At 34.9% G+C, this 72,089-nt stretch overlaps 2 protein-coding genes across 7 annotated transcripts; one reads left to right on the top strand and one right to left on the bottom strand.

Moving 5' to 3' along the window:
• Positions 1 to 647: 647 nt before the first annotated feature.
• PSB29 (photosystem II reaction center PSB29 protein) lies at positions 648 to 23,335 on the top strand. Of its 6 annotated transcripts, none has more exons than XR_966586.3 (7): positions 650 to 1,237; positions 6,523 to 6,790; positions 20,113 to 20,329; positions 21,355 to 21,470; positions 22,457 to 22,673; positions 22,783 to 22,842; positions 22,928 to 23,335. XR_966586.3 is itself a non-coding variant. In XM_006841792.4 (5 exons), exons 1-5 carry the CDS (start codon positions 1,036 to 1,038, stop codon positions 22,548 to 22,550), a joined length of 897 nt encoding a protein of 298 aa, XP_006841855.1. In that variant the 5' UTR covers positions 648 to 1,035; the 3' UTR covers positions 22,551 to 22,943. The 6 variants fall into 6 exon arrangements, 2 of the variants coding, with proteins under 2 accessions (XP_006841855.1, XP_088714503.1); XR_016049465.1 differs by having other exon boundaries at positions 843 to 1,237; positions 20,113 to 20,344; XR_016049466.1 differs by having other exon boundaries at positions 22,457 to 22,842.
• A 3,551-nt stretch (positions 23,336 to 26,886) lies between these two features.
• Positions 26,887 to 56,674, bottom strand: LOC18431677 (diacylglycerol kinase 5). The gene is made up of 13 exons (XM_006841793.4): positions 56,563 to 56,674; positions 49,129 to 49,374; positions 48,830 to 48,952; positions 48,516 to 48,644; positions 47,507 to 47,592; positions 40,454 to 40,577; positions 36,963 to 37,011; positions 34,542 to 34,624; positions 34,395 to 34,462; positions 33,512 to 33,583; positions 29,846 to 29,933; positions 29,547 to 29,663; positions 26,887 to 27,390 (listed from the first exon to the last, which is right to left on the bottom strand). Exons 2-13 carry the CDS (start codon positions 49,327 to 49,329, stop codon positions 27,061 to 27,063), a joined length of 1,470 nt encoding a protein of 489 aa, XP_006841856.1. The 5' UTR covers positions 49,330 to 49,374; positions 56,563 to 56,674; the 3' UTR covers positions 26,887 to 27,060.
• Positions 56,675 to 72,089: the final 15,415 nt, after the last annotated feature.

Raw genomic sequence — 72,089 nt, 5'->3', positions numbered from 1 at the left:
TTGAGCCCTTTAGTAATTTTGTAAAATAATTCAGGCTCTTTAAAAATATATTAACAAAAAAAACTTTATCTAAATTTGGTAGTTTGAAAAAAAAAACAGGTTAATTTGTAAAAAAAGAAAGTGTTGAATGCAATTAGGCAGGTTTCTTGCATTTCACTAGAAACTCCCTAGTCAATTTGATGCGAGCAAGACACAGTTCCAATTGTAGTGTTCTGCATTACTCATCAAATCTTGTATTTTTTTTAACAAAGGAACAACACATCCCAAACGTTCCTTGCTCTCATTGCAGGCATCCACTTTTTTTTTTTTTTTTTTTGGTAATTCAGTAGGGACAGGAACCCTTGCGAGCCGTTGAAATAAAATTTCAAACGTTAAGTTGTGGCATCTGCCTCCCTAACCACCTAACCTTGCACCCATTGGCTCCATTTATGGAAATCGGAAGCAAACTCTAAGATATAAACTGCCTTGTATTGTATATCATCAAGCCTTTTATAAATGGAAAATGTGCACAACTAGAGAAATTAAAGTTATAATGGAAAATGAATATCACTCAAGCCGTCAGATGTTAAACCCGGCGGCTAGGGCGCCCCATTCCTTGGCCGCTCACACTAAAACCACCGTTACAGCGGCAATTGTCTAGACTTTGAAAGGAGGAGCGACACATCATAACCGTTCCTCTATAAATCGAACAGCCACAAAGTAATGTCAATTTACACAGAAGAATTAGTTGCGCTGATTATATGGATCAACAGCGGACCCACTTAGGCTGCAACGTGTCAAAATGCTACTGGTTCAGAGGCGACGGTGTGATCACTCTTTGTACCGTACACATTGGATAAGCTTTTCTCTCTCGTCTTGATCCGTTGATAAGCTTTTCTCTCTCGTCTTGATCCGTTGAGAAAACAAGTCCTTTGAAAGTTTATAAAACGCAAAAAGATAACTACTTCTCTCTCTTCTCTCTTATCGAAACACTTCTCTCCCTCTCTCTCTATTTTTCTGCATCTTCTTTTCTTCATTGCTTTTGCTGTATGAATAATGGCTGCCATTTCTTCTCTCTCTTTCGCTGCGGCCACTCCGGCCTCTGAAAGGAAGGGATTATGTCGCCCCACTCTCTCTAACAATCTCTTCAACATTGAACCCTTTCGCCTGCGATCCACCAATGGCTCCTACCTCGTCAATGCTCGCTCCATCGCCTCCTACTCTCCTTCGATTATTCGCTGTGTCAGCTCTGCAACTGGTGAGTTTTGCCGATATTGCTGTGATTTAGCCTCAATTTGTCATTTCTTGGTTTCCTCTTTACTGGTTCGGTGCTGCTTACTTACTGCTTAGGGGAACTAGGGCTCCACTGTAAGTGTATTGTTTTAGGGTTCTATAGGGCGCCATTCCCCGTGCTTCAACTACAGTAGTACAGTTGAGTGGTACCATGACTGATAATTTACTGACTATAGTGGGAATTGGAATTGTGAGCATGCTGAATAATTATTTCTTGGGAATTTCCTTTTCTGGAAAAATGGAAAAGGAAAGAAACCATTGGACATTATTCTCGAATTGCAACGAAACTTGTGATCCTGAACTGGTAGTTTTACAGCGAAGTTGAAATTTAGAAACCTTGATAGAGTGGGTCTATTTGTCTTCTATGTCAAAATTTATGGAAATTGACTTTGATTTTTCATTTGTTATGATATGCATGCTATGTATAACAAAATTATACATCGTCATCCTCATCAAAGCCTTTTCCCAACTAGTTGGCTAGACGAATCCTGATTTGCCGTTCTGCCTTAGAGGTCATACCCCCAATGAGGCCATAAGTCCCCATATTTATCCTTCCGGGCCTACCCCTTGCCCCTTGTGAGCCTTCCACTTGAACTAACCTGTAACTCCAAATAGGTGTTGTATTGGGGCTATGCCACATATGGCCAGCACACCTAAGTCTATCCACTTTCGTCTTATCGCCTATTGGTGTCACACATCAAATTTTTCAAATTTATTCATTTCGAATTCTATCCCTTCTTGTCTTGCCACCCATCCATCTCAACATCCTTAGCTCTACTACATTCATTTTATGAGTATATTATTTTTTGAACGCCTAACATTCCACTCCATAGAGCAAAGGTGGTCTCACAACTGTCCTATAGAACCTGCCCATCAACTTTATTGGCATGCGGCGATCACATATAAATCCGGTTGTACATCTCCATTTCTCACACCCATATCTAATTGTATATGCGACATGTTCCTCAATCTTTCCATTTCCTTGATTATCATCGCAAGATATCGAAAGTGCTCTCTTTTGATATTTACTGGTCGTAAATCTTAACTCCTTCCTCATCTCTACTCCTATTATTATTAAATTTTCATTCCATATACTTTGTCTTAGAACGGCTGATTTTAAAACCCTTAGATTCTAGAGCATCCCTCCAAAGTTCTAATTTTGTGTTGATGTCTTTTATCGATCAAAACTATGTCATCTACAAACAACATGCATCACGATACCTCATCTTGTAGGTGCCTAGTTAAGTCGTTCATAACTAAGACCGAGGTATGGGCTCAATGCTAACCCCTAATATAGACCTATTGTCACTAAAAACTCACTCGTCTCTCTACTAGTTGTTCGTATACTAGTTAGCGCCCCATTGTACATATCTCTCACCAAGTTGATGTAGTATCTGAAGACTCTTTTTTTTCTAACACCCGTCAAATCAAATCTCAAGAAACTCTATCATAAGCTTTTTCTGGATCAATAAAGACCATGTGGAGGGCTTTTTCCTTCGCCTTAAACTTTTCAATCAGTTGCTTAAGTAAGAAAATGGCCTCAATTGTTAACGCTTCCTGGCATAAAACTGAATTGGTTTTTTAATATTCTTGTTTCATGCCTTAGTTGTTGCTCAATCAATCTCTCTCAGAGTTTCATAGTGTGGCTCATAAGTTTGATCGCTCGATAATTTACACAATTATGTATGTCTCATTTGTTCTTATAAATAGGTACCACAATACTTTTCCTCCATTCGTCTGATATTTTTTTTGTTCTCAACACCTTGTTGAATAGCTTGGGCAGCTAGTCAATGCCAATCTCCTCCATGCATTTTTAAACCTCTATCGGGATACCATCTTTTCCTAGAGCCTTTCCTATCTTCATCCTTTTCAAAGCTTTTTATACCTATGATATCCTAATCCTATTTATGTATCTATGACCTTCGCTTTCATTTATGCCAAAGGTTCCTTCTACTACTATGTTCTCATTGTGTTCGTCATTTAATAATTTTTAAAAATAAACTCTCCACCTTTTGTTGACCTCGTCATCCTTCACCAAAACCATTTGATCCTTACTCTTAATGCATTTAATATGGTTAGATCCCTATACTTTTTCTGTCTCATTGTTGCTAATTTGAAGACAACTTTTTCACCTTTTTTTGTTCCCGGTTTATTGTATAGGTTATCATATGCCTTAAGTTTAGCCTTACTTACTAATCATTATAGCGTCTTTATTAGCATTTTTATATTCTTCTACGTTTTGATTATTTCTATTACACTGCCAAGTTTTATAGCATGATCGTTTTTCGCTAATGGCCTTCTAAACCTCATCACTTCACTACTAAGTTTCCTTATTGGAATTGTTTTTCCCTCTAGATTCTCCTAAAACTTCTTCTGCCACTTTCTTAATACAGTTAGCCATCTTATTCCACATAACATTGACCTCATGTTCAAAGTTCCATTTTCCTTCTTTAACTAATTTATCTCCGAACAATGTTCAAGAAGGCGAAGGCAGCCATCTAGGCGGTGAGGGGTCTGGGCCGCCTAGGCAGGCGCCTAGACCCAAAGGCCGCCGGTGCTTTTTTTTGTTTTTTTTTAAAAAAAATTTTGGATCCCCCAAACCTCCCCCCATTTATTTGTATGTAGAATTGTCTGCTTTTTTATTTAATAAGTTAGCTTTGTATATAATATATTGTTAAGATGTCGGAAGCTAGAAGCACTGATCAAACATAAACATTTATGATTTTAGACTGTAAATAAAACAATTATAATCGAGGATTTTGAAAAACATTGTGAACATTCGAGGATTTTGAAAAAAAAATCGATCTCTCAAAAAGTCTTCTAATCTAGGTTTTTTCAAGTTGTTTCTCACTCAAAAGTTTTCACTAAAATTGTTTTGGGGGGCAAGAATGGCGCCCCAAACCCTTATCCCCCCTTTTAAGGGGGGTAAAATTACATTCTTGCGCTCTCCTGGATTTTTTTCTGCCAAGTTTTAGGCAAAGCTGAGTTGCTTGCCATTTACACTGCCCAGGTGGGCGCTTTGCTTATTCCGTCTAATAGTGTCCACCTCGACTGTGCCTAGGCATTTTCCCAAAACGTCCGCTTAGGTGGCTAAGCAGCTGGCTTTTTGTTCATTGTCCCCAAATAAGTCTAATTTCACATTTTTTAAATTCCTCCACCTAATTCTTGGACACTTATTAATTTCACGTCTTCTCTTCCATGTCTCTATGCAGACGTCCATAACCACGAGCCTATGTTGGGTTGTCAAATTCTCTTCAGGGATAAACTTACAGTCTTTCCATGATGGTCGATCTACCTTCTTAATTGGGAATAAGTCTATCTGGTTTTTATGTGATCCACTTTTATCGGTTATTTAATGTTCATCTCGCTTTTTAGAGTAAGTGTTTGCTATTGTAAGTCGAAGGCCATAGAAATATCCAGAATAGCCTCCCCCATCTCATTTCTTTCACCAAACCCATATCACCTAATATCTTCTACTATCCTTCCCTACATGACCATTTAAGAGGTCCTCTTTCTCTTGGCAACTCTTGGACTATTCTATCCATGTCCTCAATCCTCCCAAAATTCTCTTAATTCTGTCCTCTAATCTTACTTGTGGTGCATAAGCACTAATTACGTTAATTATCTTTTCTCCTAATACAAGTTTAATTAATAGGATCCTATCACCTATTCTCTTGACATTAACTACTTTATCTTTTAAATCTTTGTCTACTGTTATGCTTACACTATTTCTATTATTATCCTTTATATCAAATTTTATGCACATCTATTTCTTTAGTTGTTTTTCATTTCCATTTAGTTTCTTATAGACAAGTTGTGTTTTTTCTCTTTCTTGTCATTGTATCTGCTAACTCCATACTCTTACATGTAAGCATTCCTACATTCCATGTGGCTAGACAAATCTTTTTCTCTTGGACTAGCTTCTTTACCTGTGCTCATCCAAAATGGTAGGAATCTTTGCCGATTTTTCACCCAATCGGACGCCGCTGCGGCACGTTGCTTCTGGGGAACGCTTTAGCTAACCGTTGCTCATTTCTCATTGTACCCAGGTTCCGGTACATTGCGTGGTTTCTAGGGAACACCCTAGCATAAGCAAATACTATAGGTTCAAGATTTATGATAAGTTTTGGTAAAGTTTTATGTTGGCTTCCTACCTAACATAACCCAGCTCTTTTACCCAGGCATGGAACAGGGTAAGGGAAAGTTTAAGGTTCTCACATTTCTTAAACCAACAATAACTATATATCATATCTAAAATAAATAAAACATAGGCCCATGTTGTTTCTTTTTTTTGATACGTCACAACATAGTTTTCTCTTTGTAGTTATAGCAAGAGATGCAATTTTGCTTGTGCCCATTTCATGATATCAACTGATCTCACTTATGAGCACTTAATCCTGGCCATGAGTGGGTATCATTTGGAAAATTGGTAAACCCTGACATGTATGTAAGGTTAAATTTTTAATCCAGAACTATCCAGAACTAATGATGAAATGCAACCCATCATTAATACATCCTTTGATAATTTACCTGAAAAAGAGTCACTTCAATCGACGCAATACTTATTAGGTTCCGGTCTACTACAAGAACTGGTTTCGATAATTAACAGAGGTGATGGTTTGTCTAGTGAGGTTAGATATTTGTAGTCAACAATTGTTAATTGTATGGTCTCTTAGAAGATCTCCTTCATTATCCCTTTATCACTAAGGAACTCAATAGTGTCAAGTGAAGGCTGGCTTGATGAAAAGCATGCTGTAATTAGATTCTTTTTTTTATTCTTCTTTGCCATGTTAGCCAGTTGGAAATGGAACCCTTGATGTCATGTTGTTGCCGCATCACCCTGACCACATGGTCCAAGGCTTAGTGTAGATATATATAGCATATCTACCTCTTGGAATATGAATTTACTTTTGTGATTGATTCCAAATGTTAGAAGCTTGAAGCTTTACTAGATTACTACATCTTTTGCCTATCTTAGCTTAGTAATCCACTAACACGATATATCATTCTAGTGGTGTGCTCTGTAGCTAAGCGTGTTTACTCAATTGTCATATGTTCAATACCAATATTGAATGATATTAACCGTGCTTATTTATTTCCTTTCCTGATAATCTGGACAAATAACCAATTTTGATTTTGATGATTTGTCTTACCTATATTTCATGATCACACTTCAATCAGATTTATAGTTATAAAATATTGATGATGGGAGAACTGACCTGTTCTGTTATTTACGGTTGATGTTTCTAGATGTGCCTACTGTTGCTGAAACAAAGGGCAATTTTTTGAGATCCTACAAGCGTCCTATTCCTAGCATATACAATACTGTATTGCAAGAACTCATTGTTCAGCAACATCTCTTGAGATACAAGAGGACTTATCAGTATGATGCTATATTGGCTCTTGGTTTTGTCACTGTTTATGATCAGCTCATGGAGGGTTTTCCAAGTAATGAAGACCGTGATGCCATTTTCAAAGCTTACGTAGAAGCACTGAAGGAAGATCCTGAACAATACAGGTATGCATCCTCGTAGAACTTTTGGGTGATGTTGATTATTAAACGTGCTATCCTAGGAGCTTTCAATGTATGTTTATTTGGGAAAATATTCCATGTTGTTCTTTTCTATATTTATGGGTTAGTTGTTTATGACACTTGCTTCTCATCCATAATTTTTTTGTTTGGAAGAAGATTGGTTGCCGATAATGGCTGCTAGCGACGCTGTTAGGATGTTTTATTATATTAAGGAGTACTGGCTAGGAAATTTGAGCAGCTAGTATATGGCATTGCTACTTCTTAGAATGCTTTCTCCTGGACTTAAGTGGTTCTGTAACTTTTCTCTGACTGGAAAATGTACAAATCTGAAACCCCAGGGACCTTGCTGGATGAAAATGAGGGTTTATATTTGAAATTATGTTGCAAAACAGGGTCCAAAAGGGACTTATGCAAGGACACTATTTGGTGGATGAAAATGAAGTGGTCAATAAATCAGATATGACTGAACAAAAAGAGGTTAAGATTGTCAATTGCTGAAAACTACATTTAGTTTTGTACTATATGGACCATAGATACTTTGCAGAAATGTTGTGCGGTGATGATAAATGTGAAGTACTTAAAGGAAATTCTGAAACATTGAATCATTAAGCATAATGTGACCTGTGAAGTACTGATTGATCATGATAGACAAACTTCACCTAGTGTTATCAGACAATTATTGAATAATCTACACTTCTATGCCACTAATTGGTGCATGAAATTGTTAATGGAAAATCAATGTGGTTTAACAAATCAATGTACTGGTGCCTCCATATGGGACAAGTCTTTTGGACTGTTTCTGTGGTTGTCACATAGGCTCCATGATTTGTTGAGTTCACAAATCAAAGCTTGACTCTCTTATTTTTCATTTAGAGAATTGCAATGCTCAAATTGACTTTTAGATTTGCATACTCTCATGGATTGACTTTCTTGGGTGACAAGGCATCATTCACAAACATATATACTTCCCATGTATGAGGTCTAACTGCAGTTAAGTGCGGGTGCATGTATTTAACTCATTTTTGGCTTGAGGATTCCTAGTTATTGTGTTCCTGATTAGTAAGCCTTATCATAGGTTCGATTCGCTTGTGTTACTTTCATTCAGAGTTATGTGGATTGCACAACCATGTGCATAATGAGGGTGCATGGATGTACGTTAGGATTCGAGTATATATTAAGTGTTATCACTGCATCACCAGTAAACAGAGATGAGGGAATGCTTCAGTGGTTTCAATGGAAGGGTTGACCCAGTGTTTATTGAATTTGATTAATAAAACAGGAGTGGTATTTATGAGATGAGCTGAGCACCAATGGTAGTGAACATCCCTTTTTAAGGGAAAATAATGAGAGGAAGTTTGTGGTCTCCACGGGTCATTCTCATTTTATTGAGTTCTATATTTGACATCAGGTATCATACAAAAATATATACATACACATGTTAAAGAAAAACACACTCCCCATTCCCACTCAGACTAGAGTGTGGATGTCTAACATGCCTAGCTTTTCCAATGTGTCATTCAACTGATTCTTTCCAAGAACTTCAGTAACCATGATAGCTGCTTGATTACCACAAGTAAAGATTAACGCTAGACATTCCTAGCTCTTGTTCACAGGTCATATTTCTCATTCTCTCCATCCTTGGAAAATTAATATATGTATATGTGTGTATGTGCCCACACGTGCGCATAAGGAAAGGTTGCACACTCCCATGAGCTAATGTCTACAGAATTAGCTCATGTTGCAGATACACTCCTGATCCCAGCAAACAATCTCAAAAAGGAAAATGAAGAAAGCTAGAAATAGGTTTCTCTAGCAGAGAGATAATTCAGCGAACACCACCTTCCATTTTAGATCTATGCCTCCAAAAACTAAAAGTTATATTTTTTTTCTCTTAAATAAATGCTCATCTAGTGATGATGAGGACAACCACAAATTTCGGTGTCAAACAAATCCATATAAGGGCTTGATCTAACACCTTTCTTTCCTTTCCTAAAATAGACAGCTTGTGTTCATTTTATTTTCTCTTTCTAAGAAAACCATTTTCTAAGGGTTTTTTTTTTTTGGATTTTTCATGGTCTTATTCATTGGCACAATTATGGATCATCTACAAAACTTCGCTCATACAAATGCTTGTAGGCATTTTAGGAGCTTTAGAGCCCAGAGCGTGTGTGCATGTATGTGTGTGTTTGTGTGTGTGTGTAGACACACACAAATGACAAACTTAAAACAATTTTTGTGTAGATTATGCACTCCTTTATACTGTTGTTAGGAGAATTAATGAAATTGTTGTGCTTAATATACATTCTTGACAACAAAGAAATTGAAAGGTGCTATAATTTAACATTGAGATTCTTCCACCTTTGGAGCTTCAAATGAAATGACATGACTACAAGTGCGATGGACAGTTGATAAGAACAAAAAGGTACATCCAAGTTCTACCCTTCAGACTAGTAAATGGAGATGGCATATAGGACACATGGACAGTTCTGTCTTTGAAATTGCAAGCAAATTAATTTACTATTTGAAAAGTACAATACAAGAACATGTACATAAACACTTTTGAGAAAAGGGAACAAGCATACAACTCTACTATTCTTGTCTGTAACAATTAATTGATGGATAAAATGAATTAATTGATGATATCATTCATAAATAGTTGTTAAAGATAAAAATAAAAAAAGGAGATGGATTTTCTAAACATGTTAGTGTTGAGATCATCTGTCCATTATAAGAAAGAGAATGAAAAAGATGGATATTGTATTTTTGTACGATGATTGTTTGGTGAATGGATTCTGTGTATAGAATAGAAGGTTGGATAGTATAAAAATCATAAAACTAGGGCCTGAGCCATAAAATGTGGCCCGAGGGCCGGGTCAAGGACGTTCCACCTGAAGGTGATATTTCATCAGAAACATCTTTTGTTTCTTCCTCGATTCTGATTATTGCTCCTATGAAAGGAACAACTGTGAGACTTGTTTCTTTAGAAAATTTTCTTCGAGAAAACATATCTGCCAAAATATTGTTTTTTCCAGAAATATGCTTATACTCAAAATTCCATTGAGAGAACCAATTTGCCCATCTAAGTAATTGAGGATTCGGAAGAATCTTATTTTTGAATTTCAGCATATTTGGAAAAGCAGATAAGTCCATTTCAACAAGGAAAGTATGTCCTGTCAGATGTGTGAGACAAAAAGGCCGTGAAAGGAGTTCATATCTTGTTAACTAGAAAAGGAAAGTTGGCCTTAACCTTTATTTCAAAAATTCACAGTCAACACAGTAGATTATTTCAATATGGTCGAAGAAAGTGTCTCAGATATCTCTTTAGATAGTGTTTCTTCTTCTAGTCCAGATTTAGGTCCCATGTTTTCTAAACAAGAACATCTTTTTGAAATAACCTGTACCCCTGAAAAGTTTTCTAAAACTAGTTCTCAATTAATTAACCCTTATCATATTTATGATAAATCTAGCTTAAATTGGACCAAAAGAATTAAAAAGCTTTGTGGAAAAAAGAACCCTGAAGCCATCAAAGAATATGTTCAAGCCTCCTCTTTTGATCAACACCAAATTCCTGCTACCCAAGCTGAACAATACATCACTATTACTTTGCCCAGAAACCTATTTTCCCAATGGCTTAAAGATGGGTATATGCATATTCATTTTGTTACCCATGTGGATGGAATCCATTCAAGCAACCGTTCTCGAGATATTTGTCTAGGTATGTAATGACAGACAAGTTGGGAATTATTGTCAACTTTGATGAACAAAGGCAGTATTTTCATGTTCAGGAAGTAAAGGGGTAACTATATCAAAAGCATGGTTCTGTAATCTATATACCATTTGATAATGGAGTGTAGCTACAGTGGCTGTTTCAATTTGCTTGGTTCTTGTAACTTGTAATTGGACTTTGAAAGCAGAACTCAAATGAGGGTCTTTGATTGGGATATTAAAGTTTGGGAAAAAGGTAACAAATATGGTGTCAGTGTTTAAGGTTGTTTGCACAGTTCCGATACAGGCATGCTGGTATTCTAAAAATCTGGAATTTAACAAAGCAATTCAAGAAATTGCATCCATATCTTTTCTTCCATGAAATGTAAACTTTCAGAAAGTATTGACAGTGGAATAACATCAACACTAGAAATTAACCTTTAATTCATATTATGTTTTTTGATGCGAGAGATCCTAGATCAACTAGGCAGACGCAGAGCATACTAGTCTCAGTATGAACTGCAGATTAACCCAGTCAACAAAGTAAATATTGGAAATAATCTCAGTAACAAGGCTCTGATACCAATAGAGATGTGCATAACAGCTTAGAAATAGTCAGTCCATTGTTGAATTCCTTAATTATTTAGTCTCTGAATTCTCGGGCCCTGTTAAACATGAACAAATTGCTGCCAGAGAAGAATTTTTTCAGCTTAAATATTGTTCTTTCAAGAGACAAGATCTTGAAAAACATTTTTCAGAAATGAACAAAAGATACCATAAAATAGGAGGAATTGATGATATCAATTTGAAACAATTTTATCTTGAATCCATACCTCCTACTCTTCGTAAAGAAGCAACAAAGACAATGGAAAATCAAGGACTTACTATTCAAAACACCAGTTTTGGTGAATTATATCAGTTTGTTCTCCATGCTCTGGAAAGACTCTGCAACCAAGTTGAATTTGTGAAACAAATGGAAAAAAATAAGTATTTGCTGGGAAAATCTTGTGATAAACCATATCTCAAGATTAAATGTGATACAGAAAAACAGTGTTCATGTCCACCTGCCTCGAAACGAAAAAAGAAGTTTGAGCAAAAGAGGAAAAAGAAGAAATTCAAAAGATTCAAATATCTTCGTAGATCAAGATTCAGAGGACACAAGAAAGGAGATAGATGCTATGTTTGTGGAAAGCAAGGACACTTTGCAAAAGATTGCCCAAACCAGAAAAAGAAAAGAAAGATAATTCATCTTTTGTCACGGTTTTAGAAGAAGAAATTGATGATGATTTAGAATCTGTGTTTTCTCTTAATGATGAACAGAGCCCTGAAACATTGATATCCATTTCTTATTCTAGCGATCATGAGCTAAATGAAATAAGCAACTCCCTTGTTCCAGAGATACTGTCTCCACAGGATGAAATTTCAGACATAAACAGTTTACCCTAGCAGCCTACCCCTATAGCTCTTGTTCAGATACTCCAAGAACACTATTCCAAGCCTTTGACCATACCAGCATTTTTTGATACAGGGGCATCAGCTAGTACTTTGAAACCTGATTTATTACCAAAATAGTTTTGGGAAACATGTAACCAGACTTTTAGAGCTGCTAATGGAGAAAAATTTACCATAACCCAAATTAGCAAACCTATTTTGATAAAACTGTTTCCAAAACTGGTTATCCAACATAAACTCTTTGGATCATATTTACCCAACAAAGAACTTTTACTTGGAGTTGATGTTTTGCACCAAGTAAAACTTCAATGGACTTTCAAATGATTACATTATAGGAACCTAACCTTGCCTTGGATAGCTTGTATAGACCAACTATACACCTTAGAATTAGTCAAACAAAAAATTATATCAGAAAAAATAAAGACATAAATCCTACAAAGACTTCTCATAGAGGTTTAAACCCAGATTTGTTGGAACAAGCTAAGCTAGATATACAAGATTTGATAAAGGAACAGTTAATTGAGCCTACCAATTCTCCTTGGGCTTGTGAAGTTTTTTATGTAAATAAAAGAGCTGAACAAATTCGAGGAAAACTCAGGTTAGTGATCAATTACCAACCTTTGAATACGTTCCTCTCTGATGATAAATTCCCTTTGCTTAATCAAATTGCACTATTTTCCTAGTTTTCTCATGCTCACATTTTTTCCAAATTTGATTTAAAATCAGGATTTTGGCAAATAGGAATTCACCCAGATGATCGTCCTAAAACAGCCTTTTGTTTACCAAATTACCATTTTCAATGGACGGTTATGCCTTTTGGTTTGAAAAATGCACCCACATATTTTCTAAAAGTTTTAACCACCATTTTCAAACCAATCTCAACACAGGCACTGATATATATAGATGACATACTCCTGTTTTGTCTTGATCTAGAAAGCCATGTTCTTTTGTTAGATAAATTCTACTCCCTATGTTGTAAGTATGGTATTATGCTTTCTGAAAAGAAATGTGTCTTTGCTACTACAGAAATAGACTTTCTTGGTATGCATTTTCACAATGGAATGTATAAACTTCAACCTCATATAGCTAAACACCTCCTAGAATTTCCTGATACTTTGTCTTCTATAAAGCAAATCCAGCAATTTTTAGGAATTGTAAATTATATGCCCCCTTTCATTCCCAACATTCCTTGTTCACTAGTCCTCTTTACCTTTTGCTAAAGAAAAAAGCACCGCCATGGACAAGAAAACAGACTGAGTGTGTTCTGGAGCTCCAAAGATTATCTCAAAACTTACCTTCTTTAAAAATTCCTTCTACTGGAAAAAGAATTTTGCAAACAGATGCTTCTGATGAATTTTGGGCTTGTATTTTACTTGAAGAAAAAGAAAAAGACAGAAGGATTTGTGGATACAAAAGTGGAAAGTTCAAAGACTCTGAACTTCATTACTATTCAACATTCAAAGAAATCCTTGCAGTAAAAAGAGGAATTGAAAATTTTCAATTTCATCTGATAGGACATACTTTCCTTGTTGAAATGGACTTATCTGCTTTTCCAAATATGTTGAAATTCAAAAATACGATTCTTCTGAATCCTCAATTACTCAGATGGTCAAATTGGTTTTCTCAATGGAATTTTGAGTATAAGCATATTTCTGGAAAGAACAATATTTTGGCAGATATGTTTTCTCGAAGAAAATTTTTTGAAGAAACAAGTCTGACAGTTGTTCCTTTTATAGGAGCAATAATCAGAATCGAGGAAGAAACAAAAGATGTTCCTCATGAAATATATGACATCATTCTCAGAAAAACAATGGAATCAAGAAATGAGGATATGCAACAAAAAATACATGAAATATTAAACAGAAATCATGGAGAAATTTTTCAAGGAATTCGATGCCACCCTACATATCTATTTTTATCCCTATTCCAAACCAGACATTATTATAATATGCCAAAAGAAGCTATTTGCTTCCTCTAGTATCTTACCCAAAACCACCATATATGTTTTAATTTTCATGTAAGGAAATTATTATCTTACCTCAGACACTGTCATTTCCTACAATAGAACAATTACATCCACCCCAATCCCAGAGCCTTCAATTTCTATAAATTCCTTTTAAAGCATTACCATTATAATCAATGGATTGAATCCTTTGGTTATCCTCACCGACCTTCTATCATTATAGCTTTCCATCAAGACCTTAGACCTCAAATCTATCCTGAACATACCTTTTTCACCCAACATCCCCTAATCCAAACCATTGGATGGTATGATTCTAATCTCCTGAATTTTTGGATATTTCAGACAGAACTATGGAAAGAATTAAAAATTCTCATGTACTACATTAACAGAATCCAGCCAGAATGGATTCCTTTGGATGTCTATACAGGAACCACAGTTTGGAATGATGAGACTCCTCGAGGAGCAGCACTGCTACACCAACTGCACATATGGCTTGCTGATCATCCTCCTCCTGCAGAAATACAAACAGATAGTTCTAGTGATGACACATACATTGGACCCTCACACAGCCCGTACAATCCTTCTTCACCAAGCTATGATTCTGATGGTTATCCCCTCAATTATGACACTGATTGAAAAACACTGTTCAACTCTATTGTGTCAGTAGCACTGTGCAACACTATTTTGTCGGCAGCACTGTTCAACACTATTGTGTCGGCAGCATTGTGCAACACTATTTTGTCGGCAGCACTGTTCAAGATAAGGCCACTTGTCCACTGTTCACTATTCATGTCGGTCACCTGTCAACTGTTTACTATTCATATCGACCACCTGTTCACTGTTCATGTCGGCCACCTGTCCACTGTACATCCACTTTTTACTGTTTATAATGGCCACCTGTCTAAGCCAGTTGTTTTATTTTATTATAGTTTGGAATCCAAATTTCAAGTCCGGCGCCTATATAAGGCCCCTTATGTCAGTTGTAACGGCAGAGTGCTACTTAGAGCCTCTCAGCCTAGTTTCTTTCTGTTGGTGTGCTTCTTCTTTCTTACTTCTGCATCTGCTTGTAAGCTTCTTACTTCTGCCTCTGTTTGTAAGCTTCTTGCTTCTGTCTCTGCTTGTAAGCTTCTTACTTTTGCTTGTTGCTTGTATGTGTAAGTTTGATCCTTATAGCTGTTACTGAGATTATTTTCAATATTTACTTTGTTGACTGGGTTAATCTGTAGTTCATACTAAGATTAGTATGCTCTGCGTCTGCCTAGTTGATCTAGGATCTCTCGCATCAGAAAACATAGTATGAATTAAAGGTTAATTTCTAATGTTGATGTTATTCCACTGGCAATACTTTCTGAAAGTTAACATAACAGCAGCTCTGTGTGAGGCAAAAAGGCCGTGAAAGGAGTTCATATCTTGTTAACTAGAAAAGGAAAGTTGACCTTAACCTTTATTTGAAAAATTCACAGTCCACACAGTAGATTATTTCAACATGGTCGAAGAAAGTGTCTCAGATATCTTTTTAGATAGTGTTTCTTCTTCTAGTCCAGATTTAGGTCCCATGTTTTCTAAACAAGAACATCTTTTTGAAATATCCTATACCCCTGAAAAGTTTTATGAAACTAGTTCTCAATTAATTAACCCTTATCATGTTTATGATAAATCTCGCTTAAATTGGACCAAGAGAATTAAAAAGCTTTGTGGAAAAAAGAACCCTAAAGCCACCTCCTCTTTTGATCAACACCAAATCCCTGCTACCCAAGCTGAACAGTACATCACTATTACTTTACCCAGAAACCTATTTTTCCAATGGCATAAAGATGGGTATACGCATATTCATTTCGGAGCCATCAAATTAGCCTTAACATTTCATGGAAGGAAAGGTATGGAAGTAGTTTCCTGAATTGCTTTGTTAAATTTCAGATTTTTAGAATACCAGCATGCCTGTATCGGAACTGTGCAAACAACCTTAAACGCTGGCACCATATTTGTTACCTTTTTCCCAAACGTTAATATCCCAATCAAAGACCCTCATTTGAGTTCTGCCTTCAAAGTCCAATTACAAATTACAGGAACCAAGCAAATTGAAACAGCCACTGTAGCTACACTCCATTATCAAATGGTGTATAGATTACAGAATCATGCTTTTGATATAGTTATCCCTTTACCTCCTGAATATGAAAATACTGGCTTGTTCATCAAAGTTGACAATAATTCCCAACCTGTCTGTCATTACATACCTAGACAAATATCTCGAGAATGGTTGCTTGAATTGATTCCATCGACATGAGTGACAAATTATGAAAATTTTCAAAATCAAAGTCAGCCAGTGATGCAATCAGATTCTAGAATGACAAGAATGCCTGATGGAATAGTACATATAAGTTTTCAGACACCAAGAGCTATTGAAAATCAAACCAGAAAAATATTTCCTACCCAATTTCAAGGGCTACTTGAAAAAGTTCCAATTGCTGCCTTTGACAAAGCAGGGAAACCAATTTATGAACAGAAAACTTCTGATGGTCATAATTGTTTGATATTTGCAATTGTTCCACTTGTCTCAGAGATGATTTTGGTGAAACACCAAAAAAGAAAAATAGAAAGAAAATTTCATCTCAACAAAAGCTTCATCAGAGATATCTTGACGGTGATCCAACAGTTGGATTACTTGGAGAGAGTTCAGGAAAATGGGATTATTATGTAACTTATGATAAGCAAAAACCCAAGCACACTGTTTCAGAGATCGTCCCTACAAGATGGGATGATCAGGATGATGAATCTAAAAGAAAAATTCACATTCCATGATGCTTAGCTTTCGACCCCCAAAGTTCAAGTTATGCCTCAAATTTTCCTCCATTACATGATTATGAAAAACTTCAGGAAAATGAAAAACATGTATGGAAGATAAAAAATCCCAGTACTAGAGATGTCACTGGAGCACAAAGGTCCATATCTCTAGCTAAAGCAAGCTGAAAATGCTAAATCACAGAATTTAGCTTTACTTCAAATTGAAGAAAAACATAATGTTATGTGTCTTCACAGTTACAGGGCTTAGTTGGCATAATTGTTCAATTGAAAGAAAAGATTCAACTGGTGCATGAAGAATTGATGCAGATCTTATATACAGTAGAGGATATTCTTGAGCAATCCTATTTACTGAATCATAAAGGAAAGGAAAAAGCTTTTTTAGAAAAATAATTACAAAGCCTTGAAAAAGATCTTTGGATGAAATCTCAATACCCTCAGCCACAATACCATTCCCAATTTCAACTCCTACTTGCAAACCCATACACTCAAAACTACCCTACATTAAGAAGTTCTGGCCCTTTCCCACCTACTAGAACACTTTACCCACCTACAGGTTCCCACCTACTAGAACACTTTACCCACCTACAGGTTTAATTCCACCAGGAAATTTTGGTTTTAGAGCTTTAAGTTCTGTCTAGGTTCCTTACAATCAACACTTTAACTATGTAATCAATTTAAGATTTCACATACTTACAACTTGTTTTTCACTGTAACTCAAAAAGGAAACCAATAAAGACTCAAATATTAATGACATTTAGGAAATTAACAACTCTATGGAGTCCCAAAGCTATAACAACAAACACAGAGCACATAGAGAAACAAACTATACCACTTCACTCACTTACATATACATGGACTGCACATACTCTTTTCTCATCAACATAAACCTTCCCAAAACATTACAGACTCAATTCTCCATGGCACGAGACATTTACTCAAAATTACAGCAAAGTAAGTCCAAGGAACCGAGGGAAGGCCAGTGGTCGAAGCCTTTGTGCCCGGGTCAGCAATCAGATCTTTTAGGGATTTAATTTTGTCCTATAGATGATAGCAAGGATGGTTTGTAAACACGAGTGCTGATCCCACTTAATTACTAGGAAGCTTAAGCACACTTTCTTACCACTTAATTGGCTCCAAAATATGAGAATGAGACAAATATTTAATGGTGAAAATGGTTGTTTAAAGCAAGGTATAGACTGCTCATGAAAGATGGGAATATATGGCCATGGTTTAGTCAATTTATGTGTAGTTTCTCAAACAAATGCTCTAGGACGATGATCTCACAATTTGATACTTAAATGAACATAAAATGTTTGCTGGTGTGCATCAAAAGTACTCCAAAATACTCAGAAATCTGGTGGTCACTTTGGGAAAATGGTGTCTAAATTACATGAATCTGATCTAGATTATGCATATGAGATAGTATGGATATATAGTTTCAAAAGGTGCTCAATACTCATGAAGAGTTAAGCATGGAGTCATGGAAAGGCTACTATAATCATCAATTTACAGCAAGAATAAGAGATGGAAATGAAGCCTTTCAATGTAGGAGAGGGAACTATGAAGGTCATCCCTTATGTGGATAATGAAGTAGACTAAGATGGCATGCATTATTTAAGTGGATGCAACTTCATATGGCCATAGAGTTACCTTGCCTCCATATGAAGGAGGAAGATGACCAAAAGAAGTGACACGTGGGGCTCATTTTTCTCTCTCTCTCTACAATGAATTAGGGTGGTTTGAAATGAGCCAAGTGGTATTTATAGACAAGTGGTTGTGACTTCATAAGTGGTGTGATCTTAGCCCTTGATGCTAATTATCCAGGGTACATGAGAGGGTCATGATCCTAGCCACACATTCCTATCTAGCGATCAAGATCTAGGAATGTGATTTCCCACTATTATCACTCCACTAAGCCCTAAATTTTGAAATCATCAATGAGTCATTTTAACATACCAAAATTGTCTCTCTTGAACTTTTGAAATTAAAGAAGAGTCAAAGTGAGAGGGGTGTGGCCCTCATGGTATTTTTAAATCCTCAGTTTGTTTAATACTCAAAAATAAAAATTTACATGGCTCATCCAATGAAATTTTGCCATTGTGTAAAAATCACATGGCTTGAACCAATGATATGATGGCACTTTAAAAGGTTAGTTAATCAAGGTTTCCATTAAAGAATAGGGTTTTAAGCCAAATTATCCAAGGCCTACACTTAAACCTAGGCACATGGGATCAATGCCACACATGTGGCAATTAAGCATGTGACTAATACTATTCACTTAAGTTAAAATAATATTTTATTTCAAATTTTATAAAACTCTATTAAAAACAATTAGCAATTACCACAATAGGACATCCACTAGGGCTCCACATCATGATGATGTCGGCACCTTGGGGCTGACATGGGGTGCCACATATCACCATATGGCCACTTGGTCCATTCTCTTGGACTGACCCAACAAGCCTATGCTCCACAGTTTCTGACAAAGACGCATAATATGACTATCAAAATCACCTCAATCCATGTCCCAAAACTCTCAGTTGTCAGTGAATTACAGGTGCACACCAGGGGGCATGAAATTCTCATATACATGTGTCCTTTCAAGGCACATGCACACAGCTCTTCGTAGTTAGGTCATTAACACATCAAAAGAGTGGCTTCCCGTGCGACTGTTTGTACACATGCTATAGGATGGTCTAGAATCAGGGTTCTGATTCATGTCTCTTGAGTCATGAACATCTTAAAATAGGATTGTTACACTTAATACACTCGGGTTCTAGTTTCCTTTTGGTTCTCCTAGCCCTGGCCTATTCACCATCCCATCTCTTAATGTCTTTGACTAGAGGTGACCCTCACACCTACAAAAGTGGCGTCTCTCTCTCACCCGTATGAGCTCATTGCCTTATGACCTCTCGGTATATAATTCTATGCCCCAGTGTGCGAAGCATCTAGAATCATATTCTCTCGCTCACTCCAACTGAGTAAGAGAATCTTGGTTTTAAAGCCTTGAAAGGCCATAACTCCGATACCACCATGGCCCGAGGCAGGGCAGGACAAGGCTTGGGCCAGGGCCATGACAGGGCTGGCCCAGTTGTCTTATTTCTCCTATATTTTCCTTTGAATATAACTTTTCCCATGCCTGCTGAACACTTGCACTTCGATGGTAATCGAAGAAAATTTATGAGGCGTTCTTTTATGTATTCATACTTCCATAGGCACAGTTAATCAGATAGATGTTGCTTGCTTAACATAGGTTTCTGTATATTTATAATTTTGTCATTGGATAGTTTATCCTATAATTGGATATATAATGGCATATTCTAAATTTATGCCCTGGTTATGAGGTAACCAAGATTTAACTGCTTATATTGTGATTTCCCTTCAGAAATGATGCAAAAAAATTGGAAGAATGGGCCCGTGCTCAGAATGCAAATTCAATAGTTGACTTTAGTTCTCGGGAAGGAGAAGTTGAGGCAATCTTGAAAGATATATCGGGACGTGCTGGGGGAAAGGGAAATTTCAGCTATAGCCGTTTCTTTGCAATTGGTCTGTTTCGTCTTCTAGAGTTGGCGAATGTAACAGACTCTGCTATTTTGGAAAAGGTTATTTTATCAAATGTACTTGTTCGCCCTTTCGTATTAATCAATTATATGAGCTGCTACATTCTAGTGCCGCAGAATAATTTGTCTTTTTTGTTTTTATTAACCAACAAAATTGCAGCTATCTTTTATGAAAATTTACTGTTCTCATCATGACATTCTTGATCAGCGTCCTCGTTTGTTGCTTTATTTTTGGAGTGTGCTGTCATCTAACTCCTATAAGAGGTAATGGATTTAGGAGTTAGCTGTTAGTCTTTCTTGAAATACTACCACAACTTATCATTATGTACTGAAAGTCATTTATCCAGATTTGTTTGTGCATGCGTTGTAGAAGTCTAGACACATACATAATCTTTGACCCATGGGTCCCTTTGGTGACATGCTGTAGGCATGCTTTTGTATGTTGAGGAGTGTACAATGCATTTCTGCCATGACAGACGGGTTTCTGTTTCATTTCAGTGTTAGAAAAAACTGAGACGTCAGTGTCTATATTAATAGTCTGGGACTAATATGAGTCTTCAATTTTGATTGAATCTCTCTCTCTCTCTCTCTCTCTCTCTCTCTCATGCTTGCACATATTCTGGTTGTTTCACAAGTTGTGATTATGGTTATAATAAAAAAACACACGACACATTCCAGTTGTTTTTTGAAATTTATGACTATCCAGCTGTTCCTTGAGAGTTACGGTTATGGTTATAGTGTTTTTATTTCAACGTCTGCACTTACTAATCAGCAAAAATGCAAAGTCGCAAGTTCTTTATTTTATCATTCTACCAGTGAAACCCAGCTTGATGCGTTGTGTTACTCCAATTAGGCTATTCTTATTGTTTCTTTGATTTTTTCTATATACACAAACTTCTTTGAATGTTTCCTGACTGTAGCATCATTGATTTAAGATATTCTTCAACATTTATGTTTCATTCTACTTTTACAATGTTCATGTATGAACATGTATTCATTTTGTTTTGATAGGAGTCAGTTTCTTAGACCACTTATCTGACATTTGCTTGATTATCTTTCATGAACAGCTTTGTGCTGCTCTGAATGTAGACAAAAGGAGTGTGGATAGGGATCTTGATGTATATCGCAACCTTCTCTCCAAATTGGTCCAGGCAAAGGAGCTCTTAAAGGAATATATTGACAGGTACTTATCTGCTTGTTCATATTTTTCCACTTTTCTTCTCCTTGGTGAAGGGTTTTTATTTCAAATTTGGTAGCTTGTTTATTGGCATTATTTGACCACAATAGTTGTTTCTAGAGTCGCAAATATAGAGACTTAGCAAAATTCGGAAAAGTCAAATTTTTGAATGAATTAGCACTTAATGGGAAAGAATTCTTTGTACTATCTTTGATTTTGGATATCAATCTCATTTATGCCAGATTAGGTTGAAGCAAATAGGATAAGCAGATGTATAAGTATCTATTGAAATAATTCGAGGCTTATTAGGTTCTGTTAGGCCGCGTTTAGAACATAAAAAAGTCTTGTATCAAGGACAAATTGGTACTAGCTAGCTTGATGTCCTAGCCGTCACCCGGTGGTATTTCTGCAGTTATTTAATGAGGTTTCACTTGCTCCTCCATATTTTCACTTTCTGTTCAAGTTAATCTTGCATTTGTTGTTTGGCACAATTTTTTCTGTAAGCAAAATTTTCTTGATTTAGTTGCATTGCCTTTGTCATCAAGGTACAAACCCTCATGTTGTGTCCACATGGTTGTGTTCGTAATATGGTGCTTGCTTTATTCCTGCCATGCTTTACAAAAAACACAAACATTTCTTGGAAGTAACTAATATCATCAGTGGGTTTTGAAATATCAAAGCTTTATTGGGTTTCATGTTTGAAAAATGAGGACATTTTGATATTTTTTTAAAAAGTTTCTATAAAAGGCTTCATTATATACGATGAAGGGGGGTTTGCCAAAGGGAAGGCAGAAAAGCATTAGTAGTATGAAGTTAATAGTTTGTTAAGAAAAATCATGTGAGACAAGCATGGCCCGGCAGGATTTTATAATGTTGGAAGGGGTAGAGCTTAGTGTTAGATTCTCTTTCTTTCACTCGAGGAATAATGTGCACAGAAATTAATTGTACTTAGAAAATATTGATTTATTACCTGCCTTGGTTTTGTGTTGCAGAGAGAAGAAGAAAAGAGAAGAGAGATCGGAATCTCAGAAGGCCAACGAAGCAGTTACAAAATGTGTCGGAGATTTCCATTATGCTGTACAATAGGTCCTCTATACGACAGCTTCCGACTATGGCACTCATCTCCATGTTACTCTGATCCTTTGGTGATTTACTTAGTTGATGCAGATTGGAGTCTCCAAGTTTCTCTACTTACACAACTCAAAAGAGGTTATAGTCCGGTTTTTCTAATTTTAATGCTTTGTACTTAGCCAATAAATCAATGTAACGGCTGTTCTCATCTTTTTCTATTGCTGATACTTTCTACATCAATTGGCAGTATGAGCACAGAAATGCATTTTCCAGTGTGATACAGAGAAGTCTCCACAACCATTTAATGGTATTGTTTGTACTAAAAATTATATTTGTGGATGAAGGTTTATCTTCTCAGATTGACCATTTTGTTCATCTATGGTATGAAATAGGTGGAGTTACATGGGACGGAGTTGGACTGTTCCGCATTGCTTGATATTCGTTTTCTTTCATTTCCTTCATGGGAACTCAGACCTGAGATACAATGGTTGGGCCAACTTGTCTCCACCACTAGATATTAACTGCTTCACCCAGATAAACTAACAATAGAGTTACTCATTTATTATTAAAACTGAGGGTTTCTCACTCAGTGGGGGCATGCTGACGGTGCCGCAAAAATTTCATGTTTTTTGCGTGGTTATATCTTGCCTACTCTTTTGGGTTGTTTCGTTAATGATCCTCCAAGGATCTAGCATTAAATTGGCAATAGGATGGTCATTCTAGTCTTTGGATAGCAGCCTTGTACTTTGACAATTTAATGCGTTGTTATCCTACAAGAAAATGGACCTTCATTTTATGTACCCCTTTTGTTTAGTTCAAATCAATGGTGGACAATAATGTAGCAAAGTGAATCCTAGAGGTAACAAATTTGAATCTTAGTCTATGTTTGCCTGCTAATGGTGCTGGCATGTCGTGGCAGGTGCTTCTTTAAGCTTCAAATGAGAAGTCATTTCCAGGGTGGAATGGATGGTGGATTTCGATTCAATTATATGGACTGACAATAGTTGGGAGGAAGAGTTTGTGTATGCAAAATCTATGTTGTTCATTTAAGTTACATTCTACTCAAGAACTTGGTATAAATAAAGTAGGAAAATGGAGAGTTCAAGTGCATAGGAAATAGGTATATAGAACACATATGACGTTAAATTGGATCCTTAGATATAGCGTTGGAGAGAGACTTCGGTTATTCGTGAAGCTAAGAAATGGTCGGACCAGACAAAAAGAACTGGTACATAGAGTTTTTTTTTAGACTATTATGAGTTCTTGGAGGAATTTATAAACTATGCTAACATTTCCCCATCGAATAGGGTAGATAATGCATCCTCAACCATCAGTTGCCAACATCAGATGGTGATAGTTGCCAGCATCAGATGGATGGAGTTTGTCTGCCCAATCCCATCACGTAGACTTGACTGGAGGAACAAGCCATGCATCATTAACAGTCAACATATGATTGATGATTCATTTATCGAACAGTATGTAAATGCTATCATGGTATATTTCATGAAAATAAAATAAACATTTGTTAAAAAGTCGGAGTAGTATGTATGGGCCTTCCAAAGGATGAGGTTTCTATAAGGCCTAAGCTTTGTGAAAACAAAAAAAGGCCTTATCTCAAATCCTCGAAGAGCACTATCGGCAAAGGAAACTTCCATGATGGCGTTCTAAAATCAATTTCCAACACGAACAATAAAATTTGAACCTAATGGTACAGATCTTGTGGATCTATGAACACTTACTTTTAGGGTGAAATGGATAGTCTAGATAATTTGCTGCAATGTACACTATTTTTAGAGCTAAAAATCTTAAAAAAATTTGTGTAGCAATGTTACCCACACCAATGATGAGTGTTATGCACTTATTCATCATACAATCAATGTAAAGGTTTTTCAATGCTTGAATTGTAATTTTGGATGAGGTATGAGGTGAAGCTTTACTTACTTTGATAGGGCTAACCCTATCAAACCATTTTCCCTTTCTAAATGCTAACAAAAATATGACTACAAAGCTCTATGAGGAAGATATTCAGTTAATATTAAAGTATTACACAAACAAATATCAACTAGCGTGGTTTCCCATGAAGCAAAAAAGTTAATACATAGGCAGTAGGATGTAGGAAGAGCCGTTTTTAAAGGAAGTAAAAAGAGAGTAATATTTGTGCATGCAACAGTATAGCCACATCTTCCAGACACAAGAGGCTGAAGAACAAAAAGCTTTGCCTTTTTCTCGACCAATAAACAGCCAGTATGGGATGCACAAGAAATCCAAGGCGTCTTCCTTGTAACAAGGCCTAAAGGAAGAGGTTTAGGATTATTTTTTTTGGGTAATTAAAAGCGGTAAATCAGTGGGGATTTGGGCCCCTACCTTTTTGGTGAGAATGGAGTCATAAATCGTACCATAAAACTCAACAATACTACCGCCAAGGCCCCGGGCCATTCTCAAGGTTTAGGGTTTGGTACTTAAGTCTGAATATCGCTCTTATTTTCATCAATTTGAAAAATGGGAAGATTATTAAAGTTTGATTGAATGAACCTTTGTTGGATTACGCGCAAGATTTGTATTCAACAAAAGAAAGAACATGGAATCAAAAAATACATCAAGAATATTTGAAATTTTGCCAAACTACAATTCGTATTTAGTCATGCGGTCCGAAAAAGCAAATCCAAGAAAGAACAGTCCGTCAAACAACACAGGAAAATCAAATTATAAAGCCGCTTAAAGAACTTCAACTGTTTTCTCGAAAGTTGTGTGGGTCAAGCACAAAACGAAATCGCTACTGACCAAGAGGGTCTTCTTGGGATTTATCAACTGACTTTGCATGCGTTAGGAAACATTTGGAGTAAAAATTTGACGTGTTGTAGATCAATAATGGGAAAAAACATTGAATAATAACGTGTTATGTGGACACTTTAAAATATTTTTTTGGTGTCGTGTGTTGACACATATTGACATACAAAGATATATTATAGACACTTGATCGTACATATATGATGATACCATCAATATTTGAATATATATTGATGTATGTATCGCGCATTTCCCTAATACTTGCGCTAAATGGTTTTGGCGGTACCGTTCGAGTTGGTGAGGTTACATGATAAAATCGTATGAATGCAAAGTTTTTCTCTGTTTTTTTTTAGCTTTTATATCATAAAAAGACAAAACAAAAAGAACATGACCTCACCCGCCGTACAAGGTAAAGGAAATTGCGATGTTACTTAATTATGTGCACATTATTAAATGAACAATTGTTTCACGTTGGATTGTATTTCTACTGTATGCCGTCCAGAGGTATAAAGCATCCATCTTAAAACAATTGTATATAACAATTCAAGCGTTTTTTTAATATAATTATCATATCTAGTTTTCAATTTATTTATTTTTTGTATTCATACTCTCCATGTTAAAAATTATATATTCTCTAAAAATTAAGGTCAAAATATATTTTAAAAATATATTTATTATCAACCCTGCATTTTTACAATATACAAGCTGGCCACATGCCAACTGCATCCTCATTAAATCTATAACTATTTAGAATAGAGAGAGAAAAGCAAAAAGTAAGTCATTGGGTTCGATCACGCGACTTGAGCAAGGCAAATGCTATTTGGCACTAAATCTACTGCCGGTAAGTTGTAACGGTTAAGGAAATCACATTATATATACATTTATATTAGGAAAAGGGCAGTGATTTCGTAAAGTTCATATAAGGATGCAACTTTAAAATGTAGAATTAAAGATGAACCTCAAAAATCCATTGTAAAACACTAAGTTTTTGTCTTGAAAAATAGCACATCTTACAACATATTATCACATATTATCTAGATTTTCATTTGTTTATAGATCTACTTGATTTTAACCATTTTGAATTTAAAATTTTATAATTAGATATGGAAATAGGTTTTAAGATAATCCTAAGAATTTTTTACACCAAAATTACATGTTACGATAAAATTTAGAAGTGTGCCTTAATTGAATTGTTTAAGGTTGCAATCTTATAGAAACCACACCCTGTATATTATTCAAAGTATTGGTTGTAGGAACCTATCAGGAAAGTACGAACATTTTAGCCTCACATACCAGATTCTCTGACACGTATCTATGCAACACTGGAAAATACTAACTTCAAATCATTGCTGTAATTTGAAAATCTAAGGACATTGTTAAGAATCTAACCATACATCCCACAAGAATATGCACGTCTCGCGCCTTTTTTGTCCTAGAGAATGGTGCCGACACCCAACTATGTACATGTGAAAGATGGAGAGAGAGTGAGAGAGAGAGAGAGAGTTGATGTACTTTAAAAGCTGAAAAGAATTAAAGTTCACTTCTTAAAGGACAGAGAGAGGGGTTTTGAGAGAGAGAGATGACATATGTAGGCAACTGAAAACAATTGTAGTTTAAATTGTTCAAATACAAGAAAAGAGAGAGAGAGATATCAATTAATAAATTACAAGGAGAGAGGGGGAGATCAATTATTAAGAAACAAGGAGGGAGGGAGGGGAGGGGAGTGGAGGGCAGAAAGCTAACTGAACCAAGCAGGATCCTCGTCCTGCATGAATTTGAAAGTATCAGCAGCACCAAACTTCCTCCTTTCCTCTGTTTCATCCTTGGTGCTATCATCACTGTCTCCGTCCTCATCTTCATTACCAGCAGAAGTAGGTGTTGATGGATCATGTAGGCTTTTAGCTTTACAGTCATCTCTTGCAAGCATATTAACTTGACCCAAATGAGAGATCTCAATCATAACAGTGTCATCATCACAAGGGAGAGGCTGTTTCCACGGTTCTCCATCTAATCTCATATATGTATGGTCAGCAGATCCCTTGTGAAACTCAAACCGGATCCTATGTGCCTAGAAAAAAACCAAATTCCAACAAGTGAGTTTACGTCCCATTCAAAAAATAGAAATCAACATTTTCTATCAAACAAGTGATCTTTTGTATATAAAATGAATTTCCTGGTCAATAGGAAAAGAAACTGGACTTAGTATGAGAAGTAACATATTTAGTATGTTGGATGTTTTTTGAATGGTTTCATATCTTTATTCAATCACTTGTTTCCTTAAAAGAAATACAATTAAGTATACCCTTAATGCGATAATTTAATATCTCCATTTCTTTATAGGAATAAAATTTAAAAAGTTATTTTTTCCTCGTGCAATTTCCTTCCAATGAATAACAATTCACAAATTTTATTAAAGCAATGCTTCTCTCTAATCTCTAGAAAGAACATCGATTCTATAATTGCAATTAATTTTGAAGTGTTACGAACTTATGATTGAAGATTGTCAGGAACCACCGGCATATATAAAAATTAGAATATCAATTAACTGGCTAATATCGTATGTCCTCAAATATTAAAAGCATTTATATATGGCACTTGGAGGGTGTTGATTTTTGACGTGTATTGGCACACAGTTTTTTTTGGACCTACACAAATTTTTCATTAATGGAGATCCATTTGAACTCAATTCAATAAACAAATAAAAATGTCGTCCTCTAATATTAGCTCTAAATGGTACTCTTTAATATTATCATCTGAAAAATAGAAATGACAATCTTTGATAGTTAATTGGATCGTCATCATCATATCTCTTTCCTAATTAATTGGGTTCGGCTACACGAATCCTGGTCCGCCATTTTGCTCTATTAAAAGGTCATATCATCAGTGAGAGCATAAGTCCCCATATCTTTTTGAATTACTTCCAACCACGTCTTTTTGGCCTACCCCTGGCCTTTCTAAGTCCTTCCAATTGAACTAACTCGCACCTCCTAACTGGTGTTGTACTTGGTCGGCGCTACACAATGTTTTAAAAAACGGTCCTCCTGGCGCCTAGGCGGCTTGGACCAAAAATCCGCACGCCTAGACCCAGGCGGCCCTACATGGGCAGATGTACCTGGGCGGGCACCCAGGGCCGTAAGGCCTCTTTAGTGTTTTTAAACCGCCCAAAGGGCAAAAAGCGTCATTTTGACCCCAAGGTTGTATACAAATGTTATGGGGTTTATTTTTAACCCCCAAAGTCGAAACAAAATAAGAAAAAACCCTCAATATATGAAAAACCCCAAAGTGAAAAACTATAGGACACCCGAGGTTCTGGGCGTTGGGCGCCAAGCAGGCCGCCTCAGGGCAGCCTAGCGTTTTTTGAAACCTTGATGCCACACATTGCCAGCCCACCTAAGTCTACTCTATCTCATCTTATCGTCTATTGGTGCCACATCTAAATTCTCCTGAATGGATTCATTTCGAATTTTATCCCTTCTTGTCTTGCCACTCATCCATCTCAACATCTTCATCTCTGCTACATCCATTTTATGGGTATTTGTTTTTTGTCTGCCCCACATTCAGCCCTAAAGAGCAAAGCTAGTCTCACAGCTGTCCTATAGAACTTGCCCTTCAACTTCATTGGTATGCAGCGATCATATTAGTCCATTGGATAATGTATCAAATTTTGTGGAAACTCACCCACCATTTCCCTTAATCTTCTACTATTTTTCAATTTATACATATGTTAAATTATTCATGATTTTTTTAAGAAGCCAAAGTCTTCCTCAAATCACCTAAAGCACTGAAGTGCTTCCAGGCCAAACTGAAGAAAACTCTGAAGGGAATATGGTAACATTGGAAATTTTTGACTAAAATTGATGAATTGGCCACTTCACATATCCTCATATCGTAATGACACACGGCAACTTGGCAAGAATAGACTTAAGAGTCCACGTGGCACTAGTTTACTAGGGAACTTATGTTCAAGCCAATAAATAAAAGCATGGACTAGATCTTCATGGCATCAATTATTCCCAGTTAAATTTTTCCCCTAAACCTGTACGGCTGTATCATTTTGACATCGATATTTCAAACTATCGTATAAGTTTCTATATTATCTAAATGAACTATTAATGAAATACATGCTTTACATATCAATGAAACTTATAGGCTCTTAAAGCACAAGATCAATGCACATGTCAGTTAACATTTGTGAATTCAAAGAACCTCCAGATCCATTCATACCTGTGCAAGGCGGGTTCCATGACCTTTGGAAGCAAGTAAAACAAGGCCATGCCAGGCATCTCTAAACCCTACCACCTCAAGAAGACCATCATCTACATATGGTGGCGTCAAATCTCTCTGAAGAACATCTCAAATTGTTACATACGAATACATAGTTTGTCATTTAGAGAGAATGCCAAAAAACTTGGACTACTAGTCTTCTAGAATGTAAAATCCCAAAACAAAGGAAGAAACTTAAATCATCAACTGGACGGTTGACAATTTCCAAAAAAAAAACTAAATCACCAACCAGAACTTACATCTTGTTTCTTTTTCTTGTTTGGTGTTCCCCAAGGATTTAATCCACCAGAAAAGCTTGGCAAGTTAAGGCAAATAATGGACCTAATGCTGCAAATTAGAAGAGTACATAAGAGTTCCATAAAAAATTGGTTCACACAAAAAAGTATGATCATTTAAAAAACCATCAGCTTGAAGGAGTTAATACTAGCCTTTGGCCTTACAAAACAGTAACCAAGCATTTTGTGATAATCTCTGAGGCAGCTTACCAAGACCATAGTGTAATTAAACCTAAATTGTTAACAGATAATTTCCGAGAATCACCTCGGAATCACTGGCATGAAATTAATAACGTGATGCTGCTAAAGTTCAAAACTTCATAGCCAGCACTAGGCCACAGCAACATAGTACATTTACACAAATCAGAAATATATCCTAGATTTACATTGCAATTTGTAAGTTTTATTTCCCATCATACATCTCTTATCAGATTCCAAACTTGCATAAGGATTTCCTATATGAAGCATTTGCTTTATGCATTGCAGCAACAGAACAATTGCAGAACGAGTAACTTAAACTGGTCTGCTCGATGCATTCAGAACCATTTACATACCAGCAATCCAGCTTTTGAGTAATCAGTAGGAATTGAATTGCTAGTTTTATTCTTTTCTCTGCTAAAAATTTATTCATAAAGTAACTCTATTAGTCAATCTCGCAGACAAACTCTTCAGATAAGAAAGTCACCTCCGAAACCAACTGATGTTATTGATAATAACATCCTAGTATTATGGGCATTATGTATATTGTAGATGAAGAAGATGTCTTTAATAACAAATGGGCTGGCAGTTCACAGAAAATTCATTATTAGAAGCAACTAAGTGGATAAAATTATTCTTGGGGCAAGTATCTAGTGGTGTGACTGTGACACCAGATTTCCTTCAATTTCTGACAGTGAAAAATAGATTATAGATTATTAAGGTAAAACCAACCCATTATAGTCACTAAATTTGAAAACAAATCACTAAAACTCAATACTTCTATACATCTGAAGTTTCAATTGAAGACCTTTCTTAACTGCCCAAAAATTTTGGATCGATAAGAAATTATAAACCCACGCAAAATTTAAAAATCATTAACGTAGTGCTTTGTAGCTTATTGGGACTCATCCGCCATAGAGTGAAATACACTGCATGCATAAGGAAGCTTGGTATCACATAGGCTAAGGTACTTTTTATAGATTAATGGGTTTTTAATGTAGGGCAAATAGATGTCGAATTTTCTAATTTCAAATAATCCCCGAAAAGCAATACATTCAAATCCTACCCTCGTACACTGGCAACACCTTTTGTCTGCCTTGGTTGCCATCTTTTTCTATTTTGGTAAACTGCCTTCTTTCCTGTGATCATGTTCAATTTCTCCGATCATGTTCAATTTTTAAAATGTGCAAAGACCCTTTACCTCCATGAGCTTGCAAGAACCACAGGAAATCTTCTTGTATTCTCTTTACAGTATCGTTGATTCATGCCACAAAATTAGAAAGCAAAGCATCACTCAATGGAACTCATAGAGTTTAAATGAAGGTCCCATTTGTACATAGATATAGGTTTTTCTAATAGCAAATTTAAACTTCCAAATTTGTATGCTACAAACTGCTTCCACTAGATAGAAAAATAACACTACAACATTGTAAGAAAAAGATGGCTTTTCTGCAACCATCCAGTAAAAACTCACCTTAGATGCACAAATATTTCACTCCATGTAACTCTCTTTGCAGCTCAACTTCCTTGGGCAAATTATGCAACTAATTCAACTTAAAGTGACCTCTCCAAACATTTCTTTTGTAAAACATATCATAGGTTTCTTTCAATAGGAAACCTCTTGAGTTTCTTTTTTCTGTCTAAAATCCTAGATTTTCTCCCTCTTGGCTATCCTCTTGTTTAGAAACCTTCAAAGGAACACCGAAAATGAAGCTTCTATAGGGTTTTATAATGGAAAAGTATTTTAGTGCCAACTTCAAAATTACTCCTCCCAAAGTAATTTTATCTCAAACTAACAAAAAAAAAATATAAATAATCATCAATCCTCCATTTTAATAACTTGTTTGACTTCCTTAGAAGCCCAAAATACATCCATAATGGATTATTTCCAATATACTTTAGGTGGGGACAAAAAGACCAGCCTAAAACTTAAAAAACTCTAGAGACCACTCTCACATTGTTTTACATGTTCAAAAATATACCAACCTTTAGAAATATTTTAATGAAACAAACTTTTAGGCAACCCAAAAAAACCTGCAGCTAATGCAGAAGTTTCTTCCAGAAAATTGTCAATCTCTAACTCAAAAAATTTGTCCCTGATTTTCTAAAATACCCACTGAACACACCGTCCCGGTGTCAGATACTGATACACGTACCTGTGTCCATGCAAAAGAGGTTCCCAGCCATTCATCCTCTGCCAATTGTAGGTGTAGGATGGACAAAGATGGAGGGTAAAAACATCCTGAATCAAAGCTTCTCAAGAGTGCGCTAGCCTCCAACATCTCTAGATCAAAATGGGATGCCAGTCTCTTAAACGTTGGCACCCAGTTGGCCAATGGCTCCATCCTATAAGAATATATCATGGGTCCCTCCTCAAGCCACGAATCAGTCCAGAATAAGGCGTCCTACTGCCACCAATTACTATCCTAGTGCACATATTTTGTATGTCAACAAACCCTACCTGTATTATCTTCCACACCCGTCTCTTTCACCAACCTATCTCCCCACATTAATGATTGACAATCAAAGAAATCCAACTAGTCTTGATTGGTCCACCCTATCCCAATTACTCAAATTTTCCACAGCCTTCTATGCAGACTTCTCAGGGGGAATGGATGAGGAATACCGCGATGAATGACAGTTGGGTCACACTTTAGATACTCTAGAGATAAGTATAGGGCGGGAAATGATTCAATGGACTTTCACAGGCTGCTGAGGGAACCTCCTTGGCTACTGTTGTAACTTCACATCATATGCAGTTAGGTCAACATAAAATTTCTTCACTTTCTACAAATCAGCCAGAAAGATCTTTACCGACTTCAGTCCCCCTATTCAGCTTCTCTGCTTTATCTCTACTCTTGGTTCCTTATATACCTGTGTTTGTAGCTTCTATGCCTTAACATGATCAACTATGCTAACCAGGTAAGGGGTCAAGATGGAATCCATGGCGGTCACCAATATTTGAAGGAAATCTCAGCATTCCTTTTTTTTTTTGTTTTTTTTGTTTTAATGTTTGTTGTTGTATTGCAGGAAAAGGATATACAGGTGTAATGTCTAGGGAAGCTCAGCATTCTGATATATCATTTTAGTATGTTTCGTTTCAAATTTAAACATAAAATCGGCTAAGATTCAAAGGTGTGGATATGAATGCAAGATTAGATGCAGGGAGAGAGGATACAACTCGACAATTCCCAACATCTATCCAAGAAATACGGATGCAAGTATCCTATCCAACTGAATAATACAATGTATTACAGCTTACGTAGTACGCAAATATACGTAAGAAATGTGGGTATACCAGATGATACTTGAAAAGCTTAATTCATTAGAAATATTGTTTATAAAAATATAGGATCAGGGATATACAAAAAAGGCCCAAGTAAAGATGATCTAATACTTAATGGAATATAAACTAAAGAATATCATATTCACCTTGATGGGATTTCGAGATCTTGCCATGTTCCTCTTTTCCAAATCTTCACCTTAGTAAGATGGGCAATGTTCCTATACGAAAGTCAATAGATTGAGCCAACAAAAGTACCAATTTAAAGATTTAAGAACATGATTACAGAGGAAGTCTAAAAACATTTGTATCCCATTTGTGAATCCCATTTTATACTGTGATGAACCATTGACATAGTCCTTAGTCTTCTTTTTTTTCATGTTTTTCTTTTATCATTCTGGAAAATATAGTTAGGGGGAATGATGTGTCCTTCACGTAGCTTACCTCCCTAATATAGTTAGGCAGGAGGTTTTAGAAGGGACCAGAACAACCTTTCTTTCATGTAGAATTATCTCATTCTTAATAACTTAATACATTTAACAAGAAAAATTAAAAGAATTAGTTCTACTTAGGGACTTAGGTAGTGAACTTGAGTCAAAATTTAAAAATTTTAGAGTTGAGTTGAAATTTACACAAGTGCAGATAGTTCTTATCCAATTCTCATAATTGTTTATTAGCATAATTTATTTTGAAATTTGAACCTAAAAAACTAATTGGGGAATGGATTACATGAGTGAATAGTTATGATATGTTTTTGTGAGTTCAACAAGTGGGGGAGATATGGTAACGAGAAGGTGAAACAGTCTCACTAATAATAAAGTATATTATTTTTCTCAAAAATTGATTCTAAACAACTTAAACTAGATGTAACTATCACTAAACATAATGTGTTAACTGAATCTCAACCAGAATCAAGGAAATATGTCTTAGGAACTCAAACTTAAGCAATTCTTCAGGTTCATATTTTACTGTGATTATTAGATTAAAATACACACAAGAAAAATTGCTTACACATTTGCTTAAGAAAGTCACCTGGAAGAAGGATGAAATAGAGAAGCACAAAACCATCCTTGTGAACACCCGAGCTTCGCATAAGTACTCTGCCATCAAACAAAGAGAAAAGATGCGTTCATTGCTCTCAAAATAAACAATCCAAATATGTCAGCATGAGGAACCTACCTGATTGACTAGTTGATTTTTGAATCTTCCGGGATGGAGTTTGCGTTCAGAATGAAACGCATATGAAACTTGCGCATCCATTCCTGTTAAGGATGCAAAAGGATCATGCTTTTGCCAATAGATATTCTGGATGCATTATATCCAATAAAATTAGCTTGCAACTAAATCCAATTCTTGTAAAGAACATTATTTTCAAGGAAGAAAGATTCAAATGCCAGATGCTAAACAAGAACTGGTGGACAAAGACAGTCCCAGATTGAATTTCTGGAACAAGCACATCTGATACAGATTGTCATTAAAAGTATTCCGTATAGGTTAAAAAAGCATGAATTAGTGAAAGGTGTCCCTTCAATATTGAACAACAAATCCAAAACACAGGGACAATATTGTAACGAAAACAAGCATATTATGTATCAATTTGAAAGAACCCAAAGACATGTCATTGAATAAATACATGCTTCAAAAGGTGAGAGAAAAAAGTTCTTCATTGAGAATGCTCTGCTAAAATAAAGGTTTTTCTGCCTTCAGCAAGAAAATGGTAGGTCGTAGGAGCTTCATATGAAGAGATGATGTTGGATATATGGAATGACAGTGTCAAGTTCAATGGGCACCTGAATATTGCAATATTTCATTATCTAGTGAATGACTGATTTCACCAGTGATCTCATCGTCCTAGAGTTATTCTAATTAAAGATAAACCTCCAATCCTTGATAATGCGTAACTTTCCATCATTGAACTTGCAGTTTAAATCAAGCCCTAACAGACTCTCCCTCACAATGTAGAAGCCGCATCACTACAACAACCATAAGTCACATGGACTAAAAGAAATATTATGTTTTTAAGTGTTCTTAACAAGGGAAGCATAGATGTAACCAATCCCCTTTGGGATAGATATTGTTCCTAAAAAGTTGTCATTTTATGCATGCGGTGTAGTGTGGAGGACAAACGATGCCCAAATTCAGGGAGCCCATAGTAGAAGGGACATTTGAACCTTAAATCAGAAAAATAGGGAAATTTTTCGCCTGTCCATTTTTTATATGTTTGCCCATGTGTTGTCCCATGATTTTTCCCCACAGTTTCTATATGCTTCTCCATGCATATCCATGTTATCATCCATTTTTCAAATCAAAACCTTTAACGACACATGAATACCACCACCACTTCTGAACAAATTTCCCCCTTTTGTAAGAATCAAAGAGAGTGCTTAGTACAAAAGAAAACCTACATCAGTCAAACGCGTATACAAGGTTGCAGATTGACATGAAATTTAAATAAAGAGATCATAAGCAATTAGTTATAACCATAAACCTAAATCCTCAATAAAGCTACTCATAATGATGCAGAAGATCACCGTGTTTATAGACACCTTTGAACCTCCTACAACAATGTTTACCGTATGAACACAACAGTTCCAAACCAATGTTGACTCATTCAACTTTGGACAGCATCTAACTTCACAGGTTTCAGATCAATTATGTGCTAGTTTTTCCAGGTGTCGGTCAAATTGTATTAATTGAATATTGGACCATGCAATGACAATTGTCCAAGATCTCCTTTTTATTACAAAGAATTGTTAGAAAAGCATACAGACATCTCTTTATTGTGTCAGCAACCAATATGGGCCATCGAGCACACAACTGCTTGTTATCAAGGAGTGCATAAGTTCCTGAGTCACTACCAGCTCATGGTGTTTTTCAGAAAATAATGTCCTTTACAATTTGACCAAAGTAAGGTAAAGAATGAGTTGTCAAGGTATTTAGTGAAAGTTTGGAGTATTACATGAATAAACTTCAAAATTTTCTGGTATGGCGTAATTATGAAGTCACAAAATTTTCCTCCAATAAGTGAAAGGAAAGGTGTGGAGAAGAATTAAAAAAATCACAACTTAAAGAGAACAATTTTTCAGAAAAAATGACTAGCCTATAGAGGCAGGTTCAAGCCATAAAAGAAAATTTTTCATAAACTTTTAACTTCATGAAAAGATATTAGTAGCAGAACCTAGTATTGGTCAAGTGCCTAGAGATAGTTTTACAAGACGCAAGAAAACTAGGAAAGCATTTAAATTTAGTAAAAGATCAGTCCACAATTCAATCATTTCTAAAATGAAATAATGATAAAGAATATTACTATAGTAAATTCCCAATTAGGAAGGAGCTTAGTTTTAGAAAAACAAGTTCACAATCTAAATTTTTCTACAGTCAAGTGATATCGAATGCTATCATATCAAGCCTTAGACACCAGCCAACTATTTTTAATAAGAGTTTACAGTATCACAGTGATTTCAACAGACGATCCCCATCCTCCAACCATCTATATGAATCGATGGCATGACAAAATATTTCAAGATAGATGGACTGAAGAAAGATCAATTTCAAGTCATGGTCTTTGGAATGAGATGATTGAGAGAAAAAACTTCTTACCCATGCTAAAATAGTTCCAAAATCCGCCACGAAAGGTGTGATAACCCTCCTGCAAAAACAGCACATACTCTAGTGATGTGTCAAGAAATAGAAATCATATAGTTAAACACAAGCTAAATGTATTTCAAGTTATATGGAGGTTCTTTTGAAAATCTGGGATAAATAAAAGATTGTTTTATAATTATTATCAACATATTGCTTTTTGTTGGTTCTAACAATCATATGTACTGGAAAAATGTCATCAAAACTATTTGGGGCCTGGTCAGGCACCACTCCGATCAAGTCTTGACTTGATTTATACTAAAGTGCATATCAGGAACCATCAGGACCAAACCAAACAAGCAAATCAGCAGCTTAAGACCGATTTCAATAATACAATCAGTATTGACTAATTTTATAATTATACAAAGAAAAACAAAGTAGAAGTTAAAAACATCATCCAGTTTGACATGCCTCTCAAAGCCAGTTTAAATTGGATATCTAGTTCAGCCAGATAAAGTGCAATTGTGGCAGTAAAATCAACCACAACCTGACTTTAGGTAAATCACAACCTAGACATGAACCAGGCACGATTAACCATAACTTCAGCCAGAATGGAACCAAAGTAACAAAGTGTGTCCACTATAACAACGTTGTCAATAGATTATCGATTCAAGTACCAAGATCACAAATAATGTACTTGATGTGAATAGCTTCAAATAATAAAATTTTGCAATTTACATTAATATTCAAATAATTTGGATTACTGGTCTAAAAAGGGTGATGACCTTAAACTTTCCCTTAACGTGTCCCATGCTCAGGTAAAGAGGCTGGGTTGTGTTAAGTACGCAGACAACATAAAATTTTGCCAAAAGTTATCAGGAATCCTAAACATACAGTATCTTCTTATGATAGGGCGTTCCCCAGAAGTAACACGTTGTACCGGAACTCGAGTACAGTGAAACATGAGCAAAGGGTAGCTAGGGCATTCCCCAGAAGCGACGCGATGTACCGGACCCCGAGTACAGTGAGAAATGAACAAGGGTTAGCTAGGGCGTTGCCCAGAAACAACCCGCCGCAACGCCGCCCAGTTGCAGTGAAAAATAGGCAAGAGTTCTTGCGACATCCTGGACGAATCCAGGTAAAGAAGCTAGTCCAAGAGAATAGGATTTGTCTAGCCACATGGAATGTAGGAATGCTTATAGGTAAAAGTATGGAGTTAGTGGATACAATGAGATGAAGAAGAGTAAACGTAGTTTGTCTACAGGAAACTAAATGGAAAGGAGAAAAAGCTAAGAAATAGATAGGTATAAACTTTGATATACAGAAAAGGACAGTTATAAAAATGGTGTAGGCATAATAGTAGACAAAGATTTAAAAGATAAAGTAGTTAATGTCAAAAAAATAGGTGATAGGCTTCTATTAATTAAACTTGTATTAGGAGCTGAGATAATTAACGTAATTAGAGCTTATGCACCACAAGTAGGATTAGATAATATAATTAAGAGACAATTTTGGGAGGACATAGATGGAATAGTCCAAGACATACCAAATGGAGAGAGGACCTTTTTAGGAGGGGACCTAAATGGGTATGTAGGGAAGGATATTAGAGGATATGAAGGGGTACATGGAGGATATGGGTTTGGAGAAAAAAATGAGGTGGGTGAGACTATTCTAGATTTCGCTATGGCCTACGACCTAGCAATAGCAAACACTTACTTTAAAAAGCAAGATAAACATTTAATAACCTATAAACGTGGATCACATAAAAGTCAGATAGACTTCTTCCTAGTTAAGAAGGTAGATCGACTATCATGTAAAGACTGCAAGGCTATCCCAGGAGAGAAATTCTGGCAAGTTTTAACCCCTTAAAAACCCTAAAGCGTAACCTAAACCATCCCCTCAACTTATATAACCCCTTTCCTATCACCTTCCTCAATCCTTCCCTATTTCAATCTTAAATTCCCTAGTCCTACTCCTACTAGGTGATCTTGATACCCATGAAACTCGGCTAACCCATGTTCTTTCTTAAGCCCCCCTTGCTTGTTCGCACTCATTTAAGAGCCATGCCCCCTTGATCCTACATCACACAGCGTCACAAACACAAGTTAGAGGGATGTCCAACGCATGCAACAGATGTGCAATATAGCAAGATAAAAAAATCTCCAATAAAGCAACGCATTCATAAATTCAAATGGGAAAACACGACAGTTTCTCTACTCCTCAAAACCACCACCTTCCTTTTCACATTTGCAACATTGCCACCTGTGTTATATAATATTTTATTAATATCATAATTTTTTACTTTTCAAAATGCTTCCTGAAGTGCTCTTTACTAGTATATGGTAATAAAATATAACATTTATTTAAATAATTATCCCTCCAAACGACGATAACCATTTACAATGATAACCCATAAAATTTAAGGATGATAGTAAGGGCATGTAAAAAGATGTAAAATCCGCATTATGCAGCATTCTCAAGTAGACTCCAATTATACAACTAATCAAATATTTGACTAGATAATTAATGCATGTGAAATGCCCCAAATCCAAATGTTGGATAAGTTGTATATCACCTTCACTACAACAATCAAAATTCACCTTACAACAATCTTCAATTCACTGAATCTGTCTCAGCCTCAATGAACAGTCTCCTACTGAAAATCTCCAATTTGCATTCAGTTCTGTCTTCTGCAGAAGTTCTCAATCCCCTATGAGTTCTTTGAATCTATCCTCCAATGAGGCACTCTTACATCTATTATCTATTCCCCTTTGACCCTCGCAAAACTTTTTCCTCTGAAGCTCAACTTGTTGCATCCTCCAAGTCCACAGGATGAATAATTCATCCAATTTCCATTCAGTCTCAGTGCTAGGTAAATTAACAAATTATTTTCATTTTTATGACATTTGATGTATTGATTGGATTATTTTTACATGAGCTATATTAGAAAATAGAGTGGAGACAAAAAATGTTCCTACTACTCAATCAGCGACTCAAATAGAGTACCAATTAGAAACAAATAATAAATTAAAATGCTTATTATCATACAAATCACATATTTGCATTTATATCAATTTTACAATTTTTAAATTTTTGTATTTATTGCCTTAATAGGAACTAATGCCCTCACATTGGGGACTGCATCGAGGAATATAGTGCATCATACCCCCCCTAACACGTCGCACCACATCCCTCATTTGATAAACTTGACAATCAAACATAAAAACTTCTGAAGACATTACAAAATGATGCACAGAATCATGGTCAAAACACATGAACAAAATATCCAACAACTTTAAGACCCAATTCTTACAATAAATTCCAATGACAAATAATTGAAGCATAATTCATGATAACACACTCTTTCAATCGATTATGAACTATATCGTTGAAGCAGGCCTTAATGGCTCCACTTTACAAGATATTAATATGTGGAAGAAGTTCAGTTAATTCTTTGAAGTTGAGACTTTCTGCAAGAAAAGTAGACAGATTCACAAGGGAAGTGATACCTCATTCATTGAATCAGTTGGAGAGACGCGCTGAAATGCATGTAAAGAATGTGGTAGCTCTAGAGGCGCAATTGGATCACAAGAACCTTCTTTCGGAGCTCGCATCCTCATAAGAATATGCCAGCTACCATGCATTAAGAGAAGGTTATTCACAATGACTATATGTGAAATAAATTTTTATTTACTGAATTTTGATTGTGTATGATAAGTCATTGAGATTGGATTTCTGAAACAAGAAAAGAAAGCAATACATTCATACAATGCCATAAATTTCTGCTTTTATTCCCAATATTATTGCGTCATTCTGAACTCAGTATAGCAAAATAGGTCGTCAAATCAAGACTCAGCCAAGTCTTACCAAGTCCAGTTGGATCAGGACTGTAGCGAATCTCAACCTGAGTCATTGAAACTGACTTCAATTTCAGCCCAAAAAAAAATCAATGCACTCATTATTCCCTCGAGATATAAATTATTATATGTAACTGTGACACTGCTGTGCATCGTTCTTTTTGTGAGAATCCAACAAAGAGTATATCAGCAGGTAGCACAATTGGGATAATTCACAGCCATCTTCAACAATTCTATGGCATAGTTGGGAATCATACAACTCTATTCATTTTTATGTGCATCAAGATCCCCATGTTTCTCTTAAGATTTTCATCCATATAAGCTCTCCATTTCAGTCTACCTCTATAGAGTTTAAGGATCATAGTCCAAGCCAGTTACACTAAAATTTGCCTATCTATCTGTCACAGTATACAGCCTCCAACGAACAGGAAACTGAAAATATATTAGAAATTAGCAGAAGTGGCATCTGAGTGCAAAGGAACAATCCTCCCCAGGCCATATTAAAAGTCCAGTCCCGGACTATAATGAAGCTTTTAAAAGACATTCCAGGCTTATTTCGTCCGCTTGCTGGAGGGGGTCAGCTACTTGCTATGTTGCATGGACATGGAAGCATGCATCAATGTCTGACACAAGTACAAGGTGTCAGATTTGTCACACCATGAAGAAGAGGATTAGGCAACAGCTATATTATGAAGAGAACCATAATCAACAATTACTTGTGCTCCATGTCATGATGAATAGCAAGAAAATAATCAAACTATACCTGAATTCGATGAATCCATGGATATTTTAGAAGTTCCATAGACATTCTCAAAGTTCACATGTGTCTACTCAAAAAAAAAAAGAAGATCAAGTCTCTAAAAAGATGTAGAATCAAGTAGAATTAATGTTGGTATGTATCTCGATACACGTCTGACACAGTTACAATACCCAAACAGAAGAATATGTTTAACATAGGCTACATAAATATATTTTGGTCATTCACAAGATACTAGAATGTTGGAATTATGTCATTTCAAGGCCTTAAATTCTGACCTTTTTAATGCCTCTTAACTTCAATGGGAGTAAAAGAGTGACATGGCTCTATGATCTTGGTGCACTGGGACCAAGAGTGATGGAACCCCGATTAGATCATGAGGAGGATTTATGCATGGAAGGTATCAAGACGGTTCAAGGTTACCTCTAAGTCAAAGTCTATTGTTTGTTTGTGTCTCATGACCGAGTGATGGACTAGGGCAATACGAGGTATGCATGAGCTTGATGACAAAATGCCATATACAAGAAGGTTAGGGCCAAGGGCCAATAGAGGACATTAGCCTAAATCCCTGATTCCTAAAACCTTCTCATAGCATATGCATATACAATCACAATACATGGGAAGCTGCTATTCCAAGGATCCATTGGATAGAGCTACGCATATGTGCTAAGAAAGGAACCCCTGCATCATGTAAGTGTGCATGTCCTCTAACGGGTGCACCTGAAATTCACTTAAACTTAGGGATTCAGAGTCGCACATCGGTTTGACTTTAATGGGCTGAGATCATGAGCCCCTGATTATACACTGTGGGTCATGAGTCTGTTAGGTCACACTGAGAAGGTGGCTTTGGACTTCGAGTCTAGCCGAGTGAAATGCTCTATTTCGTAATTCGACTCCAAGGATCCTAATTTTCCTTGTAAATATTTTTAATCAATACCAAAATTATTTGATTCGATGGAAAATTATTGAAATGATTTTTGTGGATTTATGTGAATTTTTCTGAACTTTTCTCGGCAAGAAAATCCAGTTTTCGAAATTGTTTCAAATAAATGACAAACAATAATGGTTCCGATTTTCGAAATTGAGATTTTGGAGAATTATTTTTGGCACATGTTAATGCCTAAAGCAAGTGGTTTGTGTATATGAGTGGAAGATTCTATAAGAGATATAGGGTTTGTAATTACAAGCCTAACCCTAAGGGCATAGAGATAAAAGTGGAAATAACCACTTAGCTTATGTGGAATGATTTTATTAGCCCCACAAGCACTTCTGAAATGGAGGGAATTTTTAAGATCCGCTTTTTGCTTAAATTTTTGTCTCATAACTATAAGGGTATGCCTTCCATCTTGGTTTTTAGTTTTATTAAATGTGAAGAGTATGGGATTTTTTATAACAAGGGAAATTGGAGTGAATTAAGGAGGATAAAAATATTTAAATTCATACCACATATTTTGAAGGCATGATGGTGGATGGCAAGCTAGGATCATGCCTCTTTGTAGCCATTGGTAGATGACATGAAGGGTCATAATTTATCAATCTAGAAGCATCTCCACACTTGAGGGTTGAAAAGTTATAAATACCCCCTTGAGCCTCATTTTCACTCTAATGAATTCACACTTGAGATTATCCCTCCAAAAAGAGTGGCATGCACCCCTTTCTCTCTCAACCATTGAGTGGCACACTCAAGTGAGGCTTCTTCTCTCTCTCTCTTTCTCTCTCTCTCTCTCTCTCTAAGATCTTGTGGTGAGAGAAGAACTCCATTGAAGGTTTTATTCTACTCCGTTAATGGTGATCCAAAGCTCAAAATTCAAGCCATGGATAATCTAGTTTTCAAGCCTTCAACAATTGAGTAAGATCAATTCTATTTCTTCTTATTTCCTTAGTTTGTTCTTGCTATAAATCTTCAATTACAATAACATTTCTTCATCTCTTGATCATTAGATCATTGATCTCTTGATTGATTATTGATCCCTCTTGACCGATAGAGTCAAATGCTTCATCCATGCACATTTTGATATAGTTTTTCATGAGCTTTCTTACTTGGATTATAGAGTATTTTTTGCTGATATTTCTCTGAGATTTTTATAATCATATCAACCACTTGAACCTTCTTCTTGATCTCTTGAATTGATGATTTCACAAAGAGAGTGTGCCAAATTGTGAATTCAATTGGACAGGTTTTGTGTTTTGAGACTCCAATTTTCTCTTTCGATTTTTCCACTTGATTTGATATTTGGATCTCTGCAAATCCTTTTATGTTTAAGTGTGTGTCAATAGATGCTTGGTTTCCCACCTGATTAGTTGATGAATTGGCTTGATTCTGATATATGTCATCGCACGTCACCCAATAACACATAGCTAATACCCAAGGCCGCAAACCGGGTACCCGAGAACTCTGATTGGCTTTCCATGGTCATGTTGCATTTCACCCTTGAGCATATGCATGTTGATATAATGGAGATTTTAGGAGATTTTATAAGTACATTGATTAATATGGCTCAAGAGGACCACTCATTCCTCTTTTTGGCGTTGCCCTATGATGTGTACGCTAAGCGTTTTGTTTTGGCATCTTAAGTCATGTGTCATGGACACATATAGTATTAGGTGTTATAATTTTATTAGCCCTCTCCCATGCCTTACCCTCCAGCCCTCCCATTTGAACCCTCTCCACCACTCTCTTAAAGTAACAAATTCATAGCTTAAGAAGAGGAATGGCTACAACAGATTAATCAACAAATCCCTCATCAACGCATTATGGCAGCGGCAGCAGATTTCACAAACAAATTGCCACCTCACTGCAACCTTCACGAATCCATCCTCGCCACAGATAATGTGTGCAGGTGAGACATAGAGATAAAACTCATTTGAAGATAGCCACTTTCGCTCTCTAGGAATCAAGATGAAATAGCTCCATAAGCAGGCAAGCCTGAACCGCAGGAGAGATGAGGAAGGAACTTGCAACCCCACGCTCTTTAACTCCATTTAACAGCCAACGACACTCTCTCTAGGTGTGTCCTTGATGATTTTATACAAGGCATGTTCACGAACACAAATTGCACTTTGTACTCTCCACCCACTCTCTGCAATTTCTCTCTCTTCTAACAACCCAATGAATTCACACTAAGTAGTGTGCTGAGCTCAATCTTTCTCTCTCTCTAGATGCTCCAACTATCCACCACCTTTAGACGTACTCTGCTCTCTTCCAAGCCTTCACCAATCTCAAGCTCCCACTCTTCGGCGCCGCTCTCCACAAAGGATGGCTACTTTTCTCTCTAAACGACTTAATCGTCTCCAATCACATCATCAATCTATATGCGCAATGTGACCTTTTAAGCACTGCACGCAAAATGTTCAACCGAAACATAGTCTCTTGGATCTCTCTAATCTCAAGCCTCGACCATGTATTTATGCATCACGATAGGTGGACGATCATCCCATTGGCATATCGGCATCATGAACTTAAGTGACCTCATTGTCTTGAAAATAATCTTTTTAATAAAATTATGATATTTTTGTCTACTATTATGATTTTAGATACTGTAAATTATTGTATTTCCTCTTTCAACAAAATTGTAACATTTCCGATCATTGTTATAAATTTTAAATATTGTATGTTTTATGTGTAAGTGACCTCATCCTCCTGAAAAATAGTTTGTTTTTAAAATAAATAGTTTGTGATATTTCCACTTTTAGTAAAATTGTGAGATTTCTTTCTACTTTTTTTAATATTTAGACATTGTAAAATTCATATGCAAATGTCTACCTCATTATTTCAAAAACTGATATTTTTGCACTTGATTGTAGTATTGCCTATGAAATGATTATTTACAAATTGGCAATTCCATAAATTGTGATAATTTCGTATTTAATTTTGGATTCTCATAAAAGTTTGTATGTTGATACTAGACTGTTATCGTGTTAGATTCAAGAATATCCTTCAAAACTACTACCTTTCAGAAATTATTGCACAAAATGTTTAACTGGCTATTTACAGATATTTCAATGAAAGTAATTGTTTAAATTGCTTCAAGTGAATTCCTGTTAATGATTTCAATGATACTTTGAATATACGATGTTGATGTTTTCTGATGTTAAAGAGTTTCTGAGATAATTTAGGTATATGTGGACCTATTCGGGACGCTGATAGGGACTATTTGGACTCATCCGGTATGCCGATGAGGTACGTTTGGACCTACAGGGATTGTTTGGACCTATCCGGTTATGCCGCTAGGGACTATTTGGACTCACCGGGACGCCGGTGAGGTACGCTTGGACTTGCAGGGATTGTTTGGACCTATCTGGTTACGCCGGTAGGGACTATTTGGACTCATCCGGGACGCCGGTGAGGTATGTTTGGACCCATCCAGGACGCTGGTGGGGTATATAGGTGACCTACTTGGGACGCCAGTAGGGTATTTTGTGAAATCCTTTGAGTTATGCATTACTGCTAAAATATTTATATGTATTTCAATCATTTGGATTATGTTTAATTGTGCATTTCAAAAAGTGAAATTGTCATCCATAAATGCTTTTTGGCTCGCATTGTTTCTAATAGACCTCCCTTTTTTAAAATGCTTACATCTTCCGACCATGATTATTTTTGAGGACTATGATGATCACTTACTGAGTAGACAAACTCATCAAACTATGGTAAAAAAATTTCAGGGTAATTGCAGCCTCCCTAGTTGAAGGCACAACAGAACCAACTTTGGAAGAAGTCATAGTTATGATGAAATTTTCTCCTTGTGACTTTTGTTCAAATTCACTATTGTAAATTTTGTCCTATCAACAGATATATATCTAAACCTTCATGTTAATACTAGTTATGAGTAGACTTTGTACAGACTCTTAGAAATGGAAAAATCTGTTTTAGTGCAATTAATGGTGAAGTAGAAAAATTTCGTTTTGTTAAAGATAGACTGTTACATCTCAGGGATTCCAGTGTTATAAATCTTGGGGTGTGACAGCTGATTTTTCAAATGCATATTATATGTGTCGTTCGATGATCTCTTTTTGTAACTTGCTTTGTTCATATGCAAGGGACCCCAATTGAGTGTATTAGAAAGTCAATATCTCATTGAAGTTACAGTGACCTTGTTGTAATTTGGTTTTACAAGTTGTAATTTCAAAGTATACTGATAAATTTCAAGGTGCATTAGTTTGGTTTTGTCTACATTACAGTCCAAGTCAAAAGAGGTTTGGTTTCTATACATTCCCATGGAAACCATACTTCCTGGGAATCTAAATGTTGTCTGAAACCTTTTGTGTACAAATATTATGATGTGAGGAAACACTTAAGGAGATAGGTTTTGAAACTAGTGTTTTGTTGAATATGATTTTGCAACTGTAGGTTATATGAAGTGTCAGAGAAAAAGGACGTGAATGCTGCACATCTAGGGTGGCTGGCTGTAGTGGATGATATTTTTTTTGTGGTTTACTCAGTATTTAGTTGTGTTGGAATTCTCTATCCTCTTCATAGAAGTTTTCACGATGATCAACCTATTTCTTTGAATTTACAAGGTGTTTCGTTAGTCTTTTCTTTATAGCCTTTTCTTTCCTACTTTCTGATAACTTGTTTCTTTCAGTATATTTGCCTGTTTGCGCAGAATGATTAAATTCAATTAGCCACTCAAGATTGTTGAAAAATAAATTAACATCAAGTATTATGTACTAATTGGATGCCCTCATTTCTAGAAGGAGAAACAAGGGTTACCAGTAAGAAATCTAGGGCAGATAATGTTAAAATGCTGGGCCTTGTGTATCTAACAGACGAGAGCGAAAAGCCTCTCTGATTTCAAAATCGTTCTGCCAGCTGACAAGAATTCTCAATTAATTCTATGTGCAAACATAGACCAATTACATAAATTTAAAAGAAACTTACGAAGTTCATAAATAGATGGAAGTTCATCTGGCAAAAAGTATAATTGACAGCACATGAGAGGTCATACCTATCTATTTTCATTTCTTTTGCATCCTTCACAAGATGTAAAAAGGACTCGACAGACTCACGATCTGTTCCAGGATTTTTTTTCCCCTGAAAAAACCATACCACAAAATTATATCTCATTTATAACCATAATTAAAATTAGCAAATGCTTCATTGCATGTAGTTTGTTATCCTATTTATGTTGCACATCTCATATATTAGAATAAAGAGTACATTAAGATCTTTCACATGCAATAGAATTAGGTATGTTGCATGTTTATGTATTGATTTTTCACATATATAATAAAGTGATGCAAACGTTTTTTATGATTAATATCTTGGTTCCTTTACTTCTTTCAATTCATTAGACATTTTTGGACTTTTCTTCTTTAATATCTTTTTTTTCATTACTGGTCCAACAGGCCATGCCAATTCAACACCCCTCACCAGTTCAATGACCAATCTAGCCATTATAAAATAGGAATACAAGTGGCAAGTTCGGCTTTCCCAACATCATCCTGCTAGGAAGCGGACATCATTGCAGCACCCTGATAACATAACTTGTAGCCTCTTCCTCGACTGCCAGAGGTTTGTTACAATGCCATAAGTTAGGCATCAGAGACCAGCTTCCTTTCATAGCTCAAACTAGAGATGAGGATGATGTTGAAAGGGTTATACAGTCTGGAAATGCATTCCAAAATGATATACAAATTCCACAACCAGACCGAAAGTGGTGTACAGACTTGAACTAGTAACATGACAAATGCTGTTTACAGTCTTGAGAGATTCCAACTGCAAGGGAAAAAGAAGTGCAATAAACTGAAAAAGGATAAAGCACAGAACATGAGAGTATGGTACAGTGTTGATGTCCCAAATACCATCTGAAACCCATTCGAACGTTACCTAGCCTTATTGGTTCACATAAGACAAATATAAAAAGAATGCGAAACCAAATCAATGTTGTACCACATTAAAAGCCCATCAAGGTGTGTCCCTATTTTCGTAAGTTTGACAAACTGCTGATGACTTACCCAACCAAAAGAGAAGGGAAGGTTGTTTCCAGTTCCCAAGGGGACTGTAGCAATAGGAGGTGGATGAGATAATTTGAGATCCGATACTACACCAAGCAGCCAGCCTGCTGTACCATCTCCACCTGCAACCTATTCAAGACATAATTGATTATTTCAAGAATGAGTTTTAGAAAAGGACCTCTTAAGATTTAATAAAATCAGAATAGAAATACATTTTTTTGTTTGTGACCATCATAGATTAAATAAAAATAAAAGGAGAAATAAAAGCCAAAAGCCAATACAAAATACATGCTTGTAAACCAAACTGTACTCACTATTATTTTCAGACACTTTTCAATTTCGGCAGCAAAATGATCACCCTTTGACTTAAGCATTTCCAAGTTCCCATAGAGCCTATGCAGCACAATATCAGGAGCATCCTCCCCCAAATCAAAAACCTAAAAAGACAAAAGGTTACATTCAGCTTATTGCATTAGCAGACCAGCTTCAGCAAATTATACATTCCTAACAACCAACAGACATCACAACATAAATAAGGACGTGTGAAATCCAAATAATCCTAGTAAAATAACGGAATTACGTGACTGCATCCTTTGGCATGAAAAGCAATTACCTGATCTGAGTTTAGAAGATTCCGGTATGTTACCAGCAACTGACCGCCTAGCTGACCACCACTTTTAGAGTTGATGAACACTAGCACAGGGCATTCGGGTGTAGAAGAAATTCTTTGTACATCAGCTCCTGGTTTAACTATGTAATCTGGAATCCAGAACTCCTTCAGTAATTGCTTGGTCTCAGAACTGCAGTCCCCCATTTCAAATCCTAACTGCAAGTTTCTTTCACAGGACCCTTTCTACTTCTGTATAGGGTAGAGAGTTTCCACCAAGCAAATGAATTCTGAATTAATGCTCTTGTTCACAAAGTCCATGACTACTGATGGATTTAGCCATTATAAAACAGTTAAAGGAGGAACACATGCACAATATACTACAGCTAGTGTCATACGAAATCTACAAGATGATTATACTAGATGGCATATCAATGGGAGGCAAATTATAATAAACATAAACTAACCACAAAATAGATGCAACTCATTTTAAAAAATAAGATATGCGCACTGTGCTGTGGTCTTCAGTACATGGTAGCACACCTGATTTGTGTAACAGAGGCAGAGGGTTAAAAGTTTATCCTTCATATAAATCAAGTATACCTACTATTAACACATATGCGTGCATACTCATACATGGACACATACCTAGATGCGTCCATGCATTACATGCACTTATATTTTTATCTCCATGTATATATGTGCGTACCTTTCTGTAGCTAGCTGCTGTTGTATCAATAGATATCATTCATAAAGAGATATTAGTTTGTAGCAGTAAATTGTGTAAATCACCTTGCTATTTGCAGAGAAATATGGATGTAAGCTTTACTGCTCGATATACAGAGTTACAGACACACCTTCTAGCTACAAATTACAGTTCATTGCATCTAAACAAAAAAGTACAATCCAAACTTTCCGTTAAGATAGAACAAGATTATGTGTATGTATGTGATAGAACAAGATCACACACACACATATTGTTCTATCTTATATACATGTGTGTATCTATATTGTTCTCATAAGTTATATATTTATATTAGAGTACTCATACATGTGAGCATTTAATAAATGTGCACAACATTTTTCGACACTCGATACCCTTACCCCATCATTTAGTAACCTTTTTGTCTAGGGGTATTTTAGGTAATTATTCAATGGCAAAGTAGAAATTCATGATAGAAGAAGAGCATTTATAAAATGTAGAGGAGAATGACATCATCCACATAGGATGTGCAATCACTTTTCTTATAAAAATATCTAATCTACCCCTCATAATGACCATAAATACCCGTACTAAAAAAACATTTTATTACAAAACAAGGATATATAAGTGTGAACAATTATAAAAACATTTTGTTGAGTACAATTATAAAATACTCTATGGTGTGAACACCCTAACAAAACCATATATATATATATATATATATATATATATATATATATATATAATATTTGAGTAGTCTTATCAAAATATTTGGAAAGTACTAACCCTTCATTGATACAATTCAAGTCAGCGCCTGAGTCTATTAAGGCTGAAGTTTCAAAACTATAATCTTTAGCAACTATTATTTTGACTTGGACAAACCATTTTTGAATTACTATTTTGTCTATTAAATTGACAGAGGGAATGGTTATTTCATGTAGTTTGGCTTCTGAAGTTTCTGGAATATCTGATGGTGGATCTGGTTCATATGTCATAAGTTGATCAAATTCTATTTCATCAGTATCAGTATCTTGTTGAAATAGTTGTTGTAATTCTAAAGATTTAATCCTATTTTTTAATTGGAATACTTCGTTTTTTATTTCTTTAATTTCTCTTTTGAGATCTGAAATTGTACGTTCTTTTTGTTGTTGAGAAGTATGTTGTTCACTTACTCTCTTCATTATTGAAGCAAAATTGTATTCATCAGAAGATTTATTGATGGGAGGTGTTTTTGCTTTATTTTTTGTTATAGAAATAAATTGAGTAATAACAGATCTTTTTTCATCTGGATCAGTAATTTTGTCAATAATGTCCAAGATGAAATTATCTTCTTGGGTAAGTGTATGTACATTATGTGTAGGTATAGGACAACTACAATCATTATCTTTTATTGAACTAGATGATTCTGTATCAGAAAAATCGGAAGAATCAGAAGATTCTGTCCATATAAGATCATCATCTTGAATTTGGTCTATATGCGAATCAGTAGTGGTAGAAGAAGTTGAATCATAATTGATTATATTATATAATTTTGATTTTATTGTTTCATCTAAATGTAATGACTCTATTTTCTTTTTTAATTTACATTGATGTTTATAATGTCCTACTTTACCACACTTATAACATACTGGTAGTTTTCTCTTACCTTTTGTATTGGGAGAAAATTTATTGATCAGTTTTCTTTTAGACTTTTTATAATATTTTTTCTCTTTATTATATTTGGATTTATACTTGTCTTTCTTATATTTTTTCTTTTTCTTATATAATTTTTCAGGCATTTGTTTCCTATCAAGATAATATCCAAATTGTTCACAAAAGTCACCAAGTTCTTTACGCTTAGTGATTTTTTGTTTATCTAATTGTCTTTTGAGTTTCATATATGTGCATAAGGCTAATCCCTCAACACATATTTCTGCTGATAATTCTCCAAGTGTATATGATGAATATATTATGATTCCATTATATTTCTTTCGCAGTCTTTCTTTGACTTTTTCTACGAATAAATATGGTAAACCAGCTATAAATTTCTCTTTCCAGTGGTTTAACTGGCAATCTTCTCTTATTAATAATCTTGAGAAAAATACATCTTTATACCATTTATAATGAGATAGTGTAGGACAGCGGAGATTGGAGAGCAGATCTTCCGATCTTGCTGCTAACAGTGTTGTACTGCCTACAAAGTGTAGTGTAATGGTATATATCAAAGTGTTCACGGCATCACTTTCCGTATAGATTATTTCTTGATTTTGTTCATTTATGACGGTCCGTTGTCTAGTATTAGTGAGGATTCTATTCTTGGTTTCATCATCTACATAGAAATCCCACCAACCTCTTAACCAGCTAGTAAATCCATTGACTATTGCTTTTGCAACCTCTTGATCTGGGTTGCCTGCCATTTTATTTGCAGAGGCAAACATTGTCATATGTCTCATGACATCTAATATTTTTAATTCAGATAATCCATCTATTGTCCAGTTTACTATTGATCTTCCTGAATATGATACTACTTGTTGTATAGCATCTTCTTCCATTTGAATATCAACAGGTGTAGGTCTTTTATGATATGGTAAAGCTGTAATAGGTTTCCAGTTTTTTCCATAGGCTATTCTGTTGAGATCTATGGGAGTGGTATCCATAAATGCACTTTCTTGATTTTGGATAGTATCTTCTATGATTGGTTCTTCTTGGAGCATCATTGTTTTATGCTCAAGTATCTTTGTTTTCCCTTTATCTGAAGATTCAGGTAATGAACTGGTAATAGTGGGTGAAGGAATATTTATTTTGGGAGAAGGTATTCCTTTAATTCTAATTGGGATAATTTTGATATTAATTGATCCATTAAGGACTTATTGTTATCACCAATATGGAATTTATTTTTATTTAATTCTGGAGGTGGTTTGAACAGAACTGCTTTAGGTATAGGTGTAGCAGAAGGTTGTTCTTTTGAGACAAGTCTTTCTATTCGTTCTGCCTGTTTACCTAAAGATTGCATATACAAATTTGTATAATTATTTTGTTCCACAATATGAGGAATCAATTCTTGTTTCTTATCAAGCTCTTTTGGTAAGACTTTATAAGGAGTAGCTATTATATCATATATTGATTGTGGCTGTGGTGGTTCATCCTTAGATGGGATGACTGCTTTAAGTATTATACTTTTTTCAGGAGGGTGTGTACTAGCAGTGGTAGTACCATCCGTACTGATATAGGTTTTTTCTTCTATTGTTTGAATGTTTTCAAATGAAGGAATAGTAATATTATATTGACTACATACTTCTTTTAACCATATAAAAAATCCATTGGTTACTCTTTCTTTTTTAAGAAATTTTTTATATTTTATATGCATTAATTCTATTAATCTAGGTTGAAATGTTTTCAAATACCATTCTCGAATTTGTTTATTTTCATCAGATAAATAATCTTGTCTGATATAAGTTTTATTAATTTTTCTTCTTTTCCTTTCCAATTTGGCTGCCAAGTATGCTGCCATATATTCATCAGAATATTGATCATATGGATTTATTTCTTCTTCTTCTATATCATCTTCAATTTGTAATGTTAATATTTGAAATTCTTCTATACTAGGTTCAGAAGTGTATGCTATATTTGATTCAGGGGTATATGTGGGAATAACAACATGATCAGTTGTTCTTCTTATTCCTTGTAATTGTAAATCTGAACGAGGTATTGCTTGTGAAGAAGATTGGGAAGGAGAAGGTAGTATAATAACATCAGGAGTACGGGAATAAGATTTTCTACTAGGTATTAATGGTGTTTTATTCTTTTTCCGATTAATATTTATATCATCCTGTACTTTCGATTGTTGGAATTTGATTTCAATATTTCCATCTGGATGTTCTATTATTTGATTTGGAATATTATTTCTTGGAATTTCTTGGGGTTGATTTGCATGTTGTAGTGCCCATGACTGTGGTAGAATAATATCTGACCATTTTTTGTGAACGTTTTTATTATATTTTGTGAGATTATTGGATTTTTAATTCCTTACTAAAATTTCAAATATTTGAGAGGCAAGACAAGAAGGAATAGAATGAGTGTAGTACAAATGAGGATGTTGAGATAGATGAGTGGCAAGACAAAAAATGATAGAATTCGAATTGAATACATTCGAGAAAATTTAGGTGTGGCACCAATAGGAGATAAGATGAGAGAGAGTAGATTTAAGTGGGCTGGCCATGTGTAGCGCAGACTCAATACAGCACCCGTTAGGAGGTGCGAGTTAGTTTAAGAGGAAGGCTCAAAAAGGGCAAGGGGTAGACCCAAAAGGACATGGTTGGAAGTAGTAAGAAAAGATATGGGGACTTATGGCCACACTGAGGGTATGGCCCTTAACAAAGCAGAATGGGGGCCCAGGATTCATGTAGCGGACCCCAATTAGTTGGGAAAAGGCTTTGACAATGATGAATAAAAAATTTAATATTTGGGCATTTTTCTTTTGCAATTAAAAAATTGTACCGAATGCATTCCCAAACAAGGGAGCTTCTAGCTTGTGACTATCCCTCTCTGCTGCTCCGACTCCCATTCCAACAACTATGATTTTCTTTTATATAATAATAGCACTCCACTTACTCAATGAAGTGACTCATAAGTTAATCAAGTCAAAACAGGTAATGTGCAATAAATGATATCATTAAAACAAGTTGAAATGGAACAATTTTATTAACTCAAATACAAGGCACTCTCAACGGAAAGTAACACTAGGGACTACAGTAACTCCATCTTTGCTAGAACCACTTTAAAGTTAAGATTAAAAGATCCAAGTTCAGTTATATAGAGAGGAGGAAGATTTGACATTTCACAACATCAAAGACTTTGAATAAATATTAAGCCCATAGCATGTAATACTTACAAGTAATAACAATATTAAGAAAGACATGTAATACTTAGAACTTTTGGAGGGATGCTCTAGAATCTAAAGATTTTAAAACAAGCCGGACTAAGATAGAGTATATGGAATACAAGTTTAGTAATAATAGGAGTAGGGACAAAGAAGTAATTAAGATTTATGGCCAAGAAGTAATTAAGATTTATGGCCAAAAAATACCAAAAAGAGCGCACTTTCGATCTTGGATCGATAATCGAAGAAAATGGAAAGATTGAAGAAGATGTCGCACATCGAATTAGAGCTGAGTGGGCGAAATGGAGATGTGCAACCGAAGTTTTATGTGATTGCCGTATACCAATGAAGCAGAACGGTAATTTATATTGGATGTTGTGAAACCAGCTTTGCTTTATGGGGCAGAATGTTTGACGGTCAAGAAACAACATACCCATAGAATGAGAGTAGCTGAGATGAGGATATTAAGATTTATGAGTGGCAAGATATGAAGGGATAGAATTCGAAATGAATATATTCAGGAGAATTTAGGTGTGGAACTAATAGGTGATAAGATGAGAGAAAGTAGACATTAGTGGGCTGGCGATGTATAGCGCAGGCCCAGTACAACACCTGTTAGCAGGTGCGAGTTAGTTCAAATGGAAGGCTCAAAAAAGGAAAGAGGTAGACCCAGAAGGACTAGGTTGAATGTAATGAAAAAAGAAATAGGGACTTATGGCCTCACTGAGGGTATGGCTCTTAATGGAACAGAATGAAGGACCAGGATTCATGTAATCGACCCCAATTAATTGGGAAAAGGCTCTGATGATGATCAAAAAAACCACCACCATCTTTTACTGTCTTGGAGAAGTTTATGTTTAGACTTAGGTATTAGGATTGGCTAGTGAATTCACAAAGTTGTTATCCATAACTAGCTACTACAACCTGACTTTCAGACATGGCCTCCTCTGGTCATGCATTGTGCAAGTCCATTGTACTCATTCCCTATTTTATTACTTGACTCACTCACACATATATCTCTATAACTATAATTTCAGCTTCTTCATGGAGAAATTTCAACCATATGTTTGTGTAATGATAACAAAAAGCTAAGGACATGTAACCGTGCACGTGACTTACGTTTTCCATTAGTTCATAGTCTATGGAACTCAGGTCTGAACCTATCTCACATACACCAAATGCATGCAACAAGAAAATGCATCAAATGCACAACAATTAACAAAGCCTCACTAATTCATCCATCCATCCATGGAATTTCCCAAAAATATGCAGGCAAGAACATAGAAGCCATCATAGACTAGATTACAAATCATGGCACAGCATAACAAAGATTACACTCATTTTAACTATCATCTTTCCAATTCTCCCACCACTATAATCAAATAACAACAAAAGATAATTATGTAGATCATAATCACTAATGAAGCATTTCATCAGCATCTTAACCCAACTAAAAAGAAGAATAGTCCATGATCATAAGCATGTCAGATATCATCCTATTATACAGAGATTTAAGCATCAAAATCAAACACAATACTCAGAATTATACCTCCCTTAGATAAGAAGATAGACAGTCTTAACACTCAAGCAACTAAAGCACCCAAAAGAAAAGAGAAAGATAGATCTGAGATTTGTGAAATCTATCTGAATTAGCCAAATCTACGACGAGGCAGAACAACAGAACGATTTATACAAAAATTGATACTCAGATGGTCATGAACCACGACATTCATAAACTGCATCCAAATTAGCGATTCTACAAGGAAATTCAAACATAGAAACGATTCATACACAAATTGAATCGAAAATAATCACGAACAATGGAATTTAGTAAAATCAAGAGCGAAATGTTCAGGGATTCCGAGAGACAGGAGCTTACCAGATGGGAAATGAAGAGGAAAGTTGCGCAATTGCTCATAAACATGTCTATGCGAAAATAGAAACCCTAGGCGGGGCTTCTGCTTCATCGTAAGTTTTTCAAGAGCAAATAAGGTGGGAAAGAGTGGAAATTGACCTCGAGAAAAGCGGACAGTAAGACCCACCAGCTTTGTCTGCTTATAATTATCTGAAGTAATATAATTCCGAATGTTAATTGTAAGAGAAGGTTTTATTTGGATGCTAATTAATTTTCAATCTTTGGAAAATTGTTTCATGCGGGCTGGACCGCATTTCTACATATGATGTCCAGTGTGTAAAGCATCCATCTTTAAGATGGATGTAACTAGGTGTTTCATCTAAAAACAATGAAACTAGCCGTCCAAATGTTTTCTCATTAGAATTATTATTTTTAATTTTAAAATTTATTTATTTTTTCATATTCATGATCTCCCTGTTAAAGATTACATGTCCTTAAAAATAAAATCTTAAAATCCATCTCAACAATAGATTTATTAAGAGCCCTGCATTTCTACATTTGCGGGTTTGGTTGCATAGAAACTATGTATTTTAACTTTTGTACATATCACAATCATTTGGATGGTTTGGGGTGAGTCATGATGGTTGAGAATTTTTTTTAAAAATTGTGTGCCCATACAATAACATTCTTACAACTACTCATTTTGAAATTTAAGGGACAATAATGATTGTGACATTCATGTAAAAAAGATAAATGGCCTTTTTGTAGATAATCGAAATAGACTAAAATATATGATTTGGATAATATTCAATAGTGGAAATTGCACTAAAATGAACACTAACAAAACGTGAGGATTTGGGGTCCATTTTGTGTAGTTTTACATTTATTGAGCGCCTTGAGCAACATAGAGAAATATTGATTGACATTGGGCCTAGATAAACAACAAGTCTCGCAATGCTACTTGAGATAGAGAAGAATCTACCTTATTTGTATCTTTTGATAATTAAAGGGGGAACAATTCATGATTATGGTATTGTTGATTGGCTTGGAAACAATACAAAACGACATTCATGAAGCCAAAAATACTTCTTCTATATTTTCTTTTTTTTGGGTAGATCGGTGCGGAATACAAGCCCTTACTTGTCAAAATCTAAGGGAGAAGTGGTCTCAAGTGGGGTCCGTAGCTTAGTGCGGAATACAGGCCCTTACTTGTCAACATCTAAGGGAGAAGTAGTGTCAAGTGAGTTGGAGAAGTAGTGTCAAGTGAGTTTGGAAGATTCAAATTCAATGTTTTATTGATGGAAAACGTTTGTATAATGGTGAGGTCTTAAACAATCAAATTAAGACACACTTTAAAAATTTACCAAGGATGTTGTTTTGATGCTGAAAAACCCTCAATTTGATCATCTTGACTTCAAAAATGTATGGACATGAGAAAATATAGATTTCAACTATTGGAACTACTACATCTTGTTATGTATTATCTAGATCGTCAAATTTAAATTTTTTTAGATATAATTGATCTAAACTATGTTTAAATCTTTAAATTTTCTAATTAAAGTTGAAAATAAATTTTCATACCATCACTAAGATTTCTTATACTAAAACAACATGTTTCGATACTATTTGAAAGTGCGCATTAGTTGGAGCCTCAGCCTTATAAAAACCACACCCTTTGATTCCAAGGTTCATAGTTCAACTTGGAATCATTGAGCTATTCTTTTGGAAACTACTTTAGCCGATCACGAATTGACAATACTTTTAGCCAACCATGCTTGACAATCTTTTTCAATCCACCACTCAAAACATGGATGGGACGTGCCAGTAGTTTCAATAATAGCAAATTGAGCACGTGCCACTCATGGTACTATTGGTGCTAAATACTAGGGTTTGAAAACTTGGCCATTTGATCATAATAGTTCAATTCTGATTGGGAATCATTGATAATGATCCAGTCCTGCCATGTATTGGGAATTGGTTGGGTCTCGAATTAGATCTCTGACAAAACCAATGGTTTCTATCGGGAATCATTGATAATGATCCAGTTCCCGCCATATATTGGGAATTGGTTGGGTCTCGGATTAGATCTCTGACAAAACCAACAGTTTCTATGGGGAATCATTGATAATGATCTAGTTCCCACCATGTATTGGGAATTGGTCGGGAATCATTGATAATGATCCAGTTCCCGCCATGTATTAGGAATTGGTTGGGTCTCTGATTAGATCTCTGACATTCTATCAGAATACGAGCAAATCTGTCAGGCCTGAACCGCTTTGAATGAAGAACTTGGGTAAGTACATTACCTACTAATCAAGCGTATGACACATACACGTTAATAAATGTGCACATACTCAACAACTCACATGTATTGTGTGAGGCTTTTATAGATGTTTTTTCTCATTTAATCTTTGATGTAGGACAAATTAGTCTCATTTCTTCACCATTATATGAAACAAACTTTGGGGCCAAAATTTTCATACATAAACTTTGGGTCTCTCTCTCCACCCATCCCCTCAACCACCTTGGCATCTCTCTCTCATGGATTTTCTCTCTCTACAAACAATCAATTCCACTAAAATTATTTATCTCTACTAATAATCAATTCCACTAAAATTTGTTCCATATAGCTTTTTTTCAAAAATCAAAACTCCCAAGTTAATACAAAAATAAACAAATAAATTGAATTAGAGAGATTCATTTTATTATCATGTTGCATTTTAAACTTTATTTTGACTATAACATGAATTTAATAGATAACAAATACTCAACATGAGACAAGTTCTCAATATTTACATATGTTTTGACACAATAATGAAAAATCATAATACATCTGCCACTATTTCTTTTAGAAACCTAAAAAACTAGATTATTGAGAAATTATAATGATTTTCTGAAATTTTTTTGAGGTTGAGACCGGCGAATTCTCTTATTGGAATCATAGATCCACCGATCCGACACGATTTTTGGGTGGTCGATCTAGGTCCGATACAAATAGAAAATTACATGAATATCTATTTTATTTAATGTTATTTAAAATTTATCCATTATTACATCTATACTCATTCTTTATGGTTCCAAAATGGGCCATATTTCAGACCTTCAAAATCCAACATCAATAAAAAATATCAGATATCAAAATCAGAAATTATGGATTTGCAGATTTTCTCCCGCATAGTTTGAATTTTCAATATCTCAATTTAACAAAAATCATTGGGACATTAAACCCTTTTTTTTTTTTTTTTTTTGCAATTTTTATATTTTTAAAATCCAAAATTTAATTTTCAAATAAATTTTGGATTTTCAAAATGCAAGTTTTTGGACATTACACATCCGAAAGTTTAAAACTAGATTTTGAAATTTTAAAAAGGCAATTTGGTCATTTTTAAAAATTGTGAGGTATTATGGTATAACGGATAGAAAACCGGTATAGATGTAATAAACAAAAAAAATTTAAATCATGTTAAGAAATGAAGTAAAAATACAATTACAACAAATTTTCTTTTAATGAGTGTTCAATCTGGACTGAAAATTGTCGTTACAGATCGGGTTCAAAGGTGACCAATTTGGTTCCTTTACATAACTGGGAATCAGACAAATCAAGATGGAATCATTTAGTTTTGTTTGAGAATTAGATGATTTTGTCAGAAAAATCGACGATCCAAGTTGGAGAAATCACGTGATTCCCACATAAGTTAAATCTTAAATTCTTTTTATTTTTAATATTTTAATATTTTTAGACCCTGGAGCATTAGTCACTGGATTAGAAATGCCTACCCAAATTACTTTGTCAGATACTTATCTGAGACCCAATTCTGGGTTTTAAAACATTACTTTAAATACAATTAATTAGAGCAGTGATAAATAGATCATCTTATAATTTTTATAGAGGGAGAAAATATCCTTCCCAATACAGTCAGTGAATAACTCCCCTATCTTTAGATTTTGAAGACAACTTCAACATTCAGATATCTTGAAGTTACTGAAACCTTTATAAGGAGAGTTATTTAAGTCATCATGAAATACAGCCATTAAAATGCTTCTAACGTCTTTTTAGTTCATTAATGCAAACTTTCTTTTTGCTTAAGCTATACTAGTGTTATGCACGTGCGTTGCACGTGGTCTGATATAGCTATAATTGGATAAACTTTCATTTTTGAAATAACAATTTAAAAATACATCATTCAATTATTGACCGAGAGAGAGGGAGTTCGATGAATCCAATACTCATTACAGCTAATTATTTTCAAATAAACTTTGAATATATTCCAGAAAGTTATAATGGATTACAGTGAGGTAGAAACGAGCTTGGTTAAAAGTTTTGGGAAATAAATTCAACATCACTCGAAGAAAATAAACATTTTTTTAGATTTACATGAAAAGTATGGAAAAGAAAAAGATATATACTAATGATCTACGTTGAGCTTCCTCGGAACGATATGCGATGGTTCTGGCAAAGTTTGCAAAACCATGTTCAACAATGAATTTGAGTTACTCATCGAAGCCTTAATTCCAAAAATATACTTTTTATTATTGAAATTCTTCAATTCATCTTCCACCATCTAGTTGTTTGGTAACTGAAATAAAGATATGGAAAATTAGTTTTGGATATTAATTCTAAACATTTAGGAAATACTTGCAACTGGAAAACTCAATTTTTATATTTTGAATACATATATGTATATTTACCTACATATATGTACCTCAAAAAATAACTTGGAGATCTCACGTGTAGATTTTCCTAAGAGCATTTCTCCTTCATTGTCAAAGAGAGCAAGTTGAATTGTTTGGAATTATATTGATGTAATATAAATTTTGAAAAGATTAGATGTGAAGATTTTTTACAGTTAGTAAAACATATAATAATGCTAATATTTATTATTTTAAAGATATTATTATTATTATAGTTTAATATGCAATTCGTAATAAAATATGGTGCATTTTATATGCTAGAAGAATGACAAATCCAAAAAATAAAATCCAAAGAATTTTTTATTATTTTATTTTTTGGATTTTAGTGGTTTTTAAAATAATTCTCAAAATTGTGTGAATTGTGGGTTCCCTATGTCCAAATCATATTGTATAGTATAAATTTAGAAAAATTAGAAATTAAATTTTTATGTTTTAAAACTATTTATATTAACTATAAAAAAAATTACATGCGCGAATTTCTTACGGTTAGATACAGCATCTATAATAAAGCATGTCATATTTTCTATAAAATATTTTATTATCTTAACTTTTGATATTCAATAGTTTCTTAATCCATTATGCTATGTTTTAATGAATGATGCTTGCGTAATAGAGACTATTCCACTAATACATGTTGGCTATTTTTTTAGGTTTTTAAAAATAATTATGATAATTTTCTAAATATTTAATATTTAATTTTGTTATTATTATAGTTTATTATGTTATTTGCAATAAAACATGTTGCATTTACTATAAAAGAAGAATGATAAATCCAAAGAATTCTTATTATGTTATTTTATGTATTGTAAATTTAGAAAAATTGAAAAATGGTTTTTTAAAATATTTAAAATATAACTAATAATGCATTAAAATTTTCATTTTTATAAATTATTATATTTATATTATAATATAATAATAATTTTAATTTTTTATATTAACATTTGTTATATGACATTTATATTATAACCTGATAATAATTTAGATTTTAATGTCTCCTTCAAACCCATATCTCACTAAATAAATTATTATGATTACTACTTTTAAATACAAATATTACACTAATAAATGTTGGTTGTTTTTTTAGTTTTTTAAAATGATATATAATATTTTTCTAAATATTTAGGATATATTTTGTTTACTATTATAGTTTAATATGCAATTGGTAATAAAACATATTGCATTTACTATGAAAGAAGAATGATAAATCCAAAGAGTTTGTTATCATCTTATTTTTTGCATTTCAGTGGTTTTAAAAAAAGCTCTCAAAACTGTGGGAATTGTGGGTTCCCAATGTCCAAATCAGATTTATGTAGTATAAATTTTGAAAAATTGAAAATAATTTTTTATTTTTTCAAAATATTCTTATTGATTTTAAAAAGAAATTTAGATGTGATTTCTTACGAAAAAAAATCCATTTGCTTACTTCTAGACAAATATGCACCTAATGCAATTCCAAGTTGAATGAGGATCCAGTGTTAATACTGCCTGTATAGAAAAGTTATTAACTTCTTCTATGCTCATACTCTTAAATTGATAATCACACACATCCACAGGTACAAATGGCCATATACATGGTTACATGCAAAGCCGCACAAAGACATGGGCGTGGATACGGTTTATAAGCATAGAAATAGCACTCAGCCTATCCGGAAATTCAAAACCTAGATACAGATTGAGGTATCCTATCCAACTTATATGTCATAGCTTCTATGAGGCATAATTATATTCATTCTAAATGTTCATACCAATAAACAAAAAAAATGCACATTTCTACAGATATATACCATATTGTAAGGCACAATATACTTTTTATTTATGTTATTGTTTTATATAGAAAGTAACATGATTAAATTTGTGAAGACAAAAAGCTGATTAAATATATTATATCATCCATATCTAGAAACTTATATTATCTCGCAGATCTACTATGCCCTGTGAAGATTAGCCCCCCTGTAACTTTGTACCACTTCGTTTTGCTCCCTGAGTAAAAAAGAAAGGTTTGGATCACAATTTATTTAATGCATTAATTTTAACAAATTCAAAGCATCTAAAAAGAGAAATAAAAAGATTCAAACAAAACAATAACCAAATTAAATTCAATGTAATCTACCTATATTCGACGAAAAGAGCACGATTGTACTCGATAAAGAGAGTGAGAGGGAAAAAATGTAGACGCAGTTGATAGGGAGGGTGAGAGAGAAACTGTCAAGAGATAGAGAACCCCTAAAGAGGGAGAGAGTTTTGGGAAAACTGTAGAGAGAGAGAGGAGAGAAATTTAAATAAGAGAATTTTAGGAAGAGAGTTTTGCAAAACAGTAGAGCGGAGAATTTTAAATGTTTCAAAACATTTAAATTTATTAGGATAGGGAGTTACTGAGAATATGGGGAGGAGAGAGAAAATAAAGAAAAACATGGGGGTAGGAGAATTAAATAGAAAATGGAGTTTAGGAGAGATAAAGTAAGAGTTTTAAAGAAAAATTAGAGAAAGGGATTGAGAGAGTGATTAGGAGAGAGAAAAAAATGAAACAAGGGAAGAGAGAAAATTTTAGTAAAGTTGTAATAACTTTTAAATAAGAGGGAGGGAGAGGTAGAGAGATTTAGTAAGAGAGAAGAACAAGAAACGTGGGGAAGAGAGAGAGAGATTTTAGGAAAGTTATAAAAAATTTATTAAGAAAAAGAGTTAGTGAGAGTTTGGAGAAGGAGAGAGGAGATAGAGAAAACTATGGGAGTTATTAAGAAAAATAAGTTATGAGAGAGAGAGAAAGGAGGTCCGTGAGGGTATGGAGGAGAAGCATAGTTAGCAAGTCGGGGAAGATCAATATATCAGCTCGTCATAAAATCGGAAATAAATAGTTTTTATTTTAAAAATTTGAATGAAAAAACTTGGTAAAAAATACGAATCAACAAAAATACTATATGTAAAAATATCATAAATATATAGACTAGGCTCAAAAAATAGGAGTGAAAAAAAAGGACATGTTTAAAATAAAATTAAGTAAAAATTAAAATAAAATTAAGTAAAAATAAAAAATAAAATAATAAGTTGCTGACAAATATATGATATGGATTTTCTCATTAAATGCTTTAACCAACTCTACACATACTTAGTACATATATGAGATAAGTAGAATTGAGTTGGGTATATTCATTTCTCTCTCCGTATAGTGACTGTCCCTTTATAACCATAGTTAAGCAATGGGAAGATGTATACTTTTTTTGGTTAGTGAGAAACAAACGTACTAGACCAAGAAGAAACACATAACAAAAGACGAGAAGCAAATATAAAATCTTCTATAAAGAAGGCGAGTGAGAGAGAAAGCATGCATAGGTACAAAGAAACAAAATGGACATAGAATTTGAGAGAAGATGAAGAACACGGCGGACATAAACCCTAATCCAAGAGTTCCAATCATGAATTAGGTTTGGGGATTGATCCCTAATCTGGTATTTTTTTTTTTAACTTTTGTTTTAGGTATTTACTAATCCAAGATTTCCAGTCATGAATTAAGTTTCGGGATTGAGCTTTAATCTGATTTTTTTTTCAAGTTTTTGTTTTAGGGATTTAAGATGTTATATAAATTGTGATAATCTGGGTCTTTGAGCCTTATTTGGATGAATTTTTTGGTGGAATTTTGTCAAGTCAAATTTTGGGCATTTTTTATTCAATGGTTTTTATGGGATTTTATTCTAATTTAATTCAATGGATTTGAGCATAAACCCTACGATAATAAACCTTAACAATATACTTGGGGATAAAACTTTACTTTTTAGGGAAGGTTTTTTTTTTTTTTTTTTTTTTTTTTGGGGAAATAATATACTTTTTAGAAAGCATGGAAATAAAAATTACATAAAACATGAAATAAGTTTTCATCTTTTGGGGGAAAAAAAAAATACAGGTAAAAAAGGCAAAGTTTTTTTGGACTGATTTTTTTATAAAGATAAATAAGGCGTGTTTTAAACGTTTATGTGAAAAAAAATGCGTATTTTTGCCGATCTTTTAAAAAACTCACAGTTTTAAATGTTTTTGAAAAAAACTCCATATTTTTTTAAAAGTCGTGTTTTAAACGCCAACTTGCTAACTATGGGGAGAAGGGAAAAGAGAGAAGAGAGAAAAATGTGGGGGAGAGAGGTAGATAGATTTTAGGAAAGTTGTAAGAGCTTTTAAATAAAAAGGAGAGAGAGAGAGGTAGAGAGATTGATTAGAAGAGAGAAGATAGAGAAACATGGGGGAGAGAGGTAGAGATATTTTAAAAATGTTGTAACGGCTTTTAAATAAGAGGAAGAGAGAGAGGTAGGTTTATTAGGAGAGAAGAGAAATAAACATGTGGGAGAGAGGTAGAGAGATCTAAAGAAAGTTGTAAGAGCTTTTAAATAAGAGGTAGAAAGATTTATTACGAAAGAAAGACAGAGGAGGTTCTACGTGAGAATATAAGTGAGGAGAGAGCAGAGAAGAAAACATGTGGGGGGTTAGAGATTTATTAAGAAAGAGAAAATAGGGGACACATAGTACAATAATAGGGTAGGTATCATTCTCGCTTAATATATAATAGATATTTGCACTTGTTTCATCAATTTTTAGTGTCCTTTCTCGAAGTCCATCTATCATTCTTCTTGTTTTATTTATTGAAAATAGGCACGTCATGCAAGAAGTTTACTATACCTTTTTTTATTATTGATAAATAAAATCTTATTATGTTTCTACTAGCTCCTTCTTTAAAAACTCAACTATATTTCTTCTTTTATCCATGTCAGTCCCTTTATTTTAAATTTGATGTTCCCTTTCTCACTTGTCTTCTGTTATTTATATTTCTACTTGTTTAGCCTAACTTTTTATCCTTTTCATGCTAAAAATCAGTCATTATTTATTCTTGTTTCAGTCATGTTACAGTGGTTTGATGTTGTCAAACTTTAGACTTTCAAATATGTACAACATTATACTCTTTGCGTTTTGTTTGCTTTTTTTCATCTTTATTGGATTTCTCGTTTAAAAATTTTGATTTGCTTCTTTTCATCTTTATTGGATTTCTCTTTTAAAATTTTTGAAGCAGTTAGACTGCTATGTTTTGTGATCAATCCATGCATTCATTTAGTGGGTGTTAACTATCGGTATTCTACTGAAAATGCATTGAATTGGGGACTTTGTTTCTTGATTACATGGATTGTAATATTTTGTGAGAATTTCTTTGGTTGTCAATTATATTCATCAATTTTCCCTCCAGGATGCACCTCTCTCCTAACCATTGTTGTATTGGGTTTACGCTCAATGTACTCGCCCCACCTAAATCTACTTTCCCTCATCTTATTGCCTATTGGACCCCTAAGTGCCATCGATTCTGTTCATTCCAAACTCTATCCTTCCTTGTCTTGCCACTCATCCATCTCAACATTCTTATCACTGCTATATTCATCCTATGGGTATCTTATTTATTGACCGCTCAATATTCCTTCCCATAAAACACATCAAGTCTTGTAGCTATCCTACAAAACTTCCCCTTCAGCTTCATTTATATGTGACAATCATATAAAATTTTAGTTGCACATCTGTATTTCGCCATCCTAGCTGTAATTCTCTCCATTTGCCTAAACTATTGACCTAATAAATTAAAAATACTCCTTTTAGTTATTTCTTGGTCATTAATCTTAACGACTTTTCATTTCTGCTCCTATTATTACTAAATTTTCATTCCATTTATTATGTCTTAGTCTGACTAATTTTAAAAACTTTACATTCTAGAACATTCCTCTATAGTTCTAACTATGTGTTGATGCCAACTTCTAGTACATCGATCAAAACTATGTCATCTACGATCTTGTATACGGTATTTCATTCTGTAGATGCCTGGTTAACTTGCCCATAACTAAAACGAAGAAATATAGACTCAATGTTAAGCCCTAATGTAGGCCTATAGTCACTGAAAGCTCACTTGTCTCTCGTAGTTTTCTGTACACCAGTTAGCACTCCCTCGTACATATTGAAAGGTGGACAACATGATCGAGTCAAGTTTATACAGTTAAATTTTTATTTTATTTTATTTTCTTTCTTTTATTCATATGGCTAGATCACTTACATGCATCCAAAATTTCAACTTCATTCATAAAATACATCTTAATACAATCTAAGATCTTCTCTTGCATACCATTGTAATTATATACAAATCAAACGCAAGAAGAATCAAAAAACATAAAGCTATTAGAATTACTGTATACCTTGCTTAAGTTTACCCCCAAGGACTTTATACACACCACACCGGGTTTTCCTCCATCAATTGTGTATGAGATCTCGGTCTATTTTTTAATTTAGGCAAATGAGAAGCTTTGGCTAAACCCTTCACACAATATGAGAGCACAAGTATGTGGGATAGGGCTTCTCTTTTGTCTCAAAAGCTTGGGGCGTGCCCTTATCTTTAGTCTACTTGGGGCATGACCACCTTTTTATCTTTTTCTATCTTTAGAGGGTGAGAGAAAGATATGAGAGTACAAAGATTAGAGAATGAGGGGCGCGTAGCCCTAGGGAGGAGAGAGAAGGAGAGAGGTCTAGAGAGGGATTCTTTGTTTCTATATCATAAGAAGTATTTATAACACAAGGCTAGGTTTGCCATCATTATGAAGTTTCAATCTTGACTGTAAATCTTAAGTGACATGTAGGGTAAGAGATCTTAACCATAAACTATCATGATCAAAAGGATGGTTCTAGAACCGTATCCTTCAGCTTCTTTAACCTAATCTCATCAAATATTTGTGTAGAAATTTTTTTATATTTACTTATTTAATTTTAGCCCATTTCTACACCTTCCTATTTTAAAATAAACATCCTTTTCACAAAAACCTTCCGTTTTAAACTTCAAATTAACTAGGTGACTTCTTTGACAATCCACTTAATAAAGAAAAGGAAATAAGTGGGGCATCCCACACATGGTGGGTAATGTGGGCCCCATCCCCCATTTAGTGGGTTCATATATGGTGGGCTTTAAGCAATTTTGGGCCCCCACAACCTTAATTAAATTTTAAAATAAATAAAATTATTTTTCAAAATTTATTGGTATTTTATTTTTCTCTCTAAATCTATAGATACCTAAAAAATCAAATTTAACTCTTTTTAAAAATCCTTTTTCCTAAAATAAAATATCCAATGATCTCTAAAAATTCATACTAATATTCTAAAAATTATTTAACATAAAATTAATTATTTAAAAATACTTTTATGGGAATTGGATCGAACTATGTTAAGAAAAATGTGAATCTATTGAGGCATTACTATTGACCATGTTCAACGTTCACTTTCTCAATTTGATCCAATAGTTCCTATGACCCTCAGTCCATCACGGGGGTTTATGATTGGACTATCAAAGTCAACCAATAAGTGATGAGAATATATGTCTAGTTGGATTACAGGTTCTCCCTTGTTTACGATGCAAAATCTGACAGATCCTCCAACGAATATCTCTTAGATATCGACACCTTAAACTTATGAAAAGATGTGGTAGAGAATGTGAGACAAATCGAATCCAGATCTTAGGCCAGATCTGCCCGAAAACGAGCAAATCTGCTCTCAAATCTGTGGCAGAGCCAGCATGATCCAAGACATTAAAAATACGGGTTTTAAGAAAACTAATCAAAATAAGATCAAAATAAAATTAAAACAGTAAAAAAAGAATAAAAAAAGGAAGAAAATGATATCGAACCGGGCCAGATGGCCTGGGACTTCCGAGCCTTCGAGGGCTCGCCCGTATGAGAACCAGCATCCTCTTTGCCTCACTGATTCGAATGTTGACCAACAACTCTTTGGTGTAAAAAGGGTTGTTGTGCCCTAGGTCTAGGGTTTTTGGCTTAATGTTAGGGTTCAGGAGGCTAGGGTTTCTGAAGCAAGTCTATCCTCTAGGGTCTCAATTTTCTTATGAAGTCATGCCTCAAATGGCCACAAAAAGACATCTTATAGGGATCAAGGATCTGCTCGAAATGATAACTTTCCATAACCAACAAATCCCTATCCAAAAAATTCGGTTTTCGGGGTACGGATCTGGGCAACACGCCTAGTGTCGCTAAAAAACCAAGTCTAGGCGACACCACTCATGTCGCGTAGTGTAGGTTGGACAACACTGTCAATATCACTCAAACCAAAAGTGGTCCAAATTGATAATTTTTTTTTCCAAGTGTGCTCCTCAGCCTCTTGTGAAGCTCTCAGAGAAAATTTGGGCCAAAACGGATTTTTTTTACTGTTTTTACTATTTTTTTGGTGTCTGCAGGATTCTACATCGAAACAGGGTTTCTGCAATGTTTTGGGCTGGTAGATTGGTTTTGGGTCACATGGTAGGTTGTGTGAACTATAGATTTTGGGTTTACTAGGATAATGTGGTCCTAAAGGTTCAGAAAACCACTGAATTTGCTAGATTTAAAATGGGGTGTCTACACCCCTAGGGACAAGCATAGATCACACATACATGTGCACACTTATCACAATTGGTGGATAGGGGCCATCTCTTGCACATGTACATGTCACACCTTCAATGATGTCTGCTTCCCCTATGACTATTATATGTATATATTCCGCAATGGTAATGGTGAAGATTTGGCTATTGTACCTTCTAGCCCTCCAATCATACACAAGGGTGACACAATCCCTTTGGCTATTGACCTTCTAGCATCAATATTGTCATTTTTAGTCCTTTTAGACTATAATCCTTTGGTCCCTCTAGACTGTACTCCTACGAAAGTTATCATATCACTATAGTCATAATTTTACATGCTCTCATAAGGCTTTTAAATGCCATTAACCCCAACGTCTCTCACTTGGCTTTTGAAAGCCTTACAATCTCTCCCACACATCCCCCATTATAATCTCTCTTTTATATTTTTCATGTTTTCTCTCTCATGCATATTACATCATACACAAGTTGGCAAATGCCTTTGCCATCAGTTCTTTCATTAGGGATTCATTGATGTAGCATCTGTGGGAGACATGAAACCTCTCTCTTTGCTGCCCGGATCTCATCCTGAACATGGTCGTAGTCGATCTTTACATCCTCAATCTTAGCATCACGAATCATGAACTTGTTATCGCTGAAGATCTTCACTCACCCTCATTGCATTGGGTTGTATCTCAGTAGCTCGAGAAAGAGTCAGACAACCAGTACCACACATTCGGGTTCCATGGTGGACAACATCACATTGTATTGTCCCAACTGCTCGACCAAGCATTAGCAGGTACTCCCATTGGGACTTTAAGTCATTTGGATCCTTTCGGTAGTTTATAATGGAATACCTTTATATTTAAGTATTCGAGCTTCCAAAAGCAATCGTGGGACTACAACAACTTCCACTCAAACTCAGAGGCATATACACCAAGTACTCTCTCAATGCCCACCATGAGCTTGTTTAGCAAGCCCTATGTCACAATATCCTTTGCCTGTTTGCAGTATGAAAAGATTTTCAAACCATAGAGGTTCGATTTTCAAACCATGGAGGTTCAATCACACTTCTCTCTTGGTTGTAAGTCCATACAAATCAAATGATCTTATTCACATGACATATATGTAAAGGAAGTCAAGCTCGATAGCATCCTACAATATTTCTTATGGTTCTTGATCTTAGGTATTCAAGTATTCCAATTAACTGATTATCATGTCAAAAAGTAAGTACTATGAAAAACATTAGTCAAGACCTATGGGTATTTAAATTGGTGCAAAAATAAGTGACACACTTCTCCCAAGAAAATAATTTTAGGACTAAATGTTTTTTCCACTTTTTTTTTTTCTTCCATAGAAAAAACTCTTGAATCGATATATTTTCACAAGCAACAATTAGAAAATAGCATGGCAGTTTGGTATGATTTTCATAAAACTTGGTGGACCTTGCAAGACTATGGGGTTTTCTTAAAACATATACATTGATCTACGTTTTTCAACACAAAAAGGTCAAATTCAAATTTTCAAAACACAAACTTAGTCTTTGAAAATCATTTTACCGCATTCACCTTAAATTTTACCAACTCGTGTCACAGCCATAAAAACCGGGCCGCAAAATTCATCTATGATTTTATCCAAAACCAAAGCATGATTGAAATTGATGGTTATCAAAACCCAATAAATATCTAAAAATACTCATTTTCTTAGCAATTTGGAGAGCCTAAGAGGACATCCTCTTCTCATGCTACACATCGTATAACCGGATATCACTGAGAGGATAAATGACAAAAAAAAAGTGTTCTTTTGGAGGATACAAAATGGTTGCAACATTTCTTTTGTCCTCACAAAGTATAAGAAGGCACATATATATAAAGGTAATCAAAACCTGCTCTTTCATACTTTTTAGCACCTATCAACTAATGTCCTTGCTCTCTATACATAAGCGCAAAACTAGCCAAGATATAATCAAAATAAATATAAAGGTCAGGTTAGACTAAAAAATGCTATTAATTATTGAATCATCTTTCCCTATATTGCCAAACCACAAAATGTGGGATATAGATCATACCTTTCAGCCACTCAAGTTGTATGATGGTGCTAAGCTTCTTATGATACTTTATTTTTCTTGCTGATGAACTTTTATGGTCTTGGAAGAGCACACAACTGATGAAGAATCACTTGGTCTTCATTTGCACATGTCAGAGAAGCTTCTAATTCTTCAGCCCTTGGATTCTCCCTTACTCCTACAATGAAGAAATGCTCTTGTCCATGCCATCACTTGAAAAGGTAACACCTTTGATTTGACCACTAATGTTGTGGTATCGAAGTTGCTACCAAGTCTCTCTACATATCCATTCATTGCCCAAAACAAAGAGAAAAACAAGATGCATTTTACATCTATTGCACTTACTTCTTCTTTTTGCATTTTCTAGACTGAGCACCCTTCATATAGAGTGTC

The sequence above is a fragment of the Amborella trichopoda genome, chromosome 2 (assembly GCF_054954075.1).
Source record: "Amborella trichopoda isolate Santa Cruz 75 chromosome 2, AtrichopodaSantaCruz75HAP2 v2.0, whole genome shotgun sequence".
In the NCBI taxonomy this organism is placed as follows: domain Eukaryota; kingdom Viridiplantae; phylum Streptophyta; class Magnoliopsida; order Amborellales; family Amborellaceae; genus Amborella; species Amborella trichopoda.
Note: the sequence above shows the minus strand (reverse complement) of the source record. Positions and strands in the feature narration are given on the sequence as shown.

Excerpts from the sequence above, each read along its gene's own strand:
- PSB29 (XM_088858377.1), top strand. The coding sequence starts at position 1,036 with ATGGCTGCCATTTCTTCTCTCTCTTTCGCTGCGGCCACTCCGGCCTCT. Across the intron at positions 1,238-6,522 it reads CTGTGTCAGCTCTGCAACTG|ATGTGCCTACTGTTGCTGAA; the intron begins GTGAGTTTTGCC and ends TGATGTTTCTAG. Across the intron at positions 6,791-20,112 it reads GAAGATCCTGAACAATACAG|AAATGATGCAAAAAAATTGG; the intron begins GTATGCATCCTC and ends ATTTCCCTTCAG.
- LOC18431677 (XM_006841793.4), bottom strand. The coding sequence starts at position 49,329 with ATGGGGGACTGCAGTTCTGAGACCAAGCAATTACTGAAGGAGTTCTGG. Across the intron at positions 40,578-47,506 it reads AAAGAAATGAAAATAGATAG|CTGGCATATTCTTATGAGGA; the intron begins GTATGACCTCTC and ends AATGCATGGTAG. Across the intron at positions 27,391-29,546 it reads ATGGAACCCGCCTTGCACAG|GCACATAGGATCCGGTTTGA; the intron begins GTATGAATGGAT and ends GTTTTTTTCTAG.